Below are 72,089 nucleotides of genomic sequence, written 5' to 3' on the forward strand. Positions count from 1 at the left end.
TTATTTATTTGATGTGTTTATATTGGGGCACGTTTTGCTCCTCAGAGATGTGATGTCAGGAATCCCTGTTTCCTGATTGCATCCTGGAGGTGTCTGCACCTTCTGTACTGGGTTTCCGCTGCATAGACAAATGACTTTATGCAGATCATGTAGCACATAAATATTAATGTCTCCCCACTCTGATACTGTAGAGGCCAACTGCAAATCTCCTCTGTCTTATCTTTTTCTTTTCCTGCTAAACTCTTTGATGAAAGTTTCAAAGTCACACAAAATCTCAATGTTGAGTGCCACTTAACAAATTTTTAAAATCCCATCACTGCATGCCCATGTGTCTCCAGCTGCCCACTCTAGAAGGATCTATCCTAAGTTGATCCCAGTCTCTTGCTGCCTTCCCTCTCCTAGGTACCACCTTCCTTTCTACTTCTCTGTGCCTGAGCCTGTCAACACTAACTTCAGTCTTCCTTAATCTTTTATTTCCTGTCCTGGCTTACTGCCTAGAGCAGTTCCTCAAAACACAATACTTACCCCAAAATTTTGCAATCAGCAGGCTGGTGAGATGGCTTAGCAGTTAAGAGCACTGACTGTTCTTCCAGAGGTCATGAGTTCAAATCCCAGCAACCACATGGTGGCCTACAACCATCCATAATAAGAAACAAATAAATAAATAAGTAAATAAGTAAAAAAGACTTGGCAATTGAAATGCACAGAAGTCATAAGGTTTCGAGAGTTAAGCCTAGAATGTCTCATCTTGTTCTCATCCAATAACCACTATTGCACTATCAAATATTTCTATCTAATGTAGGTTACTAATATACCCATGGCTGGTTTTCAGTGATTCTAAATTTTCTTTTAAGATGCTCTTGCCCGTGTTTTCTATTCGTGAATAATGATCTCTTTGCCACAGACTTCAGGGTATCACAAGGGTGTCTGAATTAATAACTGACTACCTTTAATCTCCAACCTCAGTAATCTTCCAAAATATTACGTAATCAGAGAACTCACATTTGTATTTTTGGGGTTTTTTGCACGATTTGTAAAGCAGAGCTCTCGCTGGGCTTTGTTTCTAATGAGTTAGAGTTACTTGGTTAGTTCATTTTCAGTTCTTATTACAGCTATGAGTTTAATTTTTGGACACGATTATCTACTTGTTTGGGGTTTTCTTTGTTTTGTTTGTTTGTTTTTGTTTTTTGGGTTTTTTTTTAGTATAGAATAGAGTTTATTTAAGGCATGGGGAGGTGAGTTAAGAAGGTAGTAGAGGCAGAGAAAGGCAGAGAGTAGGAGAGAGCAGAGTAGTAGAGGCCAGCCATGGTCATGTGGAGAGATGGGGGAAAGGGGATGGGGGGGGAGCAAGAGAACAAGAGGCAAGAGAGAGGCAAGAGTAAGAGCAATAGGTCTCATGAAAGAAGACATGTCAGTGGTATCTAATTTTATTCTGCTAGATGCTTTGCTTTGCTTTGGACAGAATTTGGCAGACTTTGTAGAACAAAATGAAAACTTTCCTCAAAATGTTTAACACTTAAATAGCCAAAACACCCTTCACTGGTCTAGAGAGTATGGCTTAGTGGGTAGGGTTCTTAGCATGCATGAAGCCCATCACCTTATAAACCAGCACTTGTGAGGGTCAAAGTCAGATCTGGAGAGATGGCTCAGCAGCTAAGAGCACTGACTGCTCTTCCAGAGGTCCTGAGTTCAATTCACAGCAACCACATGATGGCTCACAACCATCTGTAATGGGATCTGATGCCCTCTTCTGGTGTGTCTGAAGAGAGCAATGGTATACTCATATACATAAAATAAATAAATCCTTAAATTTTTTTTTTAAAAAGTTCAAAGTCACCTTTGAATACATAGAGATGTGGAAGCCAACCTGGGCTACATGAGACCTTGCCACAAAACAATCAAACAAACAAACAAAAGAACTACTTTTTACTATGCCAAAAATCTCTGATGTTCTAATGCAGCTGAATGATGGGAAAGAATATATGTAGCTTTTTTTCTTTTTCTCAAAGGGATTCAGAATCTATTTAAAACTCAACTTCCCACAGATGATCAGAGGAGAATTTGGTAAGGGTTCCTTACAAGTACATGGGGCTTTTTCATGACTTTCTACAGGGAATAAAAATATGTTTGAATTTAACTTTCAGTCAGGCTGTATACCAACAACCTAGAAAGTTACATTTTCTTTGTCTTTTTCCCTTTGGGAATTAAAAAATTAATTGCTATCATCATCATCATCAGTAGTGGTAATAGTAGTAATTGTAGCAGGCTGTATGTGCGTGAATATGCATGCACACAGGGTGTGTGTATGGGGTTTAGAATAGGGAGTATCATGTTGTGTGTGCAGAGGTCAGAAGGCAACCTTGGGGAGTCAGTCCTCTCCTTTCGTCTTCTGTGAGTTCTGGAGATTAAACCGAGGTCATCATATGTCTGCAGCAAGTGCTTTTACTCCCTGAGCCATCTTGTCAGGCCTGGTTTTGGTTTGGTTTGGCTTAGTTTGGTTTGGGTCATGTTGAATAGAACTGGCTGGCCTGGTATTGGCTATGCTGGCCTCCGACTCGAGGCAGTCTTGCTGTCTCAGCTTCCAGAGTGATGACCTTGTAGGCCAGTGTGCCACCATGCCTATCCTGAAAGCTCATTCTTTGGAGTCTGAGTGAAGTCTCCCTGAGTTTTCTCCAAATTCTATTTTATTTTTCTTACTAATTTTTCATTTCTACTATATTCAACTTCCTTTTTCCTTTCTCAACTTTCTTTCCATTAAGAGTATTCTGGCCCTGCCAGATCTTTTGGTTCCTTTGCATAATTTGGCAAGAAGAAAATAGCAAGCACATTATACATTAAAATATAGGGAAAACAAAAACCAACCAACCAACCAAACAGCCGGTGGAAGTGATGCTGGGGAAGCCCTGGGTGAGTGCCCAGAGGAGCAGCCCTGCAGGGTGACAGGCATGCTCCACAGAGTGCTCACAGTGAAGAATAGCTCTACATAGACCTGCTTACTGGAACATCAGGTGGATTGACGAGTGTTCTGAACTTCGGAAAGGCATCGCCAACATAGATAGACCAAGTAGTCAAATGTCAGAACCTATGAAGGACACTTCTTATTTAAACTACTAAACATCCCCAGGACCACAAAAGACGTTTTTTGTTTTTTTGTTTGTAATCATAATAATTGTATATATTTTTGTTGTAATCACAGAGGTTTACAGGTACTTCCAGTGGCAGGATTATGGATTGATTACTAACAATGCATTATTGTTATTTGAACTTCTGAGAGACAAATCAGTGCTCCATAGTTTTATGTCAACTTGACACAAGTTAAAGTCATCAAAGAAGAGGTAGTCTCAATTAAGAAAATGCTTCCAAAACCAAACAAAACAAAAAAACAAAAAGATTTTGCCAGGTGGTGGTGGTACATGCCTTTAATCCCAGCACTTGGGAAGCAGAAGCAGGAGGATTTCTGAGTTTGAGGCCAGCCTGGTCTACAGAGTGAGTTCCAGGACAGCCAGAGCTACGCAGAGAAACCCTGTCTCGAAAAACCAACAAAACAAAACAAAAAACCTTTCATATGGTCAGGCTGTAGGCAAGCATTGTCTTAATTAGTGATTGATGGCAGAGGGCCCAGTCCATTGTGGTAGCGGTGCCATCTCTATACTTCTGGTCCTGAGTTCTCTACAAAAGCAGGCTGAGCAAGCCTTGTGCAGCAAATCAGTAAGCAGCACTCCTCCATAGCCTCTGCTTCAGCTCCTGCCTCCAGGTTCTTACCCTGCTTCAGTTCCTGTCCTGACTTCCTTACTTGATGAACAGTGATACGGAAGTATAATCTTCCTCAGGTTGTTTTGCTGGTCTGCATACTAGGCACTCTCTGAGGGGATCTGCGGGGCTCTGGCCCAGCCAGAGCAGCCAAAGAGTTGTAACTCTCTGAGAGGAACCTGGATCTAGGTAGGCTGCCAGTCCTCTTCCTCTGCCACCACTGCCCCAGGTGGCAGGATGCAACAGGTAACTAGAAGCCAAGGTCAGGGCCTCGGGGCAGGAAGTAGCTCCAGTAGTCTCAATGACCAGAGCCTCTGGAAAGAATCCTTTTCCCTGGAGTGTTACAGCTCCAGTAGATATAAGACAGACAGACAGACACTCTCAGGTGATCTTTGGTGAAATCATTCATGCACTTTATTCCTTATGGATAGGATCTTAGAAACATTCTGGGGTGGGTTGGAATCTAAAGGCAGATACTTTCTATGGGCTTGGTCTTAGATATTAGGAATGCCTCATCTATACATGGAAGGACTTCAGGTGTTGTCCCTAAGTGACTGCTTGTCACAGTCCTCTCCATGGGGTGTTGTGGTCATGTGTTCTAGGACAGGATCCTGGTTAGGAGTAGAGTTAAACACCTACCATTCTCAGTTATGAGAATTGCTGGGGTTCGTGAGTCCCCTCGACTTTACCAGGTTTTCTGTCTGATGGCACCGTCCACTGCCCTCAGTGTTTCATCGCAGCAATAGAGAAAAACCTTAAGACATCAAGGTTTAGCTACACTTGAAAAACAAATCAGGGCTAAGGGTTGTAGTTCAGTGGCAGGGTATCTGCCTAGCGTGTACAAGGCAGTGGCTTGGATCTGAAGCAACCAAACCCCAGCCAGCGGACGTTTTAGGAAGTGTTGGATATTTGTAGAAAGCATAAAACAGGTGAATATATGTGGAAGCATTACAACTCAAAGGTAAATATCGATTTGTGTAGTAATACCGTTTCCCAAGAGATCACCCAGAAAAAAACATAGAACATGCCTGACATTCATAGATCTCACTTTTCCTGGAAGGGAGAATTGCTTTTTATTTTATCTCATCTCTATATAAAAGTGGTTTCTTTGTTTAGAGACAAGTTTTCATGCAGTCTAGGGTAACCTTGAATTCTTGGTCCTCCTGCCTCCACGTCTCAAGTACTAGGATCTAGGCGTATGCTCCAGACTCAACCCAGGCTTACATACTTTTTTTGAAAAAAAAAAAAGAACCCAAGTAAAGAGGAACAATACCAAGACCGTGCCTCTGATACTGCTCATTAACATGAGTGGCAAATTGCCAGTTGCAGACACGAGTAAGAAAAGCTAAGATTGTTTCCCCAGGTGCTCATGCCAAGTTTCTACCAATGTTCCACCTCTCTACAAGTCACACCAAGTCTAGAAGGAGACAGAAGAACATCACAGTTTTCTCAAAACTGTCAATTCTTTGTGTTCCATTGTTCTCCTAACTGTTAAAGAATTTGAGAATATAAAGACAGCTGAAATGAGCTCAATGTGATGGTGCAAGCCTGTAATCCCAGTTCTTGGGAAATGAGGGTAAGATGGCTCAGTAGGCAAAAGCTCTCCCTTCCAAACCTGATGCCTTGCCTCCCACCTCCACAAACAAATAAATATATTAAAAAAAAAGAGAGAGAGTTCAAGGTCAGCCTCAGATCTTGTCCCAGAGAGAGAATGAGAAAGAGAGAGCAAGAAATAGTCTACCTATTGATTTTGTAATTCTTTTAAAACCATAATTGGATTTAATATGATATTATATTTGTTATCATATCTAGGGTCTACTGGAACACTATGTAGCACTTTCAATTGATTCTCTTTTACTCGTTTTTAAAATTAACTTAATTTATGTGTATGTATGTTTTTCCTGCATGTATCAGAAGAGAACATTGGATCACCTGGAGCTGGAGTTGCAGGTGGTTTTGAGCTGTCATGTGGGTGCTGGGAGCCATACCCAGGTCCTCAGCAAGAGCAGCCAGTGCTCTTAACCACTGAACCATCTTATCAGCCCATATAATTAGCTCTTTAATCATTCACGGTCTAGTGAGTGGAGAAGTGTGCTGGTCTAGATTTCCAAACTTGACTTTCTGCTTGCCTTAGCTTTACTGTGTGATAATTAAGTCTGTACTTAGGACAATACACAATTGTCATTGCTGCCATTTTAAGATTTGCAAACTAATTTACCACTGATGAGAACTAAATAAAATATATCAGATGATTTTAAATTTTTGCTTTTGTTTCCTAAATTGGAAAATGTTGAAAGAAAGTATTTGGGACCATATTTTCATTCCTCTAGTTGTAATTGCACTCCTACATGTGATTGGAAAGGGCTGGGGGTATGTACAGCTGAGTGGACAAAGTGCTGAGCCAGCATATCCAAGGCCCTGGCTCAATCCCAGGCCTCCCTCCCCTATCCCCCCAGCCCTCCCCACCCCAAAAGAGTAGGAGAACTGTGAGTTTGAGGTCAACCTGGGCTAGACAAATAAGTTACAAGCCAGCCTGGGCTATACACTGATGCCATGTTTCAGAAGATAGAGGGGAGAATTGGGGAGTTCCTTTCCCAGTACCCACATGGAGGCTTACAACAGTATATCACTCCAGTTCCAGGAAGTCTGGTGGCCTCTTCTTGCCTCCAAGGGCACTACATGTACACAGTACACATGCCAGCACACAGGAAAAATAGCCACCTCAAAGGGGCTTGTGTCTATTTTTGTTTTTATTTTTGTTTTTTGAGACAGGGTTTCTCTGTGTAGCCCTGGCTGTCCTTGAACTCTCTCTGTAGACCAGGCTGGCCTCGAACTCACAGAGATCCACCTGCCTCTGCCTCCCCAGTGATAGGAATAAAGGCATGTGCCACCACAACCCAGGTTCCTGTGGTTTCCTATATTTACTATTTATTTACTCTCTGTGTGTGCGTGTGCGTGTGCGTGTGCATGTGTGTGTGTGTGTGTGTGTGTATGTGTGTGTGTGTATGTCTAGTCAGAGAACAACTTATAGGAATCAGTTCTCCCCTTCCACAGTGTGGATTCCAGGGCCTGAACTCAGATTATCAGGTTTAGCAGCAAGCACTTCTGCCCCCTGAACCATTTTGTCAGTCCTGGTTCGTAACCCTTTAAGGTAGATTTTAATTTTTCTCTTTAACACGAAGAAGGATGAAAGTACAAACATTTTTTTTTTCTGTAGCCTTTTCAAGTTAATGTTGGTATTTGTGAACAGACTCACAAGACTGTCTTAAACAAGACATCTGCTGGGGGCTTGGGGTGTAGCTCGGGGTACAGTGCGTGTAGCATGATGCTGGAAGACAAAGGAGAGAAGGAAGGGAAGGAGGGGGAAGGGATGGAATAAGGGAGGGGGGAAAGGAGGGCATAAACTTTTCTGAGTTTGTTTTTAGAGATATAAGACCACATATAGTGGTTCAAGCCTTTAAGCCTAGCACTCGGGAGGCAGAAGTATGTGGATCTCTATGAGTTTGAGGCCAGTCTGATCTACAGAGTGAGTTCCAGGACAGCCTTGGCTACATAGTGAGACCCTGTCCTGAAAAACCAAAAACAAACTCAACACACACACACACACACACACACACACACACACACACACACACTTCTTCATTGGAAGGCTGCTAGGAGAAGACCAACTCTTTCTCACTGGGCAGAGCTTCAAAGCCTACACCCATAGTGACACACTGACTTCAACAAGGCCACACCTCCTAACAGTGCCTCTTCCTAGGAGTCAAACATATTGAATATGCACATGAGCTTTATGTTGTGTGTATGTATATTATGTGGTGTGTGTGTATATGTGTGTATGTGTGTATATATGTGTGTGTATGTGTGTGTGGGGGGGGGGGGTTGAAGAGGTGCCTTAGTAGGTAGGAGACTGTCTGTGTAAGCCAGAGGACCTGACTCGAGCATGCCTTAACTCCAGCATCATGGGGTGCAGACACAGGACAATCACTGCATTTACTGGCCACCAGATTAGCTCCAAATTCAGAGAGAGACCTTGTCTTAAAGGAACATGGTGTAGGGTGATAGACCAGGACACTCGATGCCTTCCTCTGGCCTCCCACAACTGCATGCCCCCACACATGCACAAACACACCACAAATGAGAAAGAGAAAGGGACTATGAATGAATGAATGAATGAATAAGTGAATATAGGTTAATTTTGTTAAGGTATGGAAAACTCTTTGCCAAGCAAAGTTGCATAGGAAGGACAATATAGATAGGCTGAGGAAGGAGAACTTTCAGGGGCAGGGGTGTGTGGAATGAAGATTAATTCCATTCACTTTTATTGTTACATTCCTTTGTTGAAATGCTAAGGATTAGACCACCCAGGATCTTAATATTTGCTCAGCACATCGTGTCCTGCCGAGACTCACCCCTGGTCCCAGCAGCAGAACCTTGTCAACCAGGCAGACTGAGACAAACTGAGAAGTTTCCTAAGGACTTAAGAGAAAAAACCATCAAGGCTGTTGTTCCCTCAGAGGAGAATGGTCAGTGTGGAGTCAGTAGCTTGGGTCCATGTTTAGTTCAAGGACTTGGAGTCACTTCCACACTTCTGCTGGATGGGAAAGCCCCTACGTACCGTTACAGAAGAATCATCCTATGTGGAAGACTGACTTAGCAGGGTGAAGGCCCCAGTGCTGCATTGCTGAAGCAAATGCATGACTGCCTGGGACTGAGCGTCACCAGGGAGCTTTCTGGATTTCTCTCCAGTTACAAAGCTGTGGCTACTCTGAGAATCCTCTTATGTATTTTACTCCCATCTCACAGCCTGCGGAGGAAAGTGAGTCTCCCTTGACAAAGAGAGATCTTGCCAGAGTTGACCTCACTGGCTTGGGAACAGCGTAGCAACTGGAATTCAACTTGAAGAGCTGTAAAGATCCACCCTCAGCTGCCCAAAGGAACGCTGATCTCGTGTGCCAGCAGAGCCTTAGGGACTCCAACATCTTTCTCCATCAAAGGCCAAGGCAGAGTCAACTGTCTGCTAAGGAGAATGTTTGTCCTGCTCATTTACTTATGTATTTGGAGACAGAGTCTCATTGTCTAGCTGATGGTAATCACAAACTCAGGATCCTCCTGGCAGCCTCCCAGATGCTGAGATTATAAAGCGTGTACCATTTTGCCTGGCTCCGTTGAAATTATCTTTAGGTAGACTTAAACCTTACTTTCTACTCCATTTTGTTTCTACACAACATTTATTTATCTTTAAATGAACATTTTTTATTTATATGCGTTTTCAAGAAGTCACTAAATTTTGCTTGCTTTGACAAAATAAAACCAATTGGGAAAGCATTATTTTAGCAGGCAACGGCTTGTGTGTGCAATGCCAGCTATTCTGGAGATGGAGAATGTTGCTGGAGCCCAGGAGTTAGCAGCTCAAACAGAAGCAAAGCTTATTTCAGAGAGAGGTGGGGGGAAGGGAGAGGGAGGGACAGACTGATGATTCTTCTTAGATAACAAAAGCCATCTCTGAGGTAATAAAAGCAAGTATGTGGAAAGGCGTGTGTGAGTCTCTGTGTGTTTTCTCAAAGTGATCTCCATTCCTTTCATTACATTCTTGGCATAGTCCATGACTAGAGAAATGTTCTGACATCGCTCTAAATTACCCTCCAACTCTCAGGATCCAAGTAAGAATCTAGACTGTGGTTTTGAAATCTTTCGGTGGTAATACTCAGAAAGCTTCCACCTGGCTTTCTCCCATGGCCACCTCACAGCCCCGCCTGTGAGCAACTGAAGAATTTGGGTCTGGTTTGTTTTGTTTTGTTTTGTTTTGTTTTGCTTTGTTTTGCTTTGTAATGAATGATGATTGTAGGATTCTTTGCTCTTTTCCAGGTTAGCATTAAGGACACTTTTAAATGACAACCTGAGACATATAAGATGCCACTTTACTCATTCCTGATGGTTAGGTTTGGCTTGGGTTTTTAAGACATAGTTTCTCTGTGTAACCCTGGCTGTCCGGGAACTCACTCTGTAGACCAGGCTGGCCTGGAACTCAGAGATCCGCCTGCCTTTGCCTCCTGTATGCTCAGATTAAATATGCGTGCCACCACCATTTGGCTTCCTGATGAGAAGAGACTTCCAGAAAGCAATTGTGAGGCATATTCACTCTACAATGACTAAACCCTTCCCACTTACATACTATTGAAGCACATTCAATGAAAGAATGATATGCTTGATTAATCTATTGAAAAAAATCTTTGTTATGCAAAGTAGCTCCCATATATAAAGACATTATTGTCCTAGGATTGGAGCTCTGAGGTATGGTGTCAACAGTGGAAAGGACTCTTTAGTGATGGATGGCCTGCATGTGTGGGATTTGCCTACAGCTTGCTACAGAAAAACCAACTGGCCCATCAGAAGACTTCATGTGAGACCACGGCCTCATTCCCATCTAGTCCCTGAGACGGAATTAGAAAATACTATTTGTGATTGTAAGATTAAATTTTCTGACGTCTATTCCTTTAGCTGTCTGTAACTGCAGACCATCGCAGACACCAACTTTTCTTGCTTCTAATAATATGGACTTTAATATTCCTTCTATTCTGTGATTTTCGCATCTTCTGGAGTGTAGGAGAACTTCACAGTAGCATTTGTATCTGTATTTGAGCTGCTACCATGTAGTTCATAATTGCATGTGTGGTTTTAGAGACAGGTCCAAAGTCACATACTATCCTTTTGGACAGTGTCTTTTTTTTTTTTTTTTTTTTTTTTTTCAAGACAGGGTTTCTCTGTGTAGCCCTGGCTGTCCTGGAACTCACTCTGTAGACAAGGCTGGCCTCGAACTCAGAAATCTGCCTGCAGAGCTCTGCCTCCCAAGTGCTGGGATTAAAGGTGTGCGGCACCACTGCCCAGCCTTAGACAGTGTCTTAGTTAGGATTTTATTCTGTGAAGGGACATCTTGACCAAGGCAACTCTTTTTTTTTTTTTTTAAGATTTATTTATTTATTATATGTAAGTACACTGTAGCTGTCTTCAGACACACCAGAAGAGGGCGTCAGAACTCATTACAGGTGGCTATGAGCCACCATGTGGTTGCTGGGATTTGAACTCAGGACCTCTGGAAGAGCAGTCAGTGCTCTTAACCGCTGAGCCATCTCACCAGCCCCCAAGGCAACTCTTATAAAGGACAACATTTAATTGGGGCTGGTTTATAGGTTCAGGAATCCAGCCCATTATCATCATGGTGGGAAGCATGGCTACAGCTAGGCAGGCATGGTGCTGGAGGAGCTGAGAGGTTTACATCTTGATCTGATGGCAGCAGATGAGACTCTCTTCCCACAGGCAGCCAGGAGATGGGTCTCTCATCCACACTGGGCAGAGCTTGAGTATAGGACCTCAAACAAACTTCCTCCAACAAGGCCACACCCACTCCAAGACACACCTAATAGCGCCACTTCCTGTGGGCCAAGCATATTCAAACCACCACAGACTGGCAATAAAGTCTGTGGACAGAAGATGGTTCCCCACATGATTTTACCTGTAAAAGGACAAATTAATATAGCCTCCTAGTGCACAGGTAAGAGAGATCCTAGGAACCCAGGAACGGCATACTGGCCATTCATTCCCCTTGCATAGATACAGGTTCCAAGTTCCAGACATTAATGTTTCATTTAAATGCAGGAACTACATCAGTTGTGATGGTCTTCTGTTGAGGCTCTGTACATGCTGTCTGAAAGGACCAGAATCAGCACAAGATACACCAGGACCAAGTTATCAGCACAAAAGAGATAGTTTGCCGCAGAGGGACAAAGGGCAGGGAATAAAAGAGAAGGACAGGAGATGGGACAAGGGAGAAGGGAAAAGGAACAAGGGAGAGAAGGAAGGGATATTTGCCCTGGAGGGACAAAGGACTGTCTCTAGATAGAGAGGAGACAGATGTGGCCCATAGGCAAATGGCAGTTTATAAAGGTAAAAGGGGAAACCCCGTGATAGGATGAGGTTTAATTTTAATTGGACATGTTAATTAGGAGAACCAAAGGGGATTTTTGATTGCAGTACTTCAATACTCTGATAGCTGGACCTTGGTAGTCAGCTTCAGGAGTAGGAAGTAGACAAAGGAATAGACCTTGGTGGCTAGCTTTAGGGTGTAATCTAACAGTTTAGCAAGGCAGAGGGAATGGGGGAAGGGCAAGGCCTGCCGGAGCTGTGTTTGCTATGCGTAGCTTTCTAGAGCAGCGGGACCTGGTGTTACTACACTAAGTACTCGGAGGAGAAACAAGACACAGCTGTCTCTGGCCAACTAGAAGTTTGAGGTCCTTGAGGCATTCCTACATCTCATTGGGTAGTGGTTCTGGGAGAAGTATTCGATCCTGGTGATCTGTAGTCCTTGGACTACCCACTGGCATGGTGTTCACCGAACATTAGCATCGCTGGCCACAGTTGGAATACATTTGAGAAGACAGGCAATGGTTAAAAACTTGTTTTGTTTTAGCTAGGATTCTGCATTCAAAGCCTTGGGGGCTTTTCATCTATCCCCTCCAATGAAACACATGCACACGCGCGCACACACAAAGACACACACACACACACACACACACACACGCACACAGACATGCACACACATACTCACATGCACACCCACATACATGGATGGAAGGAACATATAAACTGATCTTATACATGTGACAGTCCTCCTAAAATAGCCTCCCATGAATAACATAGCTGTTTATTTTTGGTTTTGGTTTTGACAGTCTCATGTAGCCCAGGCTAGCCACAGTGTGCTATATGTAGCTGAGGATGACCTTGAACTTCTGACCCTACTGCCTCCTCCTCTAAAATTCTAACACTGAGATAATGACAGTGCATTGCTAGGCCTGGCTTCTCCATTGCTAGCTATGGAACTGAGGTTTTTGTACCTTCTGAGCAAGCTCTCTACCAACCTAGGTATCTCCTAGCCCCTCACCAGATGGGGTTTGATTTGGGTAAATCTCACAGTTAAGTCATTAGTTCCCTGTGTCACGGCAGATAAGTAGGTGACATGATAAGCCTTTAGTGTTTTGGTTTTTATGATGGTTGTCACATTATACATTACAACTAAAGCTTTTCAAATGAGTATCCTCAGGTTATCTGTCTTCTGAGAGGATAGTAAGAGAATTTTGGTGTATTGGCCACTGGAATATCTGCTAGCTTTAGGGATTAGGTTTCTGAGTCTTAACCAGGCACCTTGGCAAAGTGGATGGGCTTCGCTTTAACATTTCATTTTCCCTGGTAGCTGAGCACAAGTCTCTGGTGCTCATGGTTCCAGTCACACTGATCTGGAGTCTCTAGAGGATTGCCAGCCTGCCTAAAGGTGACATCAGACTCTCTATAGCTATGTAACTGAGGCTGGCCTTGAACCGATCGATCCTCATGCCTAAGTCTCCCAAATTGGTATTATGGGTGTGCACCACCATGACTGGCTTGTCCCCTCCTCTTGAGACAGATATTGCTATTTAGTGGAAAGATCCTCAGTTTACTGATGGTGCTATGAAGGTAAATCGAGAGCTCTGGTGGCCACCTCATACTGATTTTCCCTCTCCCCACTGTCGGGTTTGAACCCGGGGTCAGCACATATGCATGTGCTCCAACACAGGGATTGTCTGCCATCTTTTACTGCCCTCTTCTATTTCAGCAATAGAACAACATGGCCACTCAGAGTAAACATTGCCCTTTTTAGCCCTCCTTGCAACGAACTCTGGCGCTGAAACTCAATTCAAGCTGGTGGGAAAGGACGTTCATATTTAGGCATTGTCACCATACTGTATGGGTATGATGTATCTCTCTCTGAAGTGTGTCATGAAAGCCGTCAAGGATGGAAGGACAGGAAATAGAGTGGCTGGGCTGGTGAGATGACTCAGTGGATGAACACACCTGCCATACAGCCCTGATGAGTTGGCCTGAGATCAAACTGTGGAACCCATTAAAAAAAAAAAAAAAGCTCATGCCTTAGAACTTCTCTTGGAGCTGGAGGAGGAGACAGGAGAGTCAGCTGACACACTATCTCAGTCCAAATAACAAGAGACCATGCCCCCCAAAATGAAGTGGGAAGAGAAGGAACTCTGACATCCATGTGCACATGCATATCTGCGCACAGGATAAATAACTAGGTGACCAATAACTTCAAGCTATTTTCCCTACTATGTACAGCTAAGACCTAAGAATGTTAGATGGAGCAGAGTTTGAGGCCCTGGCTTTGGCCCCTAGCATGACAAAAATCAACAACAGAACCAGTAACATCAAACACTCTGGCCATGAGGAGAAGACAGATCACCTAGGGACATGGTGACCCAAGGAACAGCATGGTGGTGAGTTCCCAGTGGGTTTTGGTTTTTCTTTGCCTAATATATCTTGGATTTGGAAGGGAACAGCCAGTAGCTTTGAAATGCCAACAAGCTAAGAAAAGAAAAACGGCTCCAACAAAAGCCTTCCCCTGCCAGCCAAGGCCCTGAAAAGGGGCAGCTATGAAAGAACAGAACACTTTCAGTTGAAAAAAAAAAAAGGCTCTAACTGTAGCCAAATACCACAGAGAAGCTATGGCCCCCATTCCACCACTGTTAGAAAAGGCTGAACGGGAGCCTGGACGGCTACCCTTCCTGGGCTGTGAAGCAAGTGCTGAGTGTACAATGTGAATATAAAACCACTCAGGGTGCTGTGAAAGAGGCCATACCGGGACCTGAGAATTCCATCCTTACCAGCAGCAGAGACCACACAGGCAGCCCAGGCTTCCACGTCACCCACCCCCATAGTGAGACACTTTTTGCCCCCTGGGATGATTTCAGAATAGGACTTTGCCTATGCCCAGCAGCAACCAGGCAACCCCATGCCCTGTGATGTCAGATAGAAGGTCACACTTCTTTCTATTCCTGACAGTCAGAGCAACAGAATTGGAAGAGCCTGGGGTAACACAATGGTACAGGACTTGCATAGCAAGTGTAAGATCCTCGATTTGATTTTCAGCACTGCAAAAATGGAAAACTCTGACCTAACCTAGAAAAAGCCAAAGGAAAAAAGTAATAAAGAGTGAAAATCGCCGGGCAGTGGTGGCATGTGCCTTTAATCCCAGCACTTGGGAGGCAGAGGCAGGTGGATTTCTGAGTTGGAGGCCAGCCTGTTCTACAGAGTGAGTTCTAGGACAGCCAGGGCTATACAGAGAAACCCTGTCTCGAAAACAAACAAACAAACAAAAAAATAAGATGGATAAATCACGAAGGATTAGATATTAGTAATAAGGCAGGGATATAGTTGTGCACTACCCATACATCAAACATATAAGCTGTGAAATATAGGTCAGAGGTAGAACAATATGTCTAGTGTACAAGCCCCACCCCCATTGAAATAAGCCCTAAAGATTACTACAAATAACACTACACAAAACATTTACAGTAAGATAACTGTTTGTTGTTTTGAGGCAGAGTCTACATAGCCCCGGCACTCCTGGAACTCATTATGTGGACCAGGCTGGACTTGAACTCTAAGATCCATCTGGCTCTCCCTGGGATTAAAAGTATAAACCACCATGGTTGGCCATGGGCGCATTTTAAAAGCAGAAATCAAGCGGTTTTAGCTGGTGCCATGCATATCTCTATTACTGTGATAGAAACCATGGCCAAAGTCACTTGGGGATAGAGTTCACTTGGGTTTGAAATCCCCATCACAGTCTGTCACTGGGGGAAGCAGAGGAAGGAACTTGGAAGAATGCAGCTTATTGGCTTGCTCAACCTGTTTTCATCTACAACCCTGGGCCACAAGCCCAGGGCCTGACCCTCCACAGTGGGCAGGCTCTCCCACATCAGTCATCGACTGAGAACATGTCTCACGGGCTTGCTTCCAAGCCTGTCAGGTAGGTGGAGGCATTTTCTCAGATGAGGTTCCGGCTTCCTAGATGACCTTAGCGTTATATCAGGTTCACAAGAACAAAAGCAAAACATAAAAACTCCAGCACATCTAGTGTGAGATAGATAATTTGAGTGGTCTTTATAACTAAGACACTTGAATCTAGGTTTTGGTGGTGGTGGTGGTTTTTCAAGACAGGGTTTCTCTGTGCAGCTCTTGCTATCTTAGAATTTGCTCTGTAGACCAGGCTGGTGGTCTTGGACTCACCGAGCTCTGCCTGCCTCTGCCTCCCAGGTGCTGGGATTAAAAGTCTTTGCCACTACCTCTTGGCTAATAACTGAATTTTAATTAACAGATCTTCCAGAGGAAAACTGGCATCTATTTACATGATCTCTTCTAGAAACAGAATATTTGTCAGTTCATCCTATGAAGCTAATACTATCCTGAGAACTGTAGGGGACTAGAAGCAGATGATACAGTAACTTAGAACATGAGACAACACGAGGCTTCTTATCAGAAGAGCAGAGGGACAAGAGGGCACCTGTCATGATTTTAATATGATTGGCCAATGGAGTGGCACTATCGAGAGGTGTGGCCTTGTTGGAGTAGGTGTGTCACTGTAGGTATGGGCTTTAAGACCCTCATCCTAACTGCCTGGAAGTGAGTCTCCGCTAGCAGCCTTCAGATGAAGAGGTAGAATTCTCAGCTCCTCCTGCACCATGCCTGCCTGGATGCTGCCATGTTCCTGACTTGATGATAATGGATTGAACCTCTGAATCTGTAAGCCAGTCTCAATTAAATGTTGTTCTTATAAGAGTTGCCTTGGTCATGGTATCTACTCACAGCAGTTAAAACCCCAATTAAGACAACACCCAAAGGGTAGGATGCTTTCCAGCCTCAACCAGGGGTCTCCGAGTCAGAGAACTCTATGGCCATCAGCAGCTGAGTGTTCATAACTATCATATCAACACAGCCATGGCTTGATGAAGCTCCGTGGAATATGTGAAGTGGCTGGAGGATTTCTAAATGATTAAATGATTGTTTAAACAATTTTTCAAATATTTGGATGTGTGAAATATTGAGTTTTGTTAGTGGGTCTTTGAGTAAACCACCTACAGTAGAGAACTAACCTAGGGCTCAACATATAGAGACCATTTGTATCTCACTTATATAACAGTACCTAACCCAGACAAAGGCAGAACAAAAACAAAGCATAATCCGATAGCTCTAGTGAATAGAGATGCTAAAGTCTTCAATAAACTACTAGCCAAACTTTTTTAAAAACATACATGCTGTGTTAAACTCTTCTGGGGAGGCATGAGCAAATGTCTATTCATCTCAGACAGAGCTCTGGTGACAGACCACAAGAACAGTTCCACTCAGGTGCATCTTAGTGAACCAGTGAGCTTCTGGGCTCATGAGAGCTCCAGAGAGGGGGGTCACTTTCAGGAGTGTGGGTGACTTCAAAACAGCCACATCATTTAGAAAGTCTCCTGCTGGCATGGATGGTGATTAATGCATGGCAACATGAATGGAGTCCCCTCTTCAGTAACAGCCTCATCTTCTGTAGGGGCAGGCAGAATCATCTACAGATAAGGGATGGACACAGATGGGAACGAGGACTAGACTCTCAGGTACAGGTCTGTGGGGCAGTGTAGGGTAGTGGTCTGTTCAGGTAACTTAGGCTCAGTCGAGTATTTGGCCTTAAGCCCTGGAGCCTCAGTGGGCAGTTTTCTGCTTGCAGGGGGTGGAAGGAGCTTGGCTATAACTCCTGAGTCTTTGGCTCCTGCTTCAGTCACAATCCCTCACAGCTGCCTGTCAGATGTGTGCTTTATGAGGCAGACAATGCCCCAAGCTCCCAGCATTCTAGCTGGACCCTACCCCCAGACTTCTGACCACAGCCAGACATGCCATGCCCACACAGTATAAGGGGCAGTTTGCCCCCTTCTCTCTCTCTTGTTCTTTCTCTCCTCTCTTGCTCTTTGTCTCGTCCTCTCCTGCTCTTGCTCTCTTGTCTTCTTCCTCCTCTCTCTTGCTCTGTCTTCTCTCTTTTCCTGCTCTTTGTTCTCTTCTCTTGCCTTCGTGTTCTCTTGCTTTCTTTTCTCTCTGTCTCTCTCTCCTCTCTCTCTCCCTCTCTCTCTCCCTCTCTCTCTCTCTCCTCTTCTCTCCTTCCTCTCCTTTCCTTCTCTCTACTTGACCGGCCTATTTTCTCCTCCCTACAATAAAATATCTCATTTATACATTGCCTCCTTTTTTGACTAACGTGCCCCCACCGACAGACCATCAGCACCAAAGAGAGAGAGAGAGCTCCAGGCCGCAGCAGCGAGACAGCCCTCAGTACAACACAGGTCTGCTGATCCTCCACTCCTCTGGGGGAGTATCCACAGGCCTGCCCCTGTGAGGGATACAGGGGGTAACCACAGAGGCTCTGACTAAAATAGTAATGTGTTCTGTAACATATAAACATGCAGGTAGGTTTATACCAGGAATTCAGGGTTGTTACAAATTTTTGAAAAATCAACCAAAGTGGGTTGAGAACTAGCTTCTAGCTTCTCACAAGTCTGAGGCAGAAGATTGCTTAAATTCAGAAGTTTGAGACCCAGTTAAGTAATAACATGAGATGCCTACATATTAAAAAAAAAAAGATGAAATTAATGTAATAGACTAGGGAATAAAAGGCCCAGGAATAAAAGTCACATGTATATGAATACATCCATGAATAAAATCTCATGTGATGCCAGCATTGTGGTTCCTATCTGAACTCCAGCACTGGGAGGCAGAGGAAGGAACCTTAACAACAAAGCCAAAGAAACAAACAAACAAACAAATGAAAAATCCACATTGCTTTAAAAACAATAAGACCAGGATGCCTGCATTTATTTATCTTATTCAACAAATGGTTGACGTACATGAAATGACTTCTACATAAAATCCTTGAGGAATCTACCAAAGCAAACCCACCAAAGAAACAAATCTACAAATAATACAAAATAATAATAATAATAAAAAGAAACAAATCTACAAAAAATAATTTTTTTTTTTAATTTTATCTTTTTTTTTTCCATTGAAGTGGTACTTTCACCACTAGTTTTTGGTTTTTTTGTTTTTGTTTTTTCGAGACAAGGTTTCTCTGTATAGCTCTGGTTGTCCTGGAACTCACTCTGTAGACCAGGCTGGCCTCAAACTCAGAAATCTGCCTGCCTCTGCCTCCCAAGTGCTGGGATTAAAGGCATGTGCCACCACCGCCCGGCTTTTTTTTTTTTTTTAAAAAGCCTACAGCACCTGGTATTCCCAGGTGGTCTCCCATCCAAGTACTAACCAGGCCCGACCCTGCTTAGCTTCCAAGATCAGACGAGATCCGGCGCGTTCAGGGTGGTATGGCCGTAGACTAATTTTATCTTTACTGATGGTTCTTAAACATTTTAACCTATCAGAGGTAGTAGAAAGGTTGGGGGTGGAGGGTGGGGGTGGAGGTTAGGTGGACCTGTTTAGAAAGGGTTCTTTAGAACAACTCCCATCTGTGTTGTCTGGAGATCCACAGTTCAGCTCACAGGTTAGCGGGTCTCGGCAGCTCGAACCACTAGCAAACACCTCATGGATACACCAGCAGTCTACTTCAGTAGAAGCAGGTTAGCAACAGCAGTGACGGGACCTAGCAGAGACAGCAGGAGGGACCAACAGGAACACCAGGAGAAGTTCTCAGCTGTGCCTCTCTCTCAGGGAAGTGAAGGTCAGTGAAGACCCTAGACAAACAAGTGTTACACAGCCAGCTGTACTAGCAAGCCAAGCTCTGTCTCTGTCTCTCAGTGGAGTTCTACATATACCCTCCAAACATCACGGTTCCTCCGCGTGCTTGCCTCAGCACAGGTCTTGCCTCAGCACGTGCATCCAATGAGCACAAGTCTGCAGAAGCGGCAACAAACTGCACACACCACCAGAAGTTTTTTGGTGCGTTTCTCTCTATGGCGTCCTGGCAAATGCAGCTCAACTACGCAATGTAAGGCAGACCAACATATGTGTGTCATTAGTAAAGAATCCTTCATCACATATCCTTTCCCACACATCCTCTCTCCTGTGTCTGCTTCAGTAAAACATTCCTTCAGGAGCGGGCCTTAGCCTTTCACACCTGAGTCCACTTTAACAAAGTGTTTCTTCATGTGTTTGCCCCAGCAAAACAACATCCAACCGACTTTCCAAAGAACCCTTAAGTTTTTACTTCAGGATTTAATATCTTTAGCCAAACTAAATGCCAGATTGGTTCAATATGATAGTGAATAACGATGAGATTGACTTTATACAAGTATTAACCCAAAATAGACCACAAACTTACTTAAGATGTTATCGGTGGATGTGTTGGTTAGTTTTCTCGTTCTGTGATAAAATTCCGGAGAAAAGCAACTGAAGGAATGGATTATTTGGGCTCATACCCTGAGGGAATAGTTCATCATAACAGGTGAAAACACACACACACACACACACACACACACACACTTATTCGTGTTAAAATAAAGGAAGAAACTGGGTTTAAGAGTTCAGTGGTTTAAAGTGTTTACTGCTCGTCCAGAGGACTCAAGTTGGTTCCCAGCACAACCTCCTATAACTCCATCTCCAGCTGGCCAGGCGATCTGAAACCTCAGGTCTCCATGGGCAGCTTCACTCACGTGGATATGCACCCCTTCCCCCACATACACAGGATTAAAAATAAAATGAATCTTTAAAAAACAGAAAAAAAGAGAAACCAATAAAAAGACACTTTACCAAAGAAGAATAAATGAATGGAAATAACGACACAAAAATATGTGTACTTATGAACAATACAAATTAAAACCACTAAAGTGCCCACCGGTGGTGGTGAGCACCTTTAATCCCAGCACTTTGGAGGCAGAGGCAGGTGGATTTCTGAGTTCGAGGCCAGCCTGGTCTACAGGGTGAGTACCAGGACAGCCAAGGCTACACAGAAAAACCCTGTCTCCGGGGGGAAAAAAAAAAACAAAAACCAAAAAAAACCCCACTAAGGTATTGCTGTGCACCTTTCAAAATGACTAATCCAAAACTGTGCCAGCAGGAAATGCTAGCAAGGGACTGAGTCACTAACACTAACTGATGCAAATGAAAAAGGAGGCAGTCTCTCCAGAAAGCAGTCTGCTATATGCAAATGCATGCCAAGCAGTTTCCCTACTGGGATGGGGAGGGGGTACCACCAGAGAAGCTGAAGAGTAGAAACTGAAGAGTTGTGTTAATGAAGAACTGTAATGAATATTTATAGACACTTTGTTCATAATAGCCCAAATTTTGAAATAAGCCGGCTGTTCTCCAATAGATGAACAGTTGAATAGGCTGTGATATATCCATGCCGTGGTTGGTTGTTTCGCTTTTTTTCAGACAAGGTCTCTCTAGGTAGCCCTGGGTGACCTGGACATTAGGTCACAAACTCAGGATGAGTGGCTGAGGTGTCTATTTAACATATAAAAGGGAACACCTGCAGCTAGGCTATCTTGAGTTTCACTTCCCTTCCCCCAGCTTTTCTGATTTTTAAATTACCCAGCCATTTTGGCTACACAGAACTCTTGCTCTCTTGGCCTCTTGGCCTCTGGGTTCCCAGGTTCTCTCTAGTCCTCCCCTCTCCTCTTCCTCTTTTGCTCCCCACCTCCCAAGGTCAGGTTCAGTCTGGACCTTTCGGAAGCCTCTGGCTCTGTTCTCCCTTATATCTACAATAAACCTCCTCAGTCCATATATAGAATAATCATGTCCTCATATTTTTACTCACTGGAACTCACTGTGTAGATCAAGCTGGCCTCAACCCTACAGAGAACGCCCTGCCTCTGCTCCCAAGTACTGAGATCAAAGGCATGGGCCACCATAGCAGGCAAGAAACACTTTGATATTTGTAACAAAATGACTGAATCTACAGAGGGATACACTGAGTGAAAACAGCCAACATATGAAGGCTAGAGATGTAACATTATTGAAATGGTAAATGGCTGGGTAGTGATGACACATGCCTTTAATCTCTTTAATTTGCGAGGCAGAGGCAGGCTGATTTCTGAGCTGGAGCCAGCCTGGTCTACAGAGTGAGTTCCAGGACAGCCAGGGCTACACAGAGAAACCCTGTCTCAAAACAAAACAAAACAAAACAAACAAACAAACAAAAAACAAAAAAACTCCAAACAAACAAAAAACAAAAAAACTCCAAAAAAACAAAAAGAAGAGAAAAGAAAAGAAATGAAATGATAAATGATACAAATGGAAAACCAACTGTGATTCTTATAGGCCAAGGAACGAACCGAGAGGGATTTGGATCTAAGAGGGTTCTTATCACCCTCACCACCTTGGAAACATTTTGAGTTTCAACTCTATCAACATCAATATCCTGGTTGTAAACTTTGCAACATGTTTTCACTGAGTGCAGTCGGGTAAATGATAAACAGAATCTCTCTTTGCTACTTATCATAACTGCATTTGAATCAACAGTGATTTTAAAACAAAAGTGTATAATTCTTTTAAAAAACTTTTTTTCTTTGTACTTACTTGTGTATGTGATGCACGCAGCTGTGCATGCCCATGGCAGAAGGATACCCGCACCTATCTCTTTCTCCATTACTCCTGTGAGGCAAGCTAGCTCCCTCAACCTGGGCCTTGCTTTTTTTTTTTTTTTTTTTCCCCAAGCTTGGCTGGAAACCAGAAAACCCTAGGGACAGTCTTTCTCCACTCCCTTCTTACCTACAGGCGTTTACAAGGATGTCCAACGTGTTAGGTGGGTGTTGGGATCTGAACTTTGGTCCTCTTGGCTATGGACCAAGAGCTCCTAACCACCAGACAATGGCTCCAATCCCTCAAGAAGACTTACCCACAAGACTGAAATCTGACTTGTTAGCTTTCAAAAGGCAACTAGCTAGTTTTACTTTATAAAATGTAGTGGCCAGTGACATGGCTCACTAAATAAAGACATTTGCAGTTTAAGCCTGGTAATTTCAGTTTGGACCTCAGAACTCACATAAAGGTGGAAAGAGAGAATTGACTCCACAACATTGTCCTCTAACTTTCATACACATGGGTGTTCCCCACTGTACTGTCTGGTTTTGTATGTCAACTTTACACAGGCTGGAGTTATCACAGAGAAAGGAGTTTCAGTTGAGGAAATGTCTTCATGAGATCCAGCTGTAAGGCATTTTCTCAATTAGTGATCAAGAATGGGCGGGCCCATTGTGGATGGTACCATCCCTGGGCTGATAGTCTTGGGTTCTTTGTTTGTTTGTTTTGTTTTGTTTTGCTTCTTACGACAAAGAGTTTCTCTGTGTAGCCCTGGCTGTCCTGAAACTCACTCTGTAGACCTTGCTGGCCTCGTACTCAGAAATCCGCCTACCTCTGTTTCCTCAGTGCTGGGATTAAAGGCATGCACCACCACTGCCCAGCTATAGTCTTGGGTTCTATAAGAAAGCAAGCTGAGCAAGCCAAGAGAAGCAAGCCAGTAAGTAACATCCCTCCATGGCCTCTGCATCAGCTCCTATCTCCTGACCTGCTTGAGTTCCAGTCCTGACTTCCTTTGGCAATGAGCAGCAATGTGGAAGTGTAAGCTGAATAAACCTTTTCCTCCCCAATTTGCTTCTTGGTAATGATGTTTTGTGAAGGTATAGAAACCCTGACTAAGATACCCACTCTACATCATACATTTGTGAACACACACACACACACACACACACACACACACCAACTACTACTACTAAGTAACATTTAAAAATAGTTACAAAATGTACATAGGGTTAGGAATATAGTTCAGTGCCAGAGTTTGTTCTTAGCATTCATGAGGTCCTGAATTCACCTACAACTAACTAACTAACTAAGTAACTAAGCAAGCATAAGCCTGAGCTTCTCAGGCCTATACTTACCTTGAGAAGGTGAGAGCTTAAGTAAATTCCACTAGAAGATGCCAGTGGAAAACAGCAGTGTCCTAGGCCTGGGCTTCATGAACCTCAGCTGGACCTCAGTGGCATGACTCTTAACTGTGACATCCGTGAGTCCTACACCTCTGACCAGGGTTTCCAACTCTTCTTCCTGTGACACCTTTCCTCATGTAAGAAAATTTACACAACCCAGGATATATAGGCATATAAAATAGGTACATACACCAAACATTTACCGGTAATAAATTTCAGAGTTTTTTTTTTAAAGCAAGTCTTTGGTGTGCATATAAATTTGCTATTTATTAAAGATGAGAGCATGTTGCATGCTAATGAGATGAATGTGCTTGTTTTTTTTTTTTAATAGAAACAATTAAATCTTGGCTGAACATTTGATACTGCAGAATGTGGAATAACTTCAACGTCTTTCAGAGTTGATTGATATTTTGGCATTATGACTGTCAAACGACTTCACATAAGTGTGTAGTACAAAATGGAGAAGTCATATTTATGATCATTTCAGAAATTATTTAAAATCTACTCCTAATTCAAAGCCAGTATTCACATAACGATTTTGTTTTATGAAACTCAAATCAGCCACTCAAAAGGTAATTTTAAAAAGTGTAACATCCTGACACGATGCAATCCAAAGTCTGAGGGAAACAACATCTTTCTCTTTTGTAGCTACACCATTGTGTGAATAAGAGTATGGAAGTTTGTAAGTAAGCACCGTCCTTCTTACAAACCATCCTTCTTACAAACCTTAAGGACCTAGGGGCAGGCAGCGTTCATTGGCTTGCCTGCTGTGATCCACATGCTGTGACTCCGATGTGCTCAGGGTGTGTTTTCAGACCCAGCAGTTCTAATAACACAAGGCATGGGCACCAACAGTACATGTTTGACTTTTGAATTGATTTTGGGCCATTGTGTGTTCAGAAACACTTCACTGTTAACCACTTTTCTACACTGCTCCACTAATTACACTATCCAGTATAGGGGCAAGATCCACTCTCTGTGAAACCAAGAGAGCAGGAGTGGTCTCTTGATAGACCAGAGAATTTCCAATGAAACAAAGGTCTCTTGATAGGCCAGATAATTTCCAATGGAACAAAATAAGATGGTTGGGGCCTTTCCTTCAGAGTTACACTTAGGTCGTGACAGTATTTTGATCACTTGGGGTCAGCTGGGATCTATAACTTCCTGCAGTAGAAGATTAAAAAGACAAACATTCCTCCCATTGCAGAAGACACATGGAAATCTGTCATCACAATACAGGCATGGCCCCAGCAGGCTTCCAGTCTTCATGGCTAGTCAGTGCCAGAAATAATAGTTCCAGGCCAACCAACCATTCAGAAATAAATTTCACTATTTGGGGCAGATATCCCACAACTTTGTTGCTAGATTACTTCTTTACATTTCCTTGGAAGACATTAACAAATGGAAACAGGTAGCTATTACAGACCAAAGAAACACTCCCACCCAAATCTATCTTAGCAAACCAGTGAGTTACTGGGATGTCTTAGGAAGCAATAGGGGAGGGGTGACTCTCAGGAGTATGAGTGACCCAAAGACAACTATAGCACTAAAAAAGCTAATCTGGCCATGAACGCAGCATCCTGGAGCTCCCAGCCCGTGGCCGTGTGAAGTCTCCTCCCCCAGGCAATTGTTTCTATGACCTCTGGGAGAGGCCTCTTGACTCCTGTGACTTCCAGGAGCTTCCTGAGACTCGCATGGTTGTTTGTTTGTTTTAGATTGATTTATTTTATTTTGGCATGTGGGAGGGTTCTGCCTGCATGGATGTATGTGCATCACATGCGTGCCTGGTTCCCACAGAGGTCAGATGAGGGTGAACAACTCCTGGAACTAGAGTTACAGACAGTTGTGAGATTCCTTATAGGTGTTGGGAATTGAACTCAGTGGTCTGCAAGAACAGCCAGTGCTCTTAACTGTGGAGCCATATCTCCTCTAGCCCTCCTTCCAGAACCTCCTTTCTTCCTGTAGGAAGGAATGTTTCAATTCAAAGGAAATAGCAATACAACATAGGCTATCTCAAATAATCAGATAATATCAGTAGATTATATTAGATTCCATATCTTAGACAAGAAAAGATGAGAGGGTGCACTGACCTCGGAAGACAAATCCATGGTCTAACATGGATAGAAACCTAGTGTTGTGTTTTATAAAAAGACCAAGATATGTTTTGTAGAGCCAGGTATGGTGAGGTGGAAGAGGTGCCTCTGTGGGCTCAGGCTGAGGCATCGATTCCCACTGTGGTAATAGCCAAACGACAGGTATACTATAGAATAACGTTTATTTGGGGGAATGGGAAGTAAGAAGGGAGTAGAGATAAAGAAAGACCAAACACACATACACACACACACACACAGAGAGAGAGAGAGAGAGAGAGAGAGAAAGAGAGAGGGGGGGGGAGGGAGGGAGGAGAGGCCAGAAACGTGGAGAGAGAGGGGGAACGGAAGGGGAGAGAGGGAAAAAGGGATTAGGGAGAGAAAAGAGTCAGAGAAGCAGAGGAAGAAGAGGAGGGGGACAAACAGCCCCTTTTATAGCAAACCCAGCCTACCTGGCTGTTGCTAGGTAACTGTTGGGCGGAGCCTAGAAGGAATGCCAGCACCTAGTTTGTCAATTATACTCTTGTAAAACTACAGCTGTGATGCCTTAGCACTGAGTCATTACCCAGGGACACATTCTATACAGGCTTTGATGTACTTTGAGACTCTAAAGAAGATGCCGTCTAAGGATCACGATATGAAGATGCCCACTGAGACTGTGCAGCAGCGGAACAGATGCCATAGACAGGATGGGAAGCTCAGGTCTTCTCGTTTGTTACTTTGTGTTGGAAGCCAAATTCTAAGATGAATAGCAATGTTTACTTACAATGTCAAAGATGATTATTATGAGGATGAGAATACATCATGGCATCCATATCCTCTTGATCTTCCCCAGGGGTAGAGACACTTGACAGGAAGCTGGAGTAATTAGGAGACTGTTTATAAACATGGAATGCAAGCAAGAGGAGCTACACTAGTTGGATGCTTAACAGCGTTGGGCACACATGGCCTACTCCCTGCTCCCCTTAGGGAAGGTCTTATTGATGGAATCTAAACTCCTGGCACATTTGATCGCAGGATCATACTTCTCACACATTAAAAATGGCTGTGCGGCAGAGTCAAGATTAACAAGTTGTTGGCTTACCTTTCCGCTTGGTGGGCACGGCTTAGGTTTCCCTCTGTGCCTGCTCTAGACAGCCACCCCCTGTATGAGTCTCCTTCACGTTTGAATATTCATGCTTTAACCTTTCGTGCTTGGTTTTACAGTTCAGCCCACGGAGGACCACCTCCTTCCCAGCTCTCTGGATGCTGCTTAGCAGCCTGCAAATACAGACACACAGATGCCTTGTAGCTCATTGATCTTGGAAGCTCTGAGGTGCAAATCCACACACATTTTTATTGTATTGACTCCAGTGCTCATTGGCCCAACTGCTCTAAGTCCTTCAAGTCAAAATGATACAGCACTGCATGGTTTCAAGCCTTTGGGGCTTCTCCCACATGCTGTGTAGCTGACCAGATTCGCACCATTTTCTGAGTTATTACTTATTCTCTTAACAGATTAAAGAAAGCAGGATGACATAACATCAATCTGCTCACATAGATTGAAAGGAAAAATTAAAGCTTTAAACCTGTGCTGACTAGGAAGAAAAGTTATGGGCCTAAGAATCCATCACAAGCTGGCGCACATAGGCCTGGGAAGGAGCAAGCAAGTTGTTAGATATCATAAGAGCTGGCAGGTCAAGAAGACATAAAACTATAAACATAGAGGAAAACATGTCTAGGCAAACGAGGACATGTCCAAGGCCCAGGCCTGCAAAGACATGCCTGGCGGACACTAAGTAATGGACCATCTGGTCCTCTCAGATATGGTTTAAGGTCAGATGCTTTGTTGACTCAGTTTAACACCAACTTTAGGAATTTTCCACTCTGTTCTGCACGTAATAGGTTAATATTTGAACTAGCCAATCATGTATGACCACACTGATCCTTTTGTTCCCTCAGACCTTTTCCCTATATAAACCCCTAACTTTCAAGCCTCGTGGTTGGCTCCACTATCTCCTGCATGAGATAGGTGTGGTGCCGAACCAGGGTGCCCTGCAATTAAAAAATACCTCTTGTAATTACATCAAGATGGTCTCTCGTGATTCTTGGGTGCACGTCCTCCCGAGATTTGAGTGGGGGTCTCCCCCAGGGGTCTTTCAAGATCACCAAATCACATGTTACCTGTTGGGGCCCCATTTTGGCCCTGGTTTGGGTCTTGAGGACAAACCCGAGCCTGGCTGGAGTTTTGAAAACTCAGTCACTTCCACAGTGGAGTGACTCAGCACAACCTGCTTAAGCCTACCTTTGCCTAGCTACTGCTGATGCAGAATAACTTTGTTGGCTCTATCAGTCACCCCATACCCTTCATCACCTTTCTCCTCCCCCTATGTCATCTCACCTCAGCAAAAAACCCCAACTCCTCTTTCAGCCCTTTATAAACAAAAAGATTGATACAATTAAACTACTTCCTGCTTTGACAGACTCCCAGCTCGGCTGGACGGGGGCAGCTGGTTCTTTCCTCTCAGCCTGGACCCGCAAGCAGGCAGAGAGCCAGCAGTTACCTAGAATAATGTATATTTAATCTGTAGAAAAACAAATGCATATATATGAAGACAATTTTTAATTAAAATCTTTTTTATTGTCACCTGTTTTGTTTTGTCTTGGTTTTTGTGTTTTTGAGATAGGGTTTCTCTGTAGAGCCGGGGCTGTCCTGGAACTCACTCTATAGACCAGGCTTTGAAGTCAGATGTCTGCCTTCCTTTGCCTCCCCAGTGCTGGGCTTAAAGGTATGTGCCACCAGCAGCACCATGTTATTGTTTTTGAAAGGGTCTTTCTATGTAGACCAGGTTGGACTTGAACTCACAGAGAACCACCTGTCTCTGCTTCCAGGAATGTTGGGATTAAAGATATATGCCACCATGCCTACCTCATCCCCTTTGAAGAATCTGTATTTGTCTGCTCTACACCAGCAGTTCTAGATGTCTTTTGTCACCAGTTGATGTCAGGTGACAAGGGGTTCATCTGCCTGGAAGAACGAGCTGTCTCCTGTGGCTAAGTTGATGAACTCTGTTCATGCTACTGACAGCCTTGGCAGGGCTAGTGAGAGCAGAACGGCCATGGTGCTGAGCATCCTCTACATGTTTAACGAGCAAGTGACTTTTGCTCAGGGCTTATCTTCTGCAATATTAAAGATATACCTAGGTTTCTTCACCTGGGCCCTCTCTTCAAAGCCTCAAGCGTGACTTGCCTTCGCTCCCACTTTCTCTATCAGTTGTCACCACATGAAATAACCTGGACCAGTAATTCAAGTCTAGATGCCCTTATCAGTAGAAGGCAGAAGCACCTGAGTTAGGAGTAGGACTAGTGAGAGCCACAGACAAGTATTTCCTGTACGGAGCTGAGAATCACCACCACATGTAGAACTCAGAATCCTGAGCTGTACTGCACACGTTCAGTGTGTATGTGCCCTTGTGTGCTATGAAGAACCTGTCATGGCAAATTTTTTTAAAGTTTCATTACATCTGCTACTACATTCTCTTCCCTCCTGCACTGATTCTTATTGACTTCTATAATCAACTTATATCACAAAGGCATGAGAATTTCTTATCCTGTTATGGCCCTTGAATGTGGCTTTGAAATTTATCAATTTAAAAGATGAGCCCATTTTTCCTGGACCTGTGAGGTGGCTCAATGGGTAAGACACTTGCTGCTCAAGTTTGAAGACCTGAGTTCAATTTCTAGAACTCATGAGAAGTCAGAAGGGGAAGCAAAAATGGCCTCTGACATTAAATGCCCATGTGTATACAACACTAATAACAAATAAAAGAATCTGTCAGGTGGCAGTGGTGCACACCTTTAATCTCACCACTAGGGAGGCAGAGGCAGGCAGATCTCTAAGTTCAAGGCCAGCCAGGTCTACAGAATGAGTTCCAGGAGAGCCAGGGCTAAACAGAGAAACCAGGTCTCAAACACCAAAAACCAAAATCCAAAAATTGTAGTGAGAATTTTGGTTTCTCTAAGAACCCAATTATGTTATCTGAATATGTTTTTGTTTTAATACCAGGTGTGTGATATAGGAGTGCTTAAGATTGTCCACAGCAGCTATGATTTGTCTCATGCTCTGGCAGGGGTGTGATTCTGCCAGTCAAAGACTATCTATCTATATTTGGAATTCTGGGTACTCTTGAGAGGGTATAAAAATGCCAGAGCCCTGAGAAGCTGCAGCAGCTGCTGCTCTCCAAACTGTTGTGCCCCCTGCTGTTGCTGGATTGCTGGGTTACTGTTTGTTACTTGTTGCTGCTTAAAGATATCCTGACAATGAAAATTGGACTTGCCCCTAGGAACTCTACTCCCCCCAATCATTGTGTGGTAGTCTAACAAGGTTAATGTTCCCTTTCCCCTCTAACCTTCTTTATCTCCTACCTATTGTTGATGGGTTGGAAGGGATATGGGTGGAAGGGAAGTAGAGATTAAGAACTGTAAGACTCTGATGAACCTTAGCTACTGGGGACCCTCTGAGTGAACCACGTGGAGCTGGGGATCAATGCAAAAGCAAAAGGAATTTATTGTTCCAACACACTGGGGTCGCCCTGCAACGGAAGAAGAGGCAGTGGCTCCTTGAACCTAAGATTTTTTTCTTGGAAATGGAGCTACCATCTTGAAGAAAGATGGAGTGTTGAGCCCCTATGTCCATCAAGAATTGAATGGGTTTCCCCTCCACTCTCAGAGTTACCCTGGGTTTGGGAAGAGGGGGTCCAAATCCCATCCTCCCTAGTCAATGTCTTCCCCAGGGCTAACACATTCACCTTTGGGGGGGTGCTTTTCCCAAGGCCTGGGATTTCCCACCCCTGGCTTCTGTTTGTTAGGGCATTCTTGAGTCCAGTGGCCTCTCTCCTTGCAATATGTGCTCTGGTCCTTTTCAAGAGGTTTTCTGTCTCTCTTCGGTTGGAGTCTCTTTTTTCTCCTTTCCCTAACTACTGTAAATTCTGTAAATTCTCTGTAAATTCCTTTCCTGTTGCTTTTCTTTTTTTCATTTTAGCAACCTGCACTAAATCCCTCAACGACTTATCCTGTAGTCCCTCTAGCCTCTGAAGCTTTTTCTGGATGACTCTACTAGCCTGGTCTATAAAAGCCATAGTCACAGTAGCTTTGTGCTCCTTGCTGCTGGGGTCAGAGGTTGTATACTGAAGGAATGCCTCCATGAGTAGCTCTAGAAAGGCAGCAGGTGACTCATCTGATCCATCTAACCTTAAGTACCTTGGTCAAATTGGTGGGTCGTGTGGCCCCCTTGAGACCTACCAACAGAGACTGGCGGTAGACCTTCAGGTGCCCCTTACCTTCTGCCGTATTAAAGTTCCAGTCAGGTTTAGTCAGAGGAAACCTGATATTGATAACATCTTGGTCAATTGATGCCCCCGTGTCTGAGGGGGCATTCTTTCTGGCTTCCTGCATTATCCTTTCTCGCTCTTCGGTCATGAAGAGCACTCTCATGAGTTGTTGGATATCATCCCAGGTGGGCTGATGAGTAAATAAAAACAGTCTCAAAGAGATTAATTGGCCCCTTGGGGTTATCTGAAAAGGGAGAGGTGTTGGGCCTTCCAGTTGTTCAAGTCGGCTGAAGAGAAGGGCCAAATTGCATAGCCTGATTGCACCTTTCTAGAGGCCCATATGCCCTCAGTGGGAGAGCCACCATGGTATCAGGGGAGGTGGCTCTCAGACTTTGGGTCCCCATGTTTGGACCAGGAAGTTGGGGGTCTCTTCCTGCTCCTCCCTCCTGTAAAGGGGATACAATGTCCCTGGTCCCATATGGACTGAGGATCTGGGAGCTGGTGCTAGCACTGGTGGAGACATGGGGGCAAGGGTAGGGGTAAATGGAAGAGGAAGGTCTTGGAGCAACAGGTCTGCTGTTTAAGGGTCTTGGAGGATTGACTTCTTCTCAGGTCTGGATCCCTCTTCCTGAGATTCCTTCTTCTTGAAGGCCAGAACCTGTGAGGAGGATCTTGAGGAAAGAAAGGCTTTTATCCATGAAGGGGGTGTGTCCTCCACTAGATTCTTCCAAGGAACTATATAGGGCATTTGGTCTGAGTGCCCATGGGATCCTGGCCTAAAGACTCTTCCTCTACTGCTTTGATCACCTGCAAGTCAAAGGTACCTAAGGGTGGCCACCCTACTCTGAAGGTGAGCCATTCGGAGGAACAGAGAGTAACTAACTTACTCTTCTTTACTACTACTGACAAGTTTTCTCCTCTTTTCCTAACTTCCCTCCAGTGGTTAACTAGGATGTTTGACAGGATAAATTCAGTCTGTCCAATGTCCAAAAAATGTCATCATTCCAAGTCCGAGAACAAAGAGGAAGACAATCAACACACAGTTCACTCCTTCCATGGGCTCAGAAACCAGGTTATAGCAAGACTTGGCTCCAAAAAGAGCGAAGTCCTCTCGACTCCCTCCAGGGGGCCTGAAGTGTCCTTCAGACTCCCCATTGTCCTGATGTTAAGGCACGTCTCCCCACAGCACTTGACTGCACCAGACACCATAGGCTCTCAGAGCACCATGCCCACTGGTCCCCATGCTTGCAAGCAAACCGAAAGTTCAAACAGGCTTACACACTCAAACTTTGACAAACAGCGAGACGGACAAAAACTGTGCTACCTGTTCTAGCCATACCTCTGATCCACTGCTCTCTGGAGTGTCCCCACAAGGGATCAATTCCCGGCCCACACACCAAATATGAGACTCACTACCGGGGACTCTCTGAGTGAAGTGTGCAGAGCCAGGGATTGATGCAAAAGCAAGAGGAATTTATTGTTTCAGCACATTGGGGTCATCCTGCACCTGAGGAGAGGTGTTGACGCCAGGCAGCCCATTCTGTGAGTTTTTATACAGTTTCCAGAAGAGGAATAGAGCATCAGCAACTAGGCTCAATATGATTGGTGGAACAGTATGTCCTTTAAACTGATTGGTCTTTAGGAAGTGAGGTAGTAGGGGCTTCAGATATCTTCAGGTGGTCAACGGTTGGGCCGTCCCGTGTTTTTTCTGAGGAATATAGTCAGCCTCTTCCTTCTAGAGGGGAGGGGTGTCTATGTGCTCCATCAATCTCTCCCTTTTGGGAAGGGAGGTGTCTAGGCTGTTTGGACGTCTGGTGGAATTTTCCAACAGTCTTTAGTTAGCTAACCTCTTCAGAACTTTACACAGTAACCAAAAAGTATGGTTAACCAAGATGGGGCTGAGTAAAATGGGAAATTTGGTTTCTAATCCTGTAGAAGAGATGGCAGGGTAGGAAGAAATGGGTATTCTGTTTTAGGATGTCAGCAAAAAGTTTAGTATAGGGACTGGCACTAGGTACTCTTCTGCTTTGCTCCCAGAGGGGACTTTCTGTTTTGTTTTCTCCTTCCTCTTCTTCCTCTCCTTCTCCTCCTCCTCCTCCTCCTCCTCTTCCTCCTCCTTCTCTTCTTCTTCTTCTTCTTCCTCTTCTTCTTCTTTTTCTTCTTCTTCTTTTTCCTCCTCCTCCCCCTCTCCCTCCTTCACTCCTTCCTCCTTCTTCCTTCTTCTATATTTTGTTTCAAAAAAAGTTTGGGAGAATGGCTTAACAATCGGACAAGTTGCAAGTGAATATGGAGGAATCTGAGAAAAACAAATTGTATGAAAATCTTCTGGGAAAGCCAGAAGTGTCACTCTATTATATCGAGTTTGAAAGAGTTGCAGTATTGGCTGTGCACTGGGGAGGTCATGGGTAGAGGTGGAAGTGCTTGGAAAGGGAGTAGCAATGGAAAAGTGGGAACAAAGAGGCTCAGATCTGGAGACTGAGAGCAGGATTATCCTGCAGTATGAAAGAGGGAAGCAAACCCAGCTAGAAGGCCAATCACTGCCCTGCCCAGTCTCAAGTCCCTGCAGCCCCTGGGTCAGGCAGAGAACCAGCTGTGTGGCCAGGGGGTTAGGGGAGGAAGCAGAAACAGCCTATTTCAAGAGAAAGGGTTAATCTTGAGCCAACTGTGCTTCCAGAGGAGGGGCCTGGGGTTATGAAAGCACCATCGGTTTCCCCAGTAATTGTGCAGCACATGCCTGCTAATGGTGTTGATCATGATTATCATGAGATAGCATGGTATCCTATAGAAATGATAGGTCTGAGGTGTTTTACAGAGGCTATGGTTTCCTATGGACTTCATTCCCCTTATGTTAAACAAATAGTAACTGGACTACCCAAAATAGAGTTATTCTCCAAGACTGGGAAGGTTTGGTAGCAGCTGTGCCAGTCAGCAGTTAACAGTGGTTAATGTGATAGAGAGGAAAGCCTTGGTGAAGGATGGTATTCTGATCTACAAGAACAGATTTGACTTGATGAGGCTGTTATAGAGCAATATCACTTGGTGGCTTTAAGAGCTAGGGACAAAGTTGAGGAGTCAGGGAATAGATCCACCTCATTCACTAAGAAGCCTTCACAGATTTCTTGTAAAGATTGGTTTCAGCTGTAAACAAAACCATATCAGGTCCTGATGCCAGACAGGTATTGATAGAGACCTTGGCTTTTGAGAATGTGGATACAGAATGTAAAAGAGTGATTAGACCCTTAAAGGCATGAGCAGCAGCAGTGGGTGAGTGGGTAAGGGACATGACTGATATTGGCTCTCATGAACATCATGCCAATATCATAGGACAAACTATAGCTAAAGCTCTCAGATTCCAAAATACTTCATGCTTTAATCGCAGTGAATTCAGCCATTTACAACGGAAATTTGACCAAGCTGGTGTAAAGTTTAGAGCTCAAATTTTCCGGTGCAGTAACTGTGAGAAATACAGTACTTTCTGAGCCAGATCTCAAAACGTCTGTGCATTAACTGTGAGAAATATGGTGCTTTCCCTCCAGAGAAGAGAACAAGGCATTTCTAACAGCAATGGGTTCCTGAGAAATAAACCAGAAAACAAAAACAAAAACAAAAACCAATCAGAAAACAAAATGGTGGCCCTGCCGGCTCAAGACCTTAAAGTAAAAAAAATACAAGTCTTTTCCTTCTGGTCAGCCAGGAGATAACAAAGCAGAGAGAAAATCTACAACAAAGCATCGCTGATCTCATGCACACTGCAGAAGGAAGGCAGTGCTGCTCTAGATTTTGCAGCTGAACCTCTTGCTCTATCCCCCCAAATTCAATGTTATTTAGTAACCACTGCCGTTATGGTCCTTCAGGGACAGTAGGGATAGTCTTGGGAAGATGTGGATTAACCTTCCAAGGATCCATTGTGCATCCAGGCATTATAGATGGGAATCTCAAAGAAGAAATTGAATTTATGGAGTGTGTGTGTGTGTGTGTGTGTGAGAGAGAGAGAGAGGGGGGGGGAGAAAGAGAGAGAGAGAGACAGACAGAGAGGAATTTGGGAGTACTAAAAATTGTGTATTCTGGCAATCAGTAGTTAATTAATCATAAAAGGTAGAATAAGATTGCATCAATTGTCAAAAACAGACCTGGCCGAAATTGTGGTGCATTTTACTAATGCTGAGATTATGTCATTACAGGTAATGAATGAAGATTGGCAAAGAGCTTGTAGTAAGTATTTGGGAAAAATTAATAACAAATATCCTAAAAGCAAGTGTCTTTATAAAAAGAACTAATTAGATTCTCTAGTGTGTTGTAAAGGGAGCACCTACATTCTATATTGATGCAAATAAGTTGGGAATGGCACGCTGTAAAGTTAGACAAATTAAGCAAAGTAGTCAAAATCTCACATTCTTCAGTTCAACAGTCAGGGTTGTATGCAATCATTATGGTATTGTTAGATATTCCTGAATTTCTTAATATAATTACTGACTCTCAATATGCAGAAAGGGTTGTTTTGCATATAGAAACTGCTGAATTCATTCCTGGCAACTCAGAATTAACTTTGTTACTTTTGCAACAAGCAATCAGAGGTAGCAACTATCCATTATATATCACTCATACTCAGTCTCACAGGTTTGCTAGGTCCATTGGGACAAGGAAATGAGGAAAGTGACTAATTGTTAGAAGCCTCCAAATTCCATGAAAACACCATGCTAACAGCAAAGGGTTAAAGAAAATATTCTCTATCACTTGGCAACAAGCCAAGGAAATTATAAGGAAATGTCCTACTTGTTCTTTATAAAACCACACTCCATTATGTGCAGGAAGTAACCCTAGGGGTACCAAAAGAAATAAAATCTGGCAGATGGATGTGTTTCATTTTGCAGAATTTGGAAAACTAAAGTTTGTACACCATGCCATCATTACATATTCAGGGTTTCAATGGCAACTGCTGTGTGGCCTGAGAAGGCTAATTGCGTAATTACACGGTTACTGGAAGGCATGGCTATTGTGGGGATACCTGCATGAATTAAGACTGACAGTGCCCCTGCATATGTCTCCAGTAAGATGAGCAATTCTTTACGTATTATAATATAAAGCACATTACAAGTACACCACACAATCTTATAGGACAAGATCTGACTGCACTTTAAATGTTCATAAAACAAAAAGGAAGGCTGAAGACCCCAAGGGATCAACTAAATAATGTTTTGTTAATTTTAAACTTTCTAAATAGTAATACAAAAGAACAGCAGTAGCTAAGCAGAGACACTGCATTATAGTATACAGTTTATAGTAACAAAGTAACCTGTGTAATTAAATCATCCTATATACTCTGAGGATGTGTGAACATCAGAATGGAAGCCTTCTATAGGTTTAGGTTAGGGGTGTAGTTTTGTTTATGTTTCTACAGGGAATGAAAAGATATAGATGCCATGAAAATTTATAAAGATTAGAATCTAGCAGGCAAGGTCTCCTGAAAACCTTGACCCTGATTTGAAAGGTGTTTAGTTCACTGATAAAGTCTCTGTTTATAATTTTTCACTAAATGCAATACAATTAATGGCAGAAAACAGGGTTTCGAAATGGAAAAATTTTGTTTTTTTTTTAAAGATTTATTTATATATTTTATGTAGTGTACCCTGTAGCTGTACAGATGGTTGTGAGCCTTTCATGTGGTTGCTAGGAACTGAATTTTTAGGACCTTTGCTTGCTCTGGTCAACCCCGCTCTCTTTGGCCGGCCCTACTAGCTCCAGTAAACTTTGCTCGCTCAAGCCCAAAGATTTATTTATTATTATATCTAAGTACATTGTAGCTGACATCAGACAAACCAGAAGAGGACATCAGACCTCATTATGAATGGTTGTGAGACATCATGTGGTTGCTGGGATTTGAACTCATGACCTTTAGAAGAGCAGTCAGTGCTCTTACCCATCTTGCCAGCCCAAAGTTCTGGTTTCTTAAAAAGCCCAGTTATGTTACGCAGATGTTTTTGTTTTAATTCCAGGTGTGTGATATAGGGCTGCAGCTGACGATGATTTGTCTTGTGCTCTGGCAGGGGTATGATTCTGCCACCTGAAGAAATTTAGAACTCTGGAGATTCTTCAGAGGGTATAAAATGCCAGAGCCCCTGGAGGAGATGGCAGCTGCTGTGCCCTCCCTGCTGTTGCTGGATTTCTGGTTTTCTGGATTTCTGGATTGCTAGATAGATTGTTGGATTGCTGGGTTGCTGGATTGTTGGATTTCTGGATTTCTGGATTGCTGGATTGCTGGATTGCTGGATTGCTGGATTATAGTTTGTTACTGGTTGCTGATTGGAGATATTCTGAAGATGAAGACCAGACTTGACCGTAGGAACTCTATGCCCCTAATCAGCAGGAAGTAGTCTAGCAAGGTTGTTGTCCCCTTTCCCCTCTAGCCTTCTTTCTCTCCTACCTACTATTGGTGGGTTGGAAGGAATTGGGATGGAGAAAGGTAGTAGGTAGAAATGCAAGAATCCAATAAAGTAGACACAAGGTACAGTTACAAAAAGCAAAAGCAAAAGCAAAGCAAACCAACCAACCAACCAAACACACACACACACACACACACACACACAATTCACCAAAGTAGTTATTGACATTGCCAAGTAATTGCCAGTTGTCCTAAGACTCAGCTCACTTGACACCCAGTGGAAACATGTCAACAGTTACCCATGCTTTCCTTCCAGTTATCATGCATTTAGCTCATGGACTAGCAGCAGCAATTTGTTCTTGTTCCTCTTGGTGCTGCCGCTGCTGTAATTCCTGTCCTAACCACACCATTGCATGCTGTGAACTTATAACAAATGTAACACCAACCACCACCATCTGGAACCTCGTGTGTCAGCTTCACCGGAGTAAAGGATGCCCTGATAACTGGCAAAACATGATTTATACACATATTTATGAGCGGGTTTCTGGATGACATTAGCATTTATCTTAGATAGGGTTTTACTGCTGTGAACAGACACCATGACCAAGGCAACTCTTTTTTTAATTTTTTTATTTTTTTAAGATTTATTTATTTATTTATTATATAAAAGTATACTGTAGCTGTCTTCAGACACACCAGAGGGCATCAGATCTCATTACAGATGGTTGTTAGCCACCATGTGGTTGCTGGGATTTGAACTCAGGACCTTCAGAAGAGCAGTCAGTGCTCTTAACCACTGAGCCATCTCTCCTGCCCCCAAGGCAACTCTTATAAGGACAACATTTAATTGGGGCTGACTTACAGGTTCAGAGGTTCAGTCCATTATCATCAAGGCAGGAACAAAGCAGTATCCAGGCAGGCATGGTGCAGGAGTGTGGGGAGCCGCAGCTGCCATCCTATATATATTGAACACCTGGTCTCCAGCCAGGGTGGAGAGCATTGTGATAAACAAGCCCTTTTGGGAAAAGCTGAGTGCCTCCAGTTTGTGATGCAAGCTGGCATGATTTCCCGCAGCCACATAGCTGATGATGATTTGCCACATAGCTGATGCTGATTGGGACCAGGGAAAGTATTTAACCCACGAGGGGCTGGGGCTAGAGAGAAATAAAGTAATAGTAGAGAGAGAGTAAAGGAAGAAGAAGAAGCTAGCTAAGAAAGAAGAAAAGATGAATGAATGATTTTGTAGTACAAGGTTCCTGAATAAACTGCTTGGAGAAGGGTTCGTGGTCGCCTCCTTGTTTCTGCTGGTCAGTAAGACGGCGACACAGGAGGAGCTGAGAGTTCTACATCTTTATCTGAAGGCTGCTAGCAGAATATTTGCTTCCAGGCAGCTAGGATGAGGATCTTATAGCCTACACTCACAGTGACCTGCTACTCCAATAAGGCCATACCTACTCCAACAGGGCTACACCTTCTAATAGTGCCACTCCCTGAGCTGAGCATACACCAACCATAACAGCATTCAAATGTATAGGCTAAGTGGAAGGTGTGGCCCTTGCCAATATACACGATTCTCGTCCAATATACTGAGCATCTGGTAGAGCAAGATGACAGAGGAAGCAGGGAACAGACACTGAGCTGGCCTTCAGTGCTCTCAATTCTCGGGTCTTGAGATGTAGGGATTTTGGACCCTTAGGGCTCAAGACTTTGGATTGATTTTCTAGGTTTCCCATTTACAGAACACAGATTAGACTTCCTAATGTCCATAATCATGGGGCACAGTTTTATAATTTCTGCCTCTTTTCTCTGCATATTATTGTCCCTACTACAAATAATATTAAATTTTTCAGTATTTTGAGTTCAAAGTGTTTTACACATATTAATGAATTTAATTTTTATAACCTCAAAAAGCACAAACCATTTCTGTCTCTGCTTTTTAAAGAAACTGGGGTATGGAGAGGTATAGCACAGGCATTGGAGCACAGAAAGTTAGATGAGATTATGCATGTTTCAAAAAAGATGTTGCGTATTAGTCTTCTGAAAAATACTGTTTCTGTTGTTCCCAGGCTATAAAAATGATGATTCCCCCAAAGCTCTTATAACCCTGAAATTTACAGTGGAAAAGAAGTAGAAACAAAGGAAATTGTATTAAATTCTACTACTGAGAGGCAACCACCATATATGTAAGTGAACCACCTTTACACGTTCTTTATGGATTTAGGGACACATTGGCTTGTAGTTCTTATAACCTAAATGGAATCAAGCATACAGCACTTTCCCCTTATCTCCTCCTTCTGTTCCATTATTGGCCCTGGGCATCAGCAGCTCTTTGTACATTGCAGAGTTCTGTGCACACCTTCCCAGTTATTAGGACTGGCACTGAGGGGAGCCCTCCAGCCCCATCACAGAGTGGATCTGAGATCAGAGCACATCCAGTCTCTGAAGTCTCTTAGCTTCCTTCATAGCAGGCTTTATTTTGAGTCTGATTTTTAACACATCCTTGAGAAGGCCACAAAGGGCTTTTCTGGAATGCAGGTCATGAAGGGTTGCTGGCCAGTGTTTTGACCTAGCTGTGTGAGTTAGTGTTGTGCCTTAGGCCAGCGACTCGTTTGTTGATGTCTGAGATCATTTGTCAACTGGCATCAGGGTGAAGCTGAACTGCCAGGGCTGTTATTTAGTGATACAGTGGCCTATGAACAGTAAGGAACAAAGCGAAGGCCTCTCCAGAGGCCATGCAAGTGTTCTAAGAAGTATGATGCCCATCGTAGTCTGTGTCAACCATGCTCTTGACTTGTGCTGTACAAAGCATGAGTACTCATAGCTGGGGGACTGTGAATGGGCAGAGGCTCATCCTACAGGATGAAGTTACATCCTATGACCATCGGAAAGAAAGCTCTAACAATAACAAGGCCAGCATTTCCAGTGTGACCAGCACTCTCATGCATGTCCAAGTGTGTGACATGTATCATGTTTTTTTTTTTCAATAACCAACCACTTCTGGGGAGGTAAAATGTTTTCCTTACAAGTACAAGGACCCTGAATTCCACCCCCGGAACCCACATTTTAAAAAGTGGGCTAGAAGAGGGGGAGGAGAAGGGCAGACAGGAGGCACTTATTGCCAAGTCAACAACCTAAGTTTCATATCCAGGCTCCACATGGTAAAAAGAGAGGACAGACTTCTGTTCTCTGTGGTGGATAAACACCACACACACACACACAAACACACACACATGTATATATATACACAAACACACACACATGTATATATATACACACACACATAAACATATACATATATATACACACATAAACACACATGCATATACACACAAACACACCACACACAAATACACACACATATATATACACACACAAACACATATATACACACTCAAACACACCACACACACAAACATACAAACATACACACACAAACACACTTACACACTTACACACACAGTGCACACACAGTGCACACACATGCGCACACATACATCATACACAAGTAAATTAAATTAAATTAATGCACTTAAAGAAGGTAGGGAAAGGAAGATCTTTATGAGTTCCAGGCCAGCCAGGGCTACATGGTTGAAACCTTGTCTTAAAAAACAAGAACAAAAACAAACGAACAAACAAAAACAAAACTGAAGGGCTGGAGAGATGGCTCAGTGGTTAAGAGCACTGACTGCTCTTCCAAGGTCCTGAGTTCAATTCCCAGCAACTACATGGTGGCTCCCATCTGTAATGGGATCTGATGCCCTCTTTTGGTGTGTCTGAAGACTGCTGTAGTGTACTCATATACATAAAATAAGTAAGTCTTAAAAATATATATATTAAAAAAACCCTCAAGTATGTCAGCTTGGAATCTCAGTCGTGGGAAGGCAGGGGACAGGCTAGACGGATCCCCAGGGTTTACTCACCACCTCTCATAGCCTCTTTAACATGTCCTAGGCTGATGAGAGACCCTGTCTCAAACAAAACAAAAACTACCAAGGAGGACGGTGCCTGAGGAACAGCTGAGGCTGTTCTCTGACCTCCACACGTATACACAGACATGAGCACACAGAAAACCTATGAGAGAGTTATCAGCATCATCATATAGATTCATATGTAAGAAAAAGATAACACATATCTGCTAGCTGTCAGAGAGGGAACGTATGGCTAAGCCCAGAGCCTGAGTGTCTGTGCTTACCCATTCATCTCCAGTGCTGCCTCAGAGAAGCAAGGCAGATTCATGGCTCCTAATTTTTGTCTGTTTTCTACTTTTTTTTTTTTTTTTGGTTTTTCGAGACAGGGTTTTTCTGTATTGCCCTGGCTGTCCTGGAACTCACGTTGTAGACCAGGCTGGCCTCGAACTCAGAAATCTGCTGCCTCTGCCTCCCAAGTGCTGGGATTAAAGGCGTGTGCCACCACCGCCCAGCCTTTGTCTGTTTTCTAGAGAACTCTTCCTGACACTCATGCTGGAGAAAGTAATCATGTGTGATTCAGACTCAGGCTACTTGAAGCTGGTGTGTCTGTGGCAAGTTACTTACTGTCTCTGAACCTTGACTCCCTGATCTCTCCCTTCATAGTACATGGTGAGAACTTAACACTGCCTGGTACACATGTAGGTAGTAAATGTGGTGTATGGTGAGGGGTTAGCATGGAGGTTGATGGGAGTGAAACACAAACAGACAAACAGGTTTTCAACAATAGTCTATCATTGAGGAAGAGATGACTGGAAGCCAAACCATACTTCCAAACTCTGAAATGTGCTAATTCTAGAAAAGCAAAAGGCAGCCACGCTGTAGAAATAGGAAGGAACAGGAGAACCTGCCTAAATTCTAAACAATGCTCAGCATGTGGGCCACTTCTTGTACCTGAGGCCCTGTCCTCCTCTCCTCTCCTATCTATCTATCTATCTATCTATCTATCTATCTATCTATCTATCTATCTATCTATCTATCCTCCCTTCTCCTCCTCCTCCTCCTCTTCCTCCTCCTCCTTCTTCTTCTTCTTCTTCTCCTCCTCCTCCTCCTCCTCCTCCTCCTCCTCCTTCTTCTTCTCCCTTATGTATAGGTATGGGAGAGATGGAGAGGTATGCTTATGTGAGCATTGGTGTTCCTGGAGACAGAATATAGAGCTGGATTGGGTTCCCCGGAGCTGGAACTACAGGTGGTGGTTGTAAGATACCTGATGTGGGTCCTGGGAACTAAACTCAGGTCCTCTTCATGATCAGCACATGCTTTTAATTGTTGAGCTATTTCTCCAGTCCCTGACCTCCTGTCTTGTACGTGGTTAGAATCTGGCATCTTGGGAACTTAGTACAACCTGACTTCCATAGCCCAGTAGTTGTGGCTCAGCCAACAGTTTCAGAGCCCTGCTCCCTTGAACTCCCAGATACTACATGGTCTCCACCTAACTTTTAGTTAATTGCTTGGTTAGAGTCAAGTCCTGCAAAGGTTCTAATGTTATAGTCTGGATCTCCAATGTCCCCATGCCAACAAAAACAGTGTATTAAAGGCTTGGTTTCAGTTTGGACTCCTTAGGAGGTGGAGTCTAGAGAGAGCCCTTTGGGCTATTGGCAGCAGGCCTTCTAAGGGGATTTGAGAGTCCCAGTCTCTTCTTTCTTTACTTCCAATTACCATGAAGCCAGCAGCTCCTTCCACCACACCCACCTTGCCATGATGAATTGTATCTCTCACCATCAATCTCAAAGCAGCAGAGCTAACTGACAACAGATTGTAATGTGCAGAACCAGGCACCAACAGGAACCTCTGTGGTAAGTTAATTATCTCAGGTAGTTGTTTTACTAACAGGAAACTAACACATGGATTCCCTGGAAACTAAAGCAGAGAGAGGCAAAGTGGAAGGTATATGAATCTTTGGTCGACTGACACAGTCTTAGGCTGCAGGAATGAGGGAGAAAACAAAGGCCAGGGAAGAAAGAAAGCAAACGCAATTGTTAATACAGCCATGGCTTTCCATGAAAACCCAGCTAGATAGGACATGCTATCTGTTGAGGGGAGAAGTGGAGAAGGGTTTTTCTGCCAGATCTTTCTTGCCCTCTAGGGTGGTTTGAATGAGAACAACCCCCGTAAGGCTCATATATTTCAATGCTTGGTCCTCAGGGAGTGGTACTACTTGAGAGGGATTAGAAGGTGTGGCCTCGTTGAAGGAAGAGTGGGTGGGTTTGAGGTTTTAAAAGCTCAAGCCAAGGCCCAGTGTCTTTCTTTTCCTGCTGCCTATGGATCCAGATGTACAACTCTCAGCTTCTTCTCCAGCACTGTGTCTGCCTGCGTGCCACTGCGCTATGCACCATGATGATGGGACTAAGCCCCTGAAACTGTAAGCCAGCCCCAATTAAATGCTTTCTTCTCTAAGAATTGGCATGGTCACGGTGTCTCTTCACAGCAATAGAACATTGACTAAGCCACCTCCTGAATCTCAATAGTTAGATTTCCCTGGTGCTTTGGGGGGTCCTTCACCTCTTAGGATTTTCTCCATGACCAAAAATCAAGAGCTTAGGCCTGTGGGAGGAAAGGTGTCTGGAGGGCTACAAGGAGAAGATGAAGGCTGCTGGCAAGATGGTCCATGCGGCAAGCAGCCAGACAGGGAGCTGAGGCGGGCTGGAGAATCCTACTAATCAGACCTCTCACAGGAGCTGCACCCAACCGCCTGCCTCGAGCTAATTTCACAGAAGACTAAGCCTCAGAGATAGCCTTCACAATGGTATCACTCTGATGTTTCCCCTGGGAATCATGTTCATTCAGAACTTTAGACTGTGGCCTTGTTTGGAGAGAGGGACTTTCTACATGTAACTAGTTAAGAGGAGGTCGTACTAGATTAGGGTGGTCCCTGAAGCTTATAGAACACATGTCCTTATAAGAAATGAGGTGGTCAGGGGTGTGTAGTTCAGTAGTAGGACATGAGGTTGGCATGAGACGTCCTGAATTCCAGCCTTAGTATCAAGTGGGGATGGGAAGAAAGGGACTCATATAGATATACATGGGAAGACCTTGTCATGTGATACCTCAAGTAGACTGTGGGAGATGGGACAAAAAGCCAAGGCATACCAAAGAGTGCTAGACACTAGTGAGAGAATAGCATTCTTCCCCAGAGCTGCCAGAGGGAGCTTGGCCTTAAAGACACTTCAGCTCCAGCTTCTCCTCTCCAACTGTAAAAGACTAGGTTTCCTTTGGTTAATTAATTGATTAATTAATATTTGAGATTATCTCTCTCTATGTCGCTAAGGCTGGACATCCTCCTGCCTCAGCTTCCCCAGTGCTGGAATTACAGGCATGAGCACCATGCTCAGCTTAGTTTGTGTGGTCATCTGTAACGCAGCTAACGCTACATGGTCTCTCACTCCCAGACCTCAGCTCAGACTTCAGCCAGGCTCTCTTCTTAACACATCATGTGCAGCAGACAGGCTCATCCTCACAGTAAAGTGAGGATGGGAACTCTGAAGTCAGGAGACACTCTACAATGGTGCCAACAGGAAGACACAGAAATTAGCAGTTAGTAAGTAGAAAATGTATCTTTTTTTTTTTTGGTTTTTTGAGACAGGGTTTCTCTGTGTAGCCCTGGCTGTCCTGGAACTCACTCTGTAGACCAGGCTGGCCTCAAACTCAGAAATCCACCTGCCTCTGCCTCCCAAGGGCTGGGATTAAAGGCGTGCACCACCACTGCCCAGCGACTCTTTTCTCAAAAAAAAAAGGTTTGTTTCTTTATGTGTATGAGTGTTCTGCTGCATGTATGTATCACATGTGCACCTGGTTGGTGCTCACAGAGGTCAGAAGAGAGTGTCAGATCCTCTGAAACCTGAGTTATGGATAGTTGTGAACTGCCTGTGTGTGCTGAGGAACCTGAATTCTATCCTCTCCCCTCTCTCTCCCCCACCCCCACCCCACCCCCACCCCCCATTTAGTGCAGGGTCTCATGCCGTCTAGGCTTGCCTTAAAGTCACTATGTTGACAGGAATGACTTTGAACTGCTCCTATCGCTGCCTCCTTTCTTCCACACACCAGGGTTATGGACCTGCACCCCACACCTGGTCTATACAGTGCTGGGATGGAACCGGGGGCTCCGTGCATGCCAAGCAAGCACTCTGCCCACTGAACTGCATCCCCAGCCATGATTTATTCTTTGTGCCGAGATGCCATTTTCCCCCATAGTTTGAACCTCTAAAGTAGTAGGCCTACCCCTTATGCCCAGAGCTAGCAGTGGGGCAGTGTTCATGGTGGGTAGCGTCCTCAGGAGGGAGGGACACGGGGCTGAAAGCAGTGTTAAGGAGACTTCCTGGAAAGAAGCTGTCTGCCGAGGTTGATAGACTCATATGAGAGTGGGGAATGTCGCTGATCTAATAGTCTGATTACAATTTCTCCTGGGCTATTTTTAGATGCAGAGACTGACATGACCCTTGTGGGGACAGAGTGACCTGGTCCTGCCTCTGGAACAGGGCTTGGGTGTGAGCCCCCACAAGTGTGGATGGCTGTTTGTTTGTATAATAATGTACTTATTTTCACATTCTTCCGAGGAAGGTCCTCTCCCGTAATTACTCCATGATAATCTGAGACAGCAGAGTCCAGGAGCTGAAGGTGTGGCCAATGTCTCCACAAAAACGGTAAACACTGGGACCTTCAGGGCAACCCTTAAGGCTATGGGAAAGAGGTATAGATACATGAGTTAAAAAATATATAATATCTGGGGCACTGGTGGCACACACCTTTAATCCCAGCGCTTTGGGGGTCAGAGGCAGGCGAATTTTTGAGTTTGAGGTCAGCCTGGTCTACAGACTGAGTTCCAGGATAGCCAGGGCTACACAGAGAAACTCTGTCTCGAAAAACTATATATATATATATATATATATATATATATATATATAATCTCAACTATGAGAAATATAAGGCTGCAATATGAATTATGAGGGGCTTCATCAATCTAAAGGAGCAAAGTCAGTGGCATCCATGACCCCATGTATTAGAAAGATACAAAGGAAGGTAGATTCCTGAGTTCGAGATCAGCCTATGAAAGATCCAGTTTAGGCCCAGGTGTCCTAGAAATGGTAATTTGGGAGCAGGGTTCCACCCAACTATCTTATCATCTGTGCTTAACAAAGGCAGACAGATCTCTGATTTCTTTTTCAATAATGATAAGAAAAAAAATGGCGGGCAGTGGTAGTACACGCCTTTAATCCCAGCTCTTGGAAGGCAGAGGCAAGCTTGGTCTACAGAGTACCAGGACAGCAAGGAGAACACCTAGAAACCCTGTCTTGAAAATCCAAAAAAAAAAAAAAAAAAAAAAAAAAAAAAAAAGTATGCTTGGTGTTTCCTGAGAATCAAAGGGCTGATTCATAAGTTAATCAAAAAGGAACCTGGAGTAAATGATGGGATTGATATGCAAAATAAAAGACTGGACTTGTGTTCTGCAGATCCAGAGAATTTTTTAGGATAAAAAGAAAGAACTGCTTGGAGGACAGACAGACAGAACTAACACTCTCTCTCTCTCTCTCTCTCTCTCTCTCTCTCTCTCTCTCACACACACACACACACACACACACATACACACACGCAAGCAGAACATGAACAGAGAGATCTCTTAGAATAGCAAGCAAGCAGAATATAGACAGAGAAATCTCCAGAGAGAAAACACAGAGAGAAGCAGATGGAAAAGCTGAATCAAGCTTTATCATCAGCTTGTATCCATGATCTGACTTCAGGTCATTCTTTTTGCAGCTTCCAGACACCCCTTCTCTCAGAACCCCGCTCCAACTGAGGCTGGTCCAGGCATTTAGCCTCTCAAAAAGCTATTCCCTGTCTGCCTCTGTAACAGAATTAACATCCTGTAAAAACAACAACAGAACTTTGGAAGATACGAACATAGCAAAACCCTGTTTGCTCCGTTCAAGAGCCAAAGGCTGGAGAATCTTAGAATTTAAAATGAGGGCATTTAATAGAAATGTACGTGTAATGTGTAACCTTTACCTAAAAGGGGGCATGGAAAACCTCAGTATCAAGCCAAAAATGTGAAGTAGGTAGTTCCAGGAACTTGGCTAACTCAGAGCCTCAGGGCTCTGGTTCTTGATACCTGCCCCTCCTGAATGATCCACAATGAGGGCAATACTAGGAATGAAGGTCTACTGGTTTATGAGACTCTCCACCCTGTCCACCGGTAGATGAAGATTACATTCCTAGAATGAATATGTTCCCCTCCCTAACTGAATACCTTGGGTTGGGTCCCTCTAAAATTTTCCACTGTTTTTATGTTCTGTTTCCTTGGTAACCCTCTCCCCGCCCCCAGCTTATAGTTTTTCCTTTAAATACCCCTCACTTCTTGTGTTCAGGGTCGAACTCCTCTGGCCAGCATGGTCACGAGATCGACCCCGGTACCGGCCTATCCCAAATAAACCTCATGTGATTGCAGCAAGTTCGGTCTCTCGTGAGTTATTGAGTGGTCGCGTCATCCCGAGACTTGAGTAAGGATCTCCCCAGTTCTGGGGGTCTTTCACTACAGCTATCAGATAACAAACACCTAAGGCACAAGGCCTGGCTGCCACCCGCTTCTCTGATGTACCCACTGTGCCTCGTGAGAACATGGACTCTAGAGTGACCTCCTTCATCTTCTTAGGGACCTTAGTATTTGGCTCCAGACTATTTTTTATTCTGTTTGAGGAGAGAGCTATGTTTTGTTTGCTTGTTTTGTTTGTTATTTGTGCATCCACAGCAGTGATCCTGGAAGAATGAATGCTGTCAGAGAAAGCGAGGCAGCCGGGGACAAGCGTGGTGGTGGTGGTGGGGGTAGGTTGGGCTGCTCACTGCATTAGGAATGGATATTTGCAGAGGCAGTGTTGATAAAGGGTGACCTTGCAGCAGAGGATCTTGTTGGCCAACATCTTATCTGAACCAAGCGTTGGCATTTGATTCTTTGGGTATGCGGGACCTGATCTGACCCCTGTGTGAGAGAGAGTCATGGTCCATGAACTTTCCTTCAGGACAGAATCCTGTCCTCAGCACCCAAGGCAGCTCATGATGCGTTCTAAATACTCAGTGACTATCTGTGGGCAGTTTGTTTGGTTTGGTGCTAGGAGTTGAACCCAGGGCCCTGTTTATGCTTGGGGAATGTCCTACCACAGAGCTGCATCTCACCCTCTTCACCCCTCATTTCTTCTTAAAATTTACTTACCCTTCTTGCACTTGTTTAGAAGTTTTGCCTGCTATGTCTGTGCACTCTGTTGCTTGCCTGGTGCCGGCAGAGGCCAGGAGAGTGTTGAGTCCCTTAGTAATGGAATTAAGGATGATTGTGAGGTACCATGTAGGTGCTTGGATCCTCTGGAAGAGCAGCCAGTACTCTTAAGTGATGAGTTATTTCTCCAGCTCCCCCAAACCTCAATCTCTTTTCATACCAATAATCTCACACTCTACAAATGCTCCTTGCTTCCTGTACTTACTAGAGAAGTGGGAGCTAGTTGTTAAGGACTCAGGGTTTGGGAGTCAGACTTCCTGGGTTTCAACTCCAATGTGACCAATAAATAGCGAACCATGTGTTCTTGGGAGAATTCGTGAATTCCTCTGTGCTCTAGCGTTTTCATATGCCATATTGCATATGTAATATTTTGCCTGCTTCCTTAACTTCTTGCAGCGGGTTATGGGTTAAATTGTATTCTTCCAAAAAAAAAAAAAAAGTTAATACCTTGACTTTTAATTCCTCAAAATCTCAATCTATTTCAAAATAAAGGCTTCAAAATTAGTAACCAAGTTTTTAGGGTCAGCTCTAGTACGATCTATCTGGTCCCTTATTAAAAAGGGACGTCTGGGCTGGAGAGACAGCTCAATGGGTAAAAGCACTTGCTGCCAAACCTGACAAGATAGGAGAGAACTGACTCTCATCTCTTGCCCTCTGACCTCCATACACATGCCCCACCCACTTCCAACACACACAAGATAAATGAATTGATTTTAAAAGTCAAAAGGGAGAATTTGGACAGAGAGATGCAAACATGCACCCAGAAAGAAATCCTTGTGAAGGCTGGAATTACACTGCTGCAAGCCAAGCAAATTTTGGCACTACCAGAAGCTGGAAGAAGCCAGGAACTCTCTCTTCCCAGATGCTCAGGGGAAGCATGATCTTGCCCACACTTGGGTTTCTGACTTCCAGCCTATAGAATGGAGGCAATCACTTCCTCTTGTTCTCAGCCACTAAGCTTTAGGAAGCTAACACCTAGATTAGATGAGTCCCTGGGTACAGAATGGAAGACTACAGTTGATTAGCATAAAATACTGTATAAATGTTAAAGCCATCATCTCATAGGGCTTCTTTTAGGGGTAGGGGTGGAGTGTTGGGGGTTGAGCCAGGCTTGCACATGCCGATAGGTGCTCTACCATTAGCTATATAGTTCCAGCTCCCTCTATGTTCTCTTTATTGACTGTATACTAATATGTAGGACCCACAGAATTTATCATTCCATGTTTGACTATAATCAAAATAATACATTGTTAAAACTAATTCTAAAGTGCTTATAATAACAAAAGATCCTCCATTCAGTTTCAAATACTTTTGAAAGTCAAATATTTTCAATTATTTGGTTCCTCTCACCGACACATGTTTTCTTGCTTGTAAGTCGTGTGCTTACGCATCTGTTTAGTGAGCTATCAGTTTGGGGTACTTTCTTCTGCCTCTGTGTTATGACAACTGAAAGTGTTGGTTTCTGACACCCCCTACCCCGTACTTTTCTCTTTTATCATCTTTACAATATAATTATAGAACCATTTTTAGTTATGTAACAGACAGTTAAAATAGGCTTTTGTGTCTCTGGTATTCAATGAGAATTCCAAAGCTGGAAACAATAGAAATAAAGAACCTCACATCCTAAGTAGAGATTCTTCACAATCCCTGTAGGATTTCAGCTGAAATGGTTCCCAAGTGATTCTTCCAGCCAAGGGCACTAAACACCTCTTGTCCAGAAAGGGAGATGGCTGAGAATTCCCGGGGCTCTAGAGAGCAAGTAATGGCATTGCTTCAGACAAGATCATTAGTGTTGTGTTCCCCTCTCTGCCCTCAGTACTGGATGGGAGAGAATGTCTCTCAAGTATCTTAGGCCAAATGAGGGGGATCCCAAGGGACTCCCTCGAGTGTGTCCCTAAGAGTTTCCATTGAGTGACATCTGGAAAGTGATAGAGCAGAAGATTCAGGTGGGACCAGAATTTTCAAGCTGTAGCAGAGGAGTATAGTTTTCTGTGGATCAGAGTGTATAACACACACACACACACACACACACACACACACAGAGAGAGAGAGAGAGAGAGAGAGAGAGAGAGAGAGAGAGACAGAGAGACAGAGAGACAGAGAGACAGAGAGACAGAGACACACAGAGAGACACACAGACACAGAGACACACATAGAGACACAGAGAGAAACACACAGAGACACACACAGGGAGAGAGAGACAGAGAGAGACACAAACACAGAGGGAGAGAGAGACAGAGTGAGAGAGGGGGTAGAGAGAGACACACACAGAGAAAGGGAGAGAGAGAAATGGGGGAGAGAGAGAGAGAGAGAGAGAGAGAGAGAGAGAGCGAGAGCGAGAGCGAGAGAGCAATCTTATGTGTTATTTCAGACCCAATTCTCCTAAAAGTAAGTGTTCCTCTCTGGAATTTGCATCTATTTGGGAAGGCTGTGTTTTATTTGGCATCCCTACCCGCACAAACTTGAAGCCATGTTAGCCCAAACCATGAGCAAGGAGACATACAAACTGGGTCAGAACTGGATGTTATAATATTAGACTAAAATGGACTTTAGGGTCTCCCAGAGGTAGGGGAAGACTATTCATTAATAACACGAGAGTGCTTAGAAAGGCTATAGAAACTAATGCTGCATCTGAGGGGTCAGACAGGTTTGTAGCTGGAACATTCCACGTCCACTTTTTTGCTGAGCAAGTTACATTTAGAGCATTACTATTACATAAATATTATTTGTGGCTGAGCCAGGCTGCAGATCAGATTGCATTTCTTATTCAACTTTTAATTTTTTTTCCTCTAACAATCATCTAGTTTAAGCATTTTTCATTTTTAAAAACCATATGTGTTTCCTTTTCTGGGAATTGCTTATTCAGGCCCTCAGCTGGGTTGTTGACTTTCCTCTTACTCATTTATAAAAGTTTCTTTGTATGCAAAAACAAGCAAAACAAAACAAAAAAACCGAAGGAAAGAAAGCTCTTCTCACAGAGAATTGGAAATGCTAAGTGACAGGTTATTGGTGGAACTTTTGGGTTTTTATTTATTTATTTATTTATATATTTTTTTAAAGATTTATTTTTATTTTATTATATGTAAGTACACTGTAGCTGTCTTCAGACCCTTTTTCTTCTCTCTCCTGCCCTGCTCATTCTGGCCCAAAGATTTATTTATTTATTATATGTAACACCCCAGAAGAGGGCATCAGGTCTCATTACAGATGGTTGTGAGCCACCATGTGGTTGCTGGGATTTGACTCAGGACCTTCGGAAGAGCAGTCAGTGCTCTTAACCAATGAGTCATCTCTCCAGCCCCCCACCCCCACCTCCCATTTTGTATTCTTGCTGAGGCCATTCCAGGTTTAACTAGAATTTAATTTCTGTAATGAATAATCTTGTGGGAAATTGCCGAACTCTATTCTAGGGCCTGAGGCCAAGATACCCTAACTTATCCTAGCTCTGTTAAAGCTGCCCGTTATTTTCAGGTCCACTTCCAGCTAACTGCTTATCTTAGCTTCTGTTTAACAATTTGCTTTTGCAAAGAATCCCCTGTAGCTGCCAAGTGAGATGCCAAGAAATGCTCTGAATACATGGGGCTACACCAGATCAGGATACTTGAGTATAGACTCTGCTGGAATAAAGACTTTCAATTTGCTACACACTGTGACTGAGTGGCCATTTCTAGTGAGACCCCATAACAATATGGTTAAGGTTTTTATTGTAGGTATGAGAGAAAGAGAACAGCCAGAGGCATCTGGGAGTGTCCAGAGCAGAGAGAGAAAGAAGCAGTCTGCACATGCCCAGAGCTATCTGTGATGGGAAGAAGACTAGAGATAGAGAATAGAATATGGCAAGAGAGTGTAAGATATAGAAAATAGGTAGGTAGATAATAGATGATAGATATAGATAGATGATAGATTAGATAGGTGATAGATGATAGATATAGATAGATGATAGATTAGATAGGTGATAGATGATAGATATATGTACTGGCTGGTTTTGTGTGTCAACTTGACACAGGCTGGAGTTATCACAGAGAAGGGAGCTTCAGTTGGGGAAGTGCCTCCATGAGATCCAGCTGTGGGGCATTTTCTCAATTGCCCCTTGTGGGTGGTGCCATCCCTGGGCTGGAAGTCTTGTGTTCTATAAGAGAGCAGGCTGAGCAAGCCAGGAGAAGCAAGCCAGTAAGAAACATCTCTCCATGGCCTCTGCATCAGCTCCTGCTTCCTGACCTGCTTGAGTTCCAGTCCTGACTTCCTCTGGTGATCAACAGCAATGTGGAAGCGTAAGCTCAATAAACCCTTTCCTCCCCAACTTGCTTCATGGTCATGATGTTTGTGCAGGAATAGAAACCCTGACTAAGACAATATAGATAGATGATAGATTAGATAGGTGATAGATAGATAATAGATGATAGATATAGATAGATGATAGATTAGATAAGTGATAGATAGATAGATAGATAGATAGATAGATAGATAGATAGATAGATGATAGATGATAAAATAGCAAGAGCAGAGAATAGTGAGACTACAGTGCTATAGGAAGGATGAGCAGTGGGTAGATGGGGAGGGAGGCCTGTGAGCTGCAGGGAGTTTAGGGGAGGGGAGGAGGCCAGAAGGGCTAGGATGCTGGCATGGACTTGGGAATGTATCACAGGCACTGGTGATACCTACCGAAGGAGCCTGGAGGCCAGCATGGCCTGCGATGCCTTGATAGGCCCCACAGTCACCACGTGTCCCTTCTGCCAGAGGTAAGGGAGACATTCCTTCTGCCAGGTGGGAACCAGTGTCACAGGTTCTTGAGGAAAGCTAGCTTTTCTCTAACTGCCAGAAATCCTCCTGGAGTCCAGGCACAGCTCATTTCTGAATACGTTATGGACTGCCTTTTTGGAGTTTGGGGAACTGGAGTTTCCTTTGTCTTGTACAGGGCCGAGCACATCCCAGCCACTTATTCTTAGCACTTTGACTACTATGCGTCTCTGTACTGACCTTTCCCACTGCAAACAGAAGGCTCCCTGCAGGACTGAGAGCAGCAGTCCTGGGAGAAGCCAGGTTGGGGCTGTGACATGGCTTAGTGGATAAAGACAAACTTGATGGCCTGAATTCATTTAAAAAAAATTAACGTAGGTCTGGCATTATAGCTTAAGGGTAGAGAACTTGCCTATCACATGTAAGGCCGTGGATTCAATCCCGAGCTTTGAGACAACAGTACAATATGTAGTTGTGTAATGTCACACACCTTTAACCCTAGCATTCTGTGGGCAGAGGCCAGCCTGGTCTACTTAGCGAGACTGTCTCAACAACAACAAAGATGTTTAAGAAGCCCGCTTGGCATCACGTCACACCTTTCTGACAGTTGGTTGGGAAGTTTTGCACCAGGCCCAACCCTTTCAACCAAACTTTCCAAGTCAGTAGCTGCTGTAAGCACTCCTTCAAAGCTCCCACGTTCACTCCTTGGTTAAAATTTTCCTAGGGAAGTTGTACGTGACCTGTGCCCCCAGGTTTTTCCTCCTTTATACGAGCTCGTTCGTCCTTGAGACAGTTGCGCAGCATTTGCCCACACAAGGAAACAGCTGTACTGATTGATCACGGTGCCGAGCCCGTGGAGCATTGCTCCTAAGAGGCCGTTACTGTGTAGTCGTTGTCAAGCTGGAACTCCAGATGGCAAGTGGTGACACACACCTTTAATCCCAGCACTTGGGAGGCAGAGACAGACAGATTTCTGAGTTCGAGGCCAGCCTGGTCTACAGAGTGAGTTCCAGTACAGTCAGGGCTATGCAGAGAAACCCTGTCTCGAAACATACCCCCCCCAAAATAAAAAATAAAAAATAAAATAAAATTTTAACCTTTGTCCTCATTTCGCTCATGATCTTAGGATCCTGATTTGATAACAGGCTGCACAGTTAAGTATGTTCACTTTTTCCTCTCTGGCTACTGAGGTTGGTCTCTGAGGTCTCTCTGATGTAATGGAAATAGGTATGAGGGCACTGTCACTATTCAGACTACTGTCCCTGCATAGGAGACTTGTAAATGGTGACAAACTACTCAACTCATTTTCACATATAACTTCACATATAATAATAAGAACAAAGAATTCCTTTGTTCTTGTCGGAAATTAAACACTCCCCAAAACAAATACATTAAAATGCAAATTTGGAGATGCTTTTAGAGAACAAGAGACTGAAGAACTTCATGTCTGGTTAGCTGCTAGTGGAGCCCTCACTGGTCAATAATTCCTTAGAAAAGCCCAGGATGTTCTCCTCTTCTTATTTTTATTTATAAATTCAATTTAGGTCTGCGATGAGACAGACTGCATCCTCTGTTTCACTGTCTAATTTACTTACTTCTCTAGGGTAAATGACATGTCGGAAGAGCTGCTGTTCAAAATCCCAGGGCCCTAGAATTTAAAAAAAAAAAGCCTTTGAATGTCTCACAAGTGCCAGATCTGGTTAGCCTCATCGATGTCATCCACAGCATCTGAAACATCCTATACTCTTGTTCCTGCTCCATAGGAAGACAGCTCTGTCTTAAAACTTGACTACTGTTTCCTGCTCTTACTCCTCTGCAGCATGCAAGTTCATCTGTGTGCTTCCATGTTTCGGTAACAGAATGATGTTCAGATAAAAATCTGGTCCCTGTACAAATCAATCAAAGATCTGTAATACAAGCTTTTCAAAGCATTGTGGGAAAGAATAGAAATATCTGCCAAGGGATAGTCTCATTGCTGGCACCGTTGTTGGGTATTAGGGAACAGTTCTGTTGAGATTCCAGACAGTTTCCTTCAGGCGAGGGAGGAATTTGAAAGCTAGAAAATCAGAGCCACTTGCTAGGGCCTCTAGCTGATAAATGTCAGTTTTCCCATGGCACCTTGCTTCACACGCAGCCTCAGCTGAACTCCATGCAGCCCTTCTTGAGCAGGTTGATATTATAAAGTATGGTGGACAGCAGATCACATCTAATGGATTCAATATACCTCTGATAAATTTTTTATTAAAAAAAAAATCAATGACTTCACCAAGACAGTAGGATTACCATGAGTATGAGAAGAACCTGGACAACCCAGTAAGACCTCATGCAAGCAAACAAACAGATAGAAGCTCCCAAAAACAAACAAAGCAAAACCTAGGGTTGGGAATTCACCAGAAGAGTAGACACCTAATGTGTTTGTTATAAAGAGAAACCCCAGGCAGTCACGATGCTGTGCAATCCTCTACTTTATCAGTATGTGCCTGATGCAGGAATATAGAAGTAAACAAACAGATATGGTTGGAGAAATGGCTTGGCAGTCAAGAGCACTGACTGCTCTCCCAGAAGTGCTGAGTTCAACTCCCAGCAACCACATCGTGGCTTACATCCACCTGTAATGGGAGATCCGATGCCCTCTTCTGATGTCTGAAGACAGCTACAGTGTAGTCACACACATAAATCAAATCTTTAAAAAAACAACAAACACCAAACAGATGTGCTCTCCCCATACCCTCAGAAGCAGGCTCCAAACCAAGCCCTGAAGGCTCTGTGACTTCCTATATATGCACAGCTATAATGGTAACAGTAAACAAATACAAAAAGGAGGAATAATTCTCTTTCTTTCTTTTAACTCATGGCTGGAATGATTATATAATAATGGCCAGAACTATTTCCTTTAGTTTTTATGGTCTTTCACCTACTTATCAAACAACCTTTGAAGCCCAACAGAAATGACACATTCTATCAAGTCTTTATGTCCTCCTACAACTGAGACAAAAGTACTCATAGCTCTTGCCTTTCTCTTCTCATGTCTTGTAATATCTATCTATCTATCATCTATCTATCTACCTATCTATCTATCTATCTTCAGCATCAATTACCATCTATCTATATCTATAAAATGTCTATCGTCCATCCATCCATCTCTCTACCTATCTGTCTGTCTGTTTATCTACCCATCTGTCTTCCTACCCATCTATCCGCCTGTCTACCCATCTGTCTATCTACCCACCTGTCTGTCTGTCTACCCATCTATCTATCTGTCTGTCTGTCTACCCATCTACCTACCCCCCTCATCTATCTACAATATACCTATCATCTATCAATCTCACGTTCCTTGAGTTCACAGTAGGAAAACACCTCTATATATCCGCGTTGCTGAGTCAGTATCTCATTCTACCGCATCATCCAAGTTGGTCTGGAACTCTTGATCTGTTTGGCCCAGCCTCTTGAGTGTCCTGATTTCAGGCATACATGATAACACACCAGGATATAATCTTTGAACTAAGGCTGGGGAATTAGCCAGGAGTGAATGCTTTGAGGGGACAGGAGAAGAGATGGCAGCAAGCTGCAGCTTGGTTTTCAGAGGGAGAGGCTCTGGAAAGGAACTGTGAACAGGGAGAATTAGGAGCCCAGGATGCCTCTCTGTGAACTATACCACACCTCAAAATGGTTCTCACTCTACAAAAAAAAAAAAAAAAAAAAAAAAAAAGTGCCATTCATTATACCTGCATAGCAAAAATTTCACATGACCTGAATATTAATTAAGCTCCAGAGGGAGAAGACTCTCCTGTTCCCCTAGGTGGGAACAGCGTGTCAGCTGCTTCCGGTTAATTCCGTATTTTCTGTATTTGTTCACTTCGTACTCATCACATGTCAAGTGGTGGTAAAAATTCTATTAGGAAAGTCTCCAGTGCCCCAGATAGACTGTGGATGTTACATAATGAATGGAAGTTCATGCTCTTTCTATCTTCAGAGGGTTTTTGTTTCAGCAGAACTCACGTCTTACTGATGACAGAGTAATTATGAGTAGAATCTCTGTGGCAGGTTTCTAGAACAATGCGTCCAGGGGAGGATGTTTTGGAACTTCTGGTAGAACTTGCTAAAAATGTATCACCTTTCTGCTGCTGCCCAGTCTCTAGGGAGGGGGCAGAGGCATTCCAACTGGAACCCACAGCTATGGCAGAGGAAGGCATCTCTGCCTGAGGCGGCTTGGACATTAAACACGCCTGCTGCTTCTCAGGAGGTGTGGGAGACTCCTTGTAGCCACAGCAGCCTGGCGCAGTTCTCCAAGCTGCCAGTCAGTGGCAAGAGTCGAATCTTTTCTTTGCATGCCCACATCTGGCTGTGGTGGCCTTCGGCTATCCTGCTGAAGGAAGTCATTTGTGCTGACACCAAACTGATCTATTATGGCTGATGATAGCAAGAACTATGGAAATGGGGGATCCCTAAAATTGACAGAAAGGGAAAGTCAGTTATAGTGGCCAACAGCACTCCTTGGTAGTTAGGACAATGGTTGTCTAAGCCAAGAAAGGAGACAAAGTGTGGAAGTCCAGCCTTGGGTGTTGCCACCAGTGGATGGAGCATGTGCCAGTGGAAGACCACACATCCACATAGGTATTAGATCTACTGGACACAAAGAAAGGACACAAAGGTGGTGGGCAGGGAAGGGCCTGTGAGTGGGCCTGTGAGGAGCTGGGAGAGGGTGAACATGCTCCAAAGTCATTGACTGGAACCCTTGAAGAACTAATGAATACTTTTAATTAAAGAATAAGGCTGGGATGCCAGGGGTGGGGCAGACACTTTTAATCTTAGCACTCAAGATGCAGAGGCAGGAGAATCTCCATGAGTTCCAGGACAGCATGACTACATAGAACATGGAGAGACCCTGCATCAAAAGAAAAACAAACAAACAAAAACAAAAATAGGGCTAGAAATGTAGCTTAGTTAGTAGGTTGACTGCCTAGCACGTGCAAAACCTCAGCTCAAGCCCTCAAACCACTGAATGTTGCATGTAGTACCACATGCCACAATTCCAGCATCCAGGAGGAAAAGATAGGGGGTCAGAAGTTCAAGGCTGTCTTCTGCCGTATAGTGATTTCCAGGTCAGTGTTGGCCACATGAAACTTTCTAAAATAAAATAAGACCTAAGCTTATCCCCCTAGCACCAGCCCCCATGGACTGACTTACTCAGAAATTTCCCAGTGGGCTGCCTCCTGGGGGTTCTGCTGCACTTTGCCAGAGAAAAACTGTAGTTTGCTGAAGGGCGGTGACTGGCTGGCCTCTCCACTGATGTGAATTTTACCAGTCTTTCTGCACCAGGATCCCATCCAGAGACTATCACACCATGCCATCTTGTCTCTTTAGTTTCTTAGAAGTCCTTAGAATTCATCAGGATCTTAACAGTTTTGAAGACTCCGGCTATGTGTCTGGTAAAATACTTCTTGGTTTGGATTGATCTGGTATTTTGCTCATCCTTCAGTGTGGGTTCTGGACAGAGAAGAATACCACAGAAGTCAGGTGGAACCTTCTCACGTGCCAAAGCAATACATCCACGTGACACATCACCACAGATGTCACTCTCCATCACAAGTTTCTCCTCGGTAACATCTCCCTGAATCTCCTCTAATGCTGTGGGTTTGTTTGTTTATTTATTTATAGCAAAAGCCAAGACTGAAGAGGAGGCAAGAACTAAGCTGTGCTTCCTGGGGACCAGAGCATCTGTGCAAAGCACTTGGCATTTTTGGAATTCTTCTGTGAGAGAGCTGTATCTTCCCTTTCCCAGTGTGGCTGCTGAGGGATGCTATTGATACTACACCCCGGGTTGTAATCTAATACTGAGCTGTTTATTTCATCACTTTGGTCACAGGACACACCACATCACTGTCTTCAACTCTCTGTTATAGTCAGCATTGCAAGATTTGCTAGGCTTGTGTCCCTGTCCTCATCCAGGTGCAAGCCTTAAAAAAAGAAAAAAGAAAAGAAAAAGAAAAGAGATGTTTACTTATGTGTATGTGTGTTTGCCTGTGTTACATTATGTGTACCATATGCATGCCGGAATCCAGACAACCCACAGAAGAGAGAGGCAGATCCCATGGAATGGGAGTTAATGGCTTTGAGCAACCATGTAGGTGCTCAGAATGAGGCTTGCAGGAATCACAAAGCCATCCACCAAGGCCCTGCTGTTGTTGGTTGGTTGTTAATCTTTAATTTATTATTTTCTGTGTATTGGTATTTTGCCTGTGTTTATGTCTGTGTACCACTTGCACATCTGATATCCAGGAGGGCCAGAGGATAACGTTGGATTCCTGGGAACTGGAGTTTCATGGGTCACCAGCTCCCATGACTGGGTCATCCCTCCAGCACTACCCTCTCCTCCATTTATTTTGTTTTTTTTTGGGGGGGGGTGGATTTTGTTTTAAGCCAAGGTCTCACTCTTTAGCCCTGGCTACCTGAAACTTACTATGTAGGGCAGGCTAGCTCGAACCTGGGGCAATCCTCTGCCTTGACCTTCTGAGTGCCAGGATTACAATCTGTATTGTACTGAACACGCTGCTTGCATTTCTTTTCTGAAGCATAAATTCCTGCTTCCTATCTCCAGCGATTTAGATCCAGCTTGTCCAGGGAGGAACCTGTTGTTTTTTAATAAAGCGAAATGGGGTTCGGAGTCTAGCTTGGGGATAGAGCCCTCGTCTAGCATGGACACAACCCTGGATTCAGTCCCCAGCCCTGAAAACTCATCATTCCCAGTAATATGTGCTTATGGTAAAGTGAATTTAAACAATGCAAAGGTTATACACACACACACACACACACATGTACACAAGCATGCACACACACACACACACACACACACACACACACACGCTCACACATGTGTACACATTCACTCACACGCACGCACATACACACACACATTTGTGATTTTTTTTTGTATAAACAACTGTGTGAACTGCCTATTCTTTTGTTCCTTTCTCTTAGTAGGTTAATCACCTTGTGACATTTTGATTATTATATCTTTTCATTCCATTTTTTTACAGACAAGATTTCATATAGCACAGAGTAGCCTTGAACTCCGGATCCTCCTGCCTCTGCCTCCCAAGCGTTAAGATTACAGGTGTATGTCTCTTTATTATATTTTTTTAATTATCATGACCAATGCCAGACAAAGGACTCCGAGTGGAGAAGGCTGCGTTTTAGTTTGTCCATTGTGATGGGGAGGAATCCATCGTTCGACAGAGCAGAGCTCGCACCCCAGCAGTCAGAAAGCAGAGAGAAAACACCCGCACTCACGGGCTCTTTGCTTTGCTTTACTTCCTGTGAGGCCAGCCTAAGGGCTCCACACATTTAGCGTGGACCTTCCCCCTGGAGCTAACCTTCCCTGGAAATGTTCCCTGCAGCTCTTACAGACACCCAGAATCGTGCTTTACTCACCACAGGGATTTCTCAGTCCAATGAAGTTGATAATGAAGATTAACCGAAATGTTTTGTCAAGTTCAAACCCAAACATCTCTCCCTGAACCCTAACGTTTCTGGCCCTGTGAAGTCCACGTCCTTCCCATGATGCATTCCGTCTATCTACAAGAATTCTCATAGCCCTAATGGTTCCGCGGGGGTCCAAGTCTCCTCTGGGGTTCAAGGCAAATCCTTAGCTGTGAGCCCCTGTAACATCAAAACCAACCTACACATTCCCAAGACGCAGTGGCACAAAGTAAACTTGTCATTCCAAAATGGAGGGGAAGGAAAGGAAAGGAAAATGGAACTGAAGCAAGCCCAACGGCCGGCCGGGCTGACTCAGGGCGGACGCTAATCCTGTGGCTGTGCGCCTGGTGCTCTGTTTATGTGGTGCTGAGAAGGGACCTCCAGCAGATGTCAACAGCTGGCCTCTGTGTCTGGACAGGCTCAGTCCACACGGCCTGCCGCTGACTGCCTCTGCTTGCTGTCTGTGGCTTTTGGTGACAGACTTTCTCACACTCTTGGCCCTTTCAACAGCCTGGGGCTTCACCCTGACAGCTTCACACGTCGTTCCTGGGAGCTGTCTTTTAGGACTCACACCCGGACATGTGCAGCCCGGATTCCCAGGCCTTCCTTTGAAATCAGTGTGGAAGCCTCCGTGACCCGAAAGCTCTTACATTCTGTGGCTGAAAAACCAACACCACACGAAGAGCCCTAAAGCCTGCCACCTGCTCCAGTGGTGACCAGATTCTCCCTAGCCCCCAGACGATTGTTGCAATGACCCAAGTGTCTGGTTGGGTGAACATGGAGAAGAATTTTCCTGTGTAGCACTCCGTGAGTAGGCCACCCTAGAATTCTCCTTTCAAAGCAAAGCCTTTCCAATGACTTTCCAGGTCTATACACATCTGAGAGATCATCCAGGCATCTCCTATTTCTCCAATGCAAAGGACTTGTCTTCTTAGACCTCTGCACATTTCTTTCCTGATAAGTCTTTCTGCTCTGCCTTTTAAGAGGATCTCATGTCTCTGGCTCAAAGCAGCCTGTGATTAGAAGACCACAGCCTGGATGCTGGACTGCCTTAAAATCTCCTCTTCCAGATCGATTATCCAATCAGTTTTAAACTCAGCCTCCCTAGTTTACCAACTCTAAACCCAACCTCCCTGAAAGGCTCAGATGGTGAAGTCCCTGGCCATAATCGCATACCAACATCCTCTATAGAGTCCAGTTCTCAATTTGAATTTCTACCTAAAACACTCATGGAGAGCCATCTTCACTGTTCACATTTCCACTGACATTACATTCTTCTGAGTGAGCGCCAAGCTTACAGCTTTCTGAGGCTTCTCTAACCTCCTTCTCCAAACGCTTCTGAGTTTCTCCCACAAACTAGTTCTAGCTTCTGATCCACAGAGCAGCCATAATGATCCTAAATTATGCAACACAAAGAAGCACCCATTTTCTGTTGGTTTTTTGTTGTTGTTGTTGTTGTTGTTACTTTGACAATTACTGGACAGAAACAACTTTAAGATGTTTAAAGAGTGAGAAATTATTTAAGCTCGTGGTTGTTTATTAGCCATATAGGGCTAATAATCTATTTCTCATTGATTTCTAAGGTTTATCTGTATATTAAACAAAACATGCATCTGTGTGCTCGGATTATACACATTGTCTCTCTGTTTCTGTTTGTCTGTCTGTCTGTCTCCCCCTCTCTGTGTACATGTGAATGTACAGTTTAAGGGTGTGTGTGTGTGTGTGTGTGTGTGTGTGTGTATGTGTGTGTGTATGTATGTGTGTGTGTATGTATGTGTGTGTGTGTATGTATGTGTGTGTATGTGTTTGTGTTCTGTGTTGGGAATGAAACTGCCAACATCCCCAGAATCTGAATAGCTTTAAAATGTCTCCCAGGTAACTCCAATGACTTTCAAGTTAACGAATCACTACTAGGGAAGTTTATATTAATCAGATTCAACATATCCTATATGTGAACCCTCAGTTGTGGATACAGATAACCATAGCCTACCATATGTGGTCTAAGGTTAACAATAAAATCCGTCCAAAGACATCTTTGTTATTGCACTGCCTTATTTAACAATTGTCTAATGAGCAGTGTAATTGAGGGGCAAGGCAAGGGGCCTGCTACCAGGTACATCAGCGACCACACTGCACAGTTATCATGCATTGGTTGGTGCTCTGTACCCCACCATTCCCAGGGCTCAGAGATAGAATAGACTAAAATAAACACAAAGGTAGGTTATCTTGGCATAGTGTCCTGTCATAGGACTGGTGGCCTTGTTATCAGCAACAATCAAAATCTGATTATCTTGAGAGCAAAAGGTTGGGGGGGGGGAAGTCCCTCCGTTTCTCATATCTTCCACAGTCTGCTAACTTCAGTATAGGAAAGACCATAGGGTAGGGAATAGAAGCCTATGTTTACCCCAAAGAGGATTGTTGGAGGTCAGTAGAGGGAACAAGAGGAGGGCAACATGGGGACATGCAGGGAATGGGGATATGCAGCAGAAAGGGATGTGAGGGGAAGGAAGGTCTTCAAAGAGGGAGTTGCTGCCCTGATCCTGGAAGGTCACAGCAGTCCTGCTCAGGGAAAGAACCTAAGAGGGGCAAGCAGAGTGGAGTAGAGGAGCAATCTGGGGGTGATCCCTTCATAGTCTCTAGGGTGGGCGGGTGAGAGGGGAGGGCTAATGATGCTAATCAGTGCTACAGCACTTGCCTAGGATTGTAAGGTGAGCTCTCCAACACACACACACACACACACACACACACACACACACACACACACACCATGGTCAATTCTGAGAGAAACTGTCCTATGAGGGAACCACCAATACCTGCCCACAGCCTTCGGACTTAGCAGTATAGAGCCAATAAGCCAAATGAAGGCAACAGCATTATATACTCACATGAACATGTCCTTACGAAATCCAGTGCCATAGACAAGGAGTAGATGTGGATAAAAAAGAAAGAAGATGGTGTGTTGCACACCTTTAATCCCAGCACTCCAAAGGCAGAGGTAGGCAGATCTCTGAATTTCAGGCCAGCCTGGTCTACACAGAGAGTTCCAAGCCAGATAAGGCTGCATAGTGAGACCTTGTCTCAAAAAATAAAAATAAAAAAGAAAGAAGAAAAAAAAAGAAGTTACTCATTTTTAAAGCAGGGGAAATTAATAATAATTTAAAAAAGAACAACCGGACGGTGGTGGTGCATGCCTTTAATCCCAGCACTTGGGAGGTAGAGGCAGGCAGATTTCTGAGTTCGAGGCCAGCCTGGTCTACAAAGTGAGTTCCAGGACAGCCAAGGCAACACAGAGAAACCCTGTCTCGGAAAAACCAAAAAAACAAAAACAAAAACAAAAACAAAACAAATGCCACAAGGGGAATCCAGAGATTAGTCCCTTGGGGATGGAAATGAGTGCACATAGCTATCACTTTTTTATGTGCATGGGTGCTTTGCCCACATGTGTGTCACCATATCCAGGGCTGATGCCCTTGAGGGCCAGGGGAAGGTGTTAGATGCCCTGGGACTAGAGGTACAGAGAGTTGTGAGCCACCATGGGGGTTGGGGCATGTTAAAAATTGAGCTCAGGTTCTCTGGAAGAGCAGCCAGAGCGCTTCACCAATGAGCCATCTCTCCAGCATCTTGATCTTGAAGCTTCTGGGTGCATGTTCATGGGGAGGGCTTGAGGAGGGAGGGGTAGCGCATCTATAAGACCATGGCACCTGTGTGAGTTCCCAAGATAGATTTCTAAACAAGGAAGGACTCAACAGGAGCTTCTGGGAGAGCCAGGGATGAAAGTCTGTGTGTCTTACAGACAGGAGTCAAGATGGGATTTTAAGGAGTTTTAGTGTTAACGTCTGTCTCGCTCCTGGATCTGTGGAGGGAGTTCTGTGTCTCTTGGGCACTTCAGAGTAGAGCTGCTACACTATAGTTGGAGGCTCCCTATAGTTACATCCAAGCTCCAGCCAGTTCCCATGGCAGTGACAGAACAGATTTAAAAAGTGAGTCTTGATGGTTTCCCCCATGGCTCGAAGATAATCTGGGGACTAGAACACTCTTTTAGCTGTCCACCAGAAAGTGACCTTAATGAGTACTATCTTGAGATTTATGGGCAAATCATGCCTTTTGTAAATGTTTTTGTGTAAAATATTCAAGGCCACATCTGACTTTGGGTTATTGAAGTGATTATGTTTCTTCTAAATATCTAGTGTAGCTGCTAAGGTTTGGGCCACTTGGCAAGCTAGGGTGCCAGCAGTTTGTCACAGCTCAGTTTGTCACCTTGGCAATGAGTGGAAAAGATACAAAGATACAGGTCCCACAGATCTTTAGAATCAGTTCTTGGTTAAATTCCTCCTATTTTCCTTCTTTTCATCAAATTCAAGTTTTACATTCCAAAATGTGTGTGTGTGTGTGTGTGTGTGTGTGTGTGTGTGTGTGTGTGTGCGTGCATGTGCATGTGAAAAATCTTTAGTATAAAAAGCCATCTTATCTTTAGTCTAAAGGTAGACAAGAGGGAGCTGGGAGAACCAGGATTGGGAAAACCTTGTTTGGGTGAAATCCTAATGCCGCTACCAAGGAAGGACAACAGAGGTTGACCCTGCATGGGTAAGCTGGACTCCTCAGCTATAGCTTGCCTGTCATGTGGTCCCTGCAGGAGAACAGAAAGAGAAAGCTCTATAAGATGAAATGGATCTCTCTGTACATTTCCAGCTTTGTGCTGAAAGAGGCTGATTTTGAAGACAAGGATGTCAGCATTTATGCTGGCGAGTTCAGCTTCCCATGGCTTTAGATTTCCAGAATGACCTGACTTATTTATACGACACTGTAGGATGCAAACTAAGGGCCCTTGATGTTGGAGATTGGAGATGGAGGCCCAGAGCCTCATCCACGAGAGGTAAACTCTCGAACACTGAATGATACCCAGGCTCTCATTCATGAATTTCTACTTTGCTGATCTGAAGAACTGGATGGCCACACAGAATAGTGGAGACTTAACCTTGCATTTACAAACCCCCGAAAGTCCTCTTGTATGAGCATTTCCCCTCGAGTCTAGAGGATATAGTTTTCATGATTGGCTCAAAGAGAGCTTTACAGGTTTAAGGACTTTGGCCAAATGTTCGACTCTAAAAGCCACGGCAATAGTAATTCCTATTGACTGCAAATGGATATTCCTGAAGTATTTTTATCAAAACTTTTTTAAAATCAGTATACTTTCTACCAAATACATGCAAAACAACATACATTTGCGCTCATGTGTGCATGTGCACACACACACACACACACACACACACACACACACACACACACGCACACGCAGGGTCGGGGAGGGGAGTCAATTTCAAAGGCCATGTTTTTGTTTACCTTAGAAAGAAACTTATTTTTTGACATGAAAATGTTCTTATAACCCATTTATCTTTCTATTCAGTTGTCATCTTTGTACTTTAAGGCTATAAGGTTTTTTTTCTTAGTATTAATTGAAACTAAGAAAACATTACACTGTTTTATATCAAACAACTTTTATAATACTTAGTTTTATTATTATAATATTTTATAAATTTTAAGGAATATGACAAAAAAGATATTGTAGGGATTGAAGGGAGGAGTTGGGGTACAAAAGGGAAACAAGAATGTGACTTAATTTTATTTACTTAAACTATGTTTTTAAATGTTAACAAATTCAGATAAATTGAAATCATGTAACTTTTCTCATCATAATGCAATAAAAGTTACAAAAAAAAAAAAGAAAGAAAGAAAACATTACATACATTTTGAGGCAAGGTGTCACGGTCTGGGCCAGGCCAGCCTGGCCTTCTCTGTTCTCCTGCCTCGGTGTCTGATTCCTAAGGTTACAGGCTTGGACACAGCTGGCTCCGAGGCTGACTTTAGCCCTCTTTCCGTTTCCCAATGACAAACTTAGCACGTGTTCCTTCAACCTACGGTTTAAGCCTGTGTCTGCAAGCTTAGCCCTGAACAGTGCACGGCATAGCTCTTATTATGTGTGAGTGTTGAGGGCATCATTCTGTAATTTGCCTCCTTCATTCAGATGATAATTTTGGAATTTGCAGTCCATGCTTTGTGAACTAGGGATATAGATGGCTCAGCTTCTACCCAGCTTGGTGAAGCTCATTCCATTCCCAGAACTTAAAAGAAAAAAAAAAAAGATGTAGTTCTTACTTTTGTGCATGCTACTTTGTACTTTAACATTCAAATAATCCCATTCCTTCATCATTAGCAGATATCCCGATTGTTTTAATTGATTTTCAAAAAGATTTATTTTTATTTTATGTATGTGAGTACACTGTGGCTGTCTTCACACCAGAAGAGGCAAGTCAGATCTCATTACAGATGGTTGTGAGCCACCATGTGGTTGCTGGGAATTGAACTCAGGACCTCTAGAAGAGCAGTCAGTGCTCTTAGCTGCTGAGCCATCTCTCCAGCATGTTTTAATTGATTATATAAACAATGCAGCAAAGCAGTTGCTTGCACAGTCCCCTTGTGAGAACATCTTTCTAGAGTTCACTAAGAAGGGGAAGTGCTAGCCTATACACTATTCCACTACCACCACTGTGAGATGCTGCCAAGAGTCTCCACAGTGGACGGTGAGAATGGCCTCCCCTCTAGCAGCATCCAGGGCTGACTGAATTCCTTCCCCTGGAGTCTGATAAACATAAACCTGGTCTGGGACCTGAAGATAGCTCAGAGGGTTCGACACACAAACCTCATGACCCAGATTGTAATCCTGGAACTCACGTGAAAAGCCAATCCCAGAAATTCAACAATGAGACAGGAGGGGTAGATAGGAGAATCATAAAAAAAAGGAAACCTTAAGTCAACAAGGAGGCAGGGAGAATCGACTGGACGGTTGTTCTCTGGCCTCTCCATATCTACCATGGCACACATGCGTTCTCTCTCTCTCTCTGTCTCTCTCTGTCTCTCTCTGTCTCTCTCTCTCTCCTCTCTCTTTCTCTCTCTTTGTGTGTGTGTGTGTGTGTGTGTGTTGTGTGGTGTGTGTATGTGTCTTTCTGGATTAATTAATTAATTAATTAGAAAGTGCATGCCTGGTCTGAGTCCTCCTGTCTCCTCCCACCTTTCTGTGTTCAAGAACTACTTCTCTGGATCTGGAGGCAAGAGCCCGCCAAGGAATCTTTCAGTTCCCACCTTTCCCATGCTCTTGTTGATCCCTGAGATGTTGGTAACTTGCTGTAATGGAAGGTGTCCCAGACCGCTTGGTTAAACTTCTTAGTTTGACCTCCTTCTGACTTGATTAAAACAAGTGGAGACTTGCTTTGCTCACTCCTGCGATCTAATGTCACTCCATCTTGCCTGAGAAGAGTACTCTGTTATTGAGTATGATTGACATCACCTAGGTCTGACCTTGGGTTACCTTAGGTCAAGCTGCTGTGCGCATTCACTGGCACACTTTTAATTGAGCACCTGGGTGAAATCCAGCAAAGGTGAGGGAGACACGTTGCCACCTGCAGAGCTGATTAGTACGTTTCTACTGCTGTGATAAAACACCATAGCCAAGGAAAATAATAGAAGAAAGAGCTTGATTGGGCTTACAGTTTCAGATGGATGACAGTCCATAACGGTAAGGCAGAGGCAGCAGGGGCAGCGCAGCCACACAGCTGGAGTAGCAACTGGATGTTATGTCTTCAGGTACAAGCAGGAAACAGAATGAACTGGGGATGGTGTGTGGCTTTGAAAGCCCAAAGCCTGCCTCCAATGACATGCCTCCTCCAGGAAGTCCTCCAACACCTCCTAAATAGACCCAAATGAAACCACCACCTGGGACCACCAAACCACCAGGAGAAGGTGTGTAGTTCTGTTTATCTGACCAGTCCTTCCATCCGGCCTGGGCAGTAGGTACTACGGTTAGAAATGATTTGTTTAACAGAACATGAAGCACCAAGAAAATTCATATTAACTTGCTCGGGTGTCCCGCGCTACCTCCCGCCAGCAGGAACAACGCGGCACACACAGGATCCTTCTGCAGTACAAGCTTTAATGCATCTTGAGAGCGAGATCACAAGCTTCAGTTGAGGAGGACCCCGACTATCTCAAAACCCTTCCCTTATATAGAGCTCTATGCCCGCCTCAGACGTGGCGACTCATAATAGGCTGTGAGACGATCAGGCCATCTGACGTGACCAAAGGCACTCCGCCGCGGATACAGGCACACGCGCACAAGGCATTTTTATGCCAACGGCAAGCCGGATGTCATCGCCATCTTGTAATGGCGATGTGCTTACGATGGCTTCCCACACTCGGGCAAAGCTAGGATTTCAGCCTACATCCTTCTGTCTCTAAACACCTTTGTTAACTACCACTAGCCTTGATATCTCAAAGGGTGGGATCCAGGTCTCCCTTGGAATACCCAAATCCTTAAATTCTCATCCTTCATATGGGATCATGTTTGCACATAACATTTGTGTCTTTCTGTGGACTTGAAATCACCTCATTTCTAGATTACTTCTAACACTTAATATAACACAGCCACTGTGGACATAACCGTCACACTATTGGTAAGGGACAGTGACAAGGAGAAGATGCCTGCACGTGTTCGGTCCTGATATTTGTGTGTGACATCTCACCATGTAGTTCAGACCAGCCTCAAACTCATGATCCTCCTCCATTAGCTCCTAGATGCTAAGGATAAACATGTGCACCACACTCCACCACACTCCAGATCATTTCTTCTCTCCACAGTTGGTTGAATTTGGAGACGTAGAACTCATACACTGGGAAACCCAGCGTTCTCTTGCCTCCGCGGTTTGCCAGGAGCTCCATAGTGGAGCTGTAGTTAAGAGGACCCTTTGATTAAGGCCTGAGAGGAGCCAGTAGGTAACTCAGCGAGTGACAGGATTTGCTGGACAAGCCTGATAGGAATTCTATCCCTGGAACCCACTGTGGCAGGAGAAAACTGGCTTCTGAAAGTTATCATCTGGACTCTAGACCTGTGCAGCAGTGTAAACACATGCACACATATACACACATGCATGCACACACACACACATGCATGCACACACACATGCATGCACACACGCACATGCATGCATACACACATGCCCACATGTATCCATATACACACACACACATACACACATGTATACATGCATACACATGCATGTACACACATGCACACATGCATTCACACACAAATGATAAATGAAAGTTTAAAAAATGTAAAGGTATCAGTGAAGAACATAGAAAGCCCATGTTCCTGGACAGGATCTAGAAGGCAGTTGCAATTTTTATTGGTGGCAAAAGCAGAGTTTGCTCAGAGGTGCAAGGTAGAAAGAGTAGAGTCCACCTGGGGAAATGCAAATGTTTGAGGCAGAGGAAGCTGTAGGAGTGAAGTAGGAGAGAAGTGGGGAAACAGGCTGGGATTCGGGGGCCACTGAGAGGTATGAGTGACAGCAGAAGGAAGGGGAGGATGAGTCAGAATCCTCAGAGACTTAGGAGTACAGAGTCATGTGGTGGGGAAGCAGCACAGAGAGTAGAACCAGAATACAGGAACACCGCAGTCAGGCTAGGCTATACAGCTCTCTGGTAAGCCAGTCAGGGTACCAGCAGATTCCAGTTGGCCCTCACACCCTTGAACTCCTGGTCCCGCTGTCCATGTAGGCCTGACTGCCAGCAAAGATAGTGGTGACTCACAGAGGAAGCAACTGCAGGAACCAGCCGCTCTCTGGAGATTGGGTGGGATGTGCTTGGGTTCCAGGTGTCCGTGAACCAGGCCTGGTCAGTGGTTTTATCTGACTCTTCCACCCCCTTCTTGTGACCTCTCTCTCCATTCCTAGTTCTTCTCCAAATTATGTAAAACCCATTTTTTAAGAGTAGATTCCTCACCTCATAATTCACATAACAAACCTTGACTTATATGTATGTTGAGATCATTTACTATATAAAAATGACAAGGGCTCAAAGAATGAAAAAAACCACAATGTTTTAAAAGGTGTCTAGAGAAAGGGCTGGCAGTGTTCACAGTTGCAGACTTTAATCTAAGGCCCCCGAGGCTGGCTCTGTATCACCTCGGTGTTCCTTCCTCCCCCCCACTCCTTCCTGGGATCATTTCGTAGCCTACACACCCATTTCCCTCTTTCTCTCCAGATTAGAGACTCTATGTAAGCATTGTCTCATTCACTTTCACATTCCTCTCTGCCAAAAGGAAGTGTCAACCCAGCGCCAGAATTCCCAGAGGGAGCAATTAGTTCAGGCTGGCTGGAAGAGCCAGTCTTGGGGGAGGTGCTGGCACTTGTCTGGTGCCTAGATGACAGAATGGGAAGCTAGGGAACAAGCTACAACAGGCAACATTAATCTGCAGTGTGTGCCAAGCACGGGGCTCAGAGCTGTGTGTGTCAACCTACTCATCCCTCCATCAGCTGTGTGAAGCAAGGGGTAGTAGATGTTCATTTCTCAGAGGGGGAGGCTGGGAATGAGAAACTAGAAAGCCTATTGCCAGGATCTTCCACTAACATCTAAGTCAGGGGTAGATAAGGTCAGGGTTGGCCTGGCCTAGAATTTCAGTGTTTAAAGGATTATTCTTAAGAATGGTAACTTCCAAACCTCATGTGGTTCTTGAATATGTAAAGGAAAACAAAAAGCAAAGTGGTAGGAATTTGTGTGTGTGTGTGTGTGTGTGTGTGTGTTGACTGCTGTCCACCTGGAGGACTAAGCAGAGATGGGGCAAATAGGTTCTGCAGGGATCCCGTCTGGCTGGGAAAAGCAGAAGTGTTACAGCTCTTAGAAGAGAATCCAGGTTTGGGCAGCTAGCACAGGGCAGGTAGCTGAGGTCCTGGGTCTGTCAGCTACTGTGACAGTGACCCCAGCAGGATCAGAGATAACAGAGGTAGGGAGAGCCTGACCACCCAGGAGGGTCCAAGGTCCAGACAGGAATGCTCCAGGAGAGAGGACTCTTCCCCGTGTTACAGCTCAGTAAAACAACCACTCAGTGAAGTAACATGTGTGCTTTATTCCACGTGGACAGGGGCTATATAAACATTGAGGAGTGGGATGGGATTTGGGGATAGGTGATTCCCACTGGCTCAGTTTCAGGTGTTAGGATGCTCTATTTGCATAGGGGAGGACTCCAGGTGTTTGCTTCCTGACTGACTGCCCACTGTCCTCTCAGTGGGGTGTCGTGGCTAAGGGTTGCAGAGCATGTACAGAAACAGGCAGGGAGCCGTTCCACTCCTGCAGATCTCATCCCTGAGATTCCTGGCTCACTCAGCCTTACCAGACATTCCTTCTGTCTGCTGTGACCTTTGTATAACTTGGTTTTCTCCTGAGAAAAGAGAAGCAGGAAGTGAAAAGGAAGGAAGGTTGGAGGAGGTTACATAACCGGTACAGGGCAGATGAA

General features: G+C 44.1%; 2 long non-coding RNA genes and 1 other non-coding gene across 4 annotated transcripts; all 3 read right to left on the reverse strand.

Annotated features, from left to right (window-relative positions):
* Positions 1-18,867: 18,867 nt before the first annotated feature.
* On the reverse strand, positions 18,868-18,986 carry LOC116082937. The gene has a single exon (XR_004115540.1). It is a non-coding gene; the product is annotated as a 5S ribosomal RNA (ribosomal RNA).
* Positions 18,987-54,775: 35,789 nt separating this feature from the next.
* On the reverse strand, positions 54,776-60,922 carry LOC116082480. 2 transcript variants are annotated; one of them, XR_004115330.1, is made up of 3 exons: positions 60,701-60,922; positions 58,457-58,756; positions 54,776-54,917 (listed from the first exon to the last, which is right to left on the reverse strand). It is a non-coding gene; the product is annotated as an uncharacterized LOC116082480 (long non-coding RNA). The 2 variants fall into 2 exon arrangements; XR_004115329.1 differs by lacking the exon at positions 54,776-54,917 and adding an exon at positions 58,058-58,154.
* On the reverse strand, positions 59,094-59,855 carry LOC116082482. Its single transcript, XR_004115331.1, has 2 exons — positions 59,730-59,855; positions 59,094-59,226 (listed from the first exon to the last, which is right to left on the reverse strand). It is a non-coding gene; the product is annotated as an uncharacterized LOC116082482 (long non-coding RNA).
* Positions 60,923-72,089: the final 11,167 nt, after the last annotated feature.

This window comes from Mastomys coucha, unplaced genomic scaffold (assembly GCF_008632895.1).
Source record: "Mastomys coucha isolate ucsf_1 unplaced genomic scaffold, UCSF_Mcou_1 pScaffold7, whole genome shotgun sequence".
Taxonomy (NCBI): domain Eukaryota; kingdom Metazoa; phylum Chordata; class Mammalia; order Rodentia; family Muridae; genus Mastomys; species Mastomys coucha.